Source organism: Populus euphratica, unplaced genomic scaffold, assembly GCF_000495115.2.
Source record: "Populus euphratica unplaced genomic scaffold, PopEup_1.0 scaffold189.1, whole genome shotgun sequence".
NCBI classification, from domain to species: Eukaryota; Viridiplantae; Streptophyta; class Magnoliopsida; order Malpighiales; family Salicaceae; genus Populus; species Populus euphratica.
The window spans coordinates 35,168-104,797 of record NW_011500030.1 but is presented as its reverse complement, the minus strand read 5'-3'; the positions used below and the strand labels follow the sequence as shown (position 1 = coordinate 104,797).

Here is a 69,630-nt window from a genome sequence, read left to right as displayed (position 1 = left end):
TTTTATAATTATCAAATAGATTTAAAGGCAATTAAGTATTTTAACATATATAAAATATATTTAAAAATAAAATATTGTTAGCACATACAATGCATATATCAACGAGTAGAAAAAGTTAATACCTTTCAAACTACGCTTGCAAACTTCTCCATCGATTAAATACTACATTCTATGGCATGGTTAAGATTGATGCATCGAGATCTTACCTCTACCGGGGCACATATCGGTGGCAAACTGATGGTGTGGTTCTAGTGGATTTTTTCTTTTTTTTTTTCTCTTGCTTGTCCGTGATAAAATAAAAAAGTTTCATTTCATTTATTTTTATATATAATTTAGTTTTTATTCTTTTGATTACTACTTATTTTGTTTTTTATCTTTTGTAGATTTTTTCTTCTTCAATTACATCCCTCATCATTTAATTTCATTTAATTTTTTTATTAAATTTGATTTTTATTCTTTTAATTATTATTTATTTCTTTTTTTTTCTAATTGATTGTTTTTCAATGTCATCCCTTTCTTTTTTATTCTTTTTTTATTGAATTTTATTTTCAATATCATCTCTTAACATTTAATTTTGATTTATTATTATATTAAATTTGATTTTCTTTCTTTTTATTTCTATTTAGTTTGTTTTTAATCTTTTTGTATTGCCTTCTTCTTCTAATATCATCTCTTATTATTTTACGATTAAAAAATTTATTTTATTATTTTCTAGAGCTTATCTTCTATGAAATTTATCTTGATTTCATAACTAATTTTATAAATTTCACAAATATATCCTTAAAACTAAGGATGAAAGTTGGGGTCAGTTTTGCATATGCTTTCTGGTCCAGTTGCAACTATTTAGGTTTATTTTGATGGAAATAAAGTCTTGGAAGAACATGACTTGCTTGTATTTTGAGGTTATATAACTCTACGTCAAGGGTTTGGATCAGTATGGACTTAACTTCCACCTTGTTCATTGTGCTGACTAGGTTATATAACTCTACGTTAAGGGTTTGGATCAGTATGGCCAACAAATCAAGTTCGAACTCAGGGTTATATGTTCGGGTGTCCAAGAATTCGTCAAGGACTTGTTGAGTCAGGGTTGTTGACATGTTCAGTGGCCGAAGCACCGTAAGACCCAAACCAAGAATAGCATATTAGGAGTTAGTAAAAAAAATTAAAAACCAATTAAACAAGAAAATAAAAAAAAATAACTAAACATCAAATCATAAAAATAAATAATTAAATCAATAAAAATATAAAATAACCAAATTAAAATTGATCAGTTACAAATAATTTTGATTTGATTTTAGTTTTATTTTTTATATTTTATAAAAATTTAATTTAATGATTTTTATAAATAAAATATAAATCAAACTGGAAATAATGATTAGATCTACAGCAGATCTTGAAGGGTGTTGGGATTAAACATCCTAAAAATCAAACCCTTGAACCTATGAACATCCTTAAAAAACTAATCTTTACACTGTTAAGATTTATTTTTGCAATAATTAACTCCAAGTTTGATAACCTCGTACGAAAACCCACTAAACATGGATCACGATCTACTCTGACTAGAAGAAGCCTGTAAATACAGTTCAGTCAATCTAACTCAATCCATGAGCAACAAGCGTTAAAAAGAAGTACCATTTTCTGTCCCTTCATAAGCACAGTCGCGTGCCCCTGCCAGAAACTAAAAAGTGAGATTCTCCGGCTCTGCCCCCCTCCTCCCTCTTGGTGATATTTACAACATCATTACTTCCTTTAAAGCCAAGCAAAGCAAGGGATAATCAGAAGAAGAGGGCACTTGTTGAAAGTTGAGAGGTCAGGTAGCCCCACCACCACCTTTAGATTCTTCTCTACCTTTTTTTTTTATTTTCTCCTCAACTTCATCAACACTCTAATCCATATTTGTTAGTGTTACTGTTATTATTATTAAAGAGAAGCAAACAAGCAGAGTTTTGTGCTGCCACGAAAACAAGAGCCATGCCTCTTTCTTACCCTATTCAAGACTTTGATTCTCCTTTCGGGCATTTTGATTCTGAATTGTCGGATTCGGACCTCCGACATTCTGCTTACGAGATCCTTATCGGAGCATGCCGGACATCTGGAACTAGGCCTTTGACTTATATTCCTCAGTCCGACAGGACTATTTCTCAACATAAGGTTTCGGCTGCTGCTGCTGCTCCCTCCCCGCCCCCGTCTTTGCAGAGGTCGCTCACGTCTTCAGCGGCGAGTAAGGTGAAAAAGTCGTTGGGGATGAGGTCTGGTTCTAAAAGGAGACTTGGTGGTGGTGAATCGGTGGGGAATCAAGGGAGAGCGACGGTTGGGGAATTGGTTAGGGTTCAAATGAGGGTCACGGAGCAGACTGATTCAAGAACTAGGCGAGCTATTTTGAGGATTGCTGCTGGTCAGGTATGTTTGGTTACTCGGAAAATTGAGAGGAATGGAAATTTGATTTCTTTCTTTTTTCTTTTTTTCTGGTTTCTTTTTTCTTTTTTCTAAAAATAAAGATAGATAACTTGTTGTGAATTTTTAATAGAGTAATCAGTGAGAGTTTGACCTTGGTTGGTGATTCTAAATGAAATTCAACATTTAAAAAAAAATTGAAATTGTTTGATTTACTCTTTGTTTGATGGAATCTTTTATCTTCTCTTGGGAAAATCTAAAACAATTGTTTTTTCTTTATGTACCATGTTATAAGCTGACAAATGGAGTCTTTTGTTATTAATTATGTTTTTTTTTTTTTTGTGGTGATTTCAGTACAAGGGAGATGATTAGTAAATTAAATAATTTTATGAATTTCTGGATACATTTTAATTCTGTCTGCTTGCTTAAATAACAGGAAAAATGGAAAATCAGTAAGTAGTTTCATTTTTGTTCTTTATTGCCGAAGGTTGCAGAAATCATCAGTTAAGAGTAGACAGTTTAATCGAAAATAAAAGAAAGTTTCCCCTTGGATAATGCCATAATTTAATTCGTGTGAATGCTGGTGAAATTTCTGGTTTCTAAGCTGTGGTTTTCTGCTCGATTAGATTTTCTAGTTCAATGTGAAGCAATTATTAAACCTTCTGTTTCTTGTGCACTGTATCAGCTTGGAAGGCGTGTAGAGTCGATGGTTCTGCCACTTGAACTATTGCAGCAGCTCAAGCCTGCAGATTTTCCTAATCAGAAAGAATACGAAGCATGGAAGAGGAGAAATTTGAAGCTTCTAGAAGCGGGGCTGCTTTTGCATCCTCACCTGCCACTGAACAAGGCAGACGCAGCTCCACAGCGCCTCCACCAGATTATTCGTGGGGCATTAGATAAACCAATTGATTCCAGAAAGAACATTGAATCGATGCAAGTTCTCCGCAGTGCTGTTATGTCTCTTGCTTGTAGATCATTTGATGGGTCTTTTTCTGAAACTTGTCACTGGGCAGATGGGTTTCCATTGAATCTGAGACTCTACCAATTGCTCTTAGATGCTTGTTTTGATGTTAATGATGAATCAATTGTTATTGAAGAGCTTGATGAGGTTTTAGAACTCATAAAGAAGACTTGGGGAATCCTTGGAATGAACCAAATGTTGCACAATCTCTGTTTCCTGTGGGTTTTATTTTACCATTATGTTGCGACTGGCCAAGTGGAGGATGACCTGTTGTTTGCTGCCAATAATCTGTTGATGGAAGTCGAGAAGGATGCAAAGGCAAGCAAGGATCCAGAGTATTCCAAGATTTTGAGTTCGACATTGAGTTCAATACTGGGTTGGGCAGAGAAAAGGCTTCTTGCTTACCATGATAGTTTCCATAGTGACAATACCGAATCAATGCAAAGCATTGTTTCTTTGGCAGTTATAGCAGCAAAAATACTGGAAGAAGATATCTCTCATGAGAATCGTAGGAAAAAGAAAGAAGTCAATGTTGCTTATGATAGGATTGACACTTTCATCAGATCATCATTGCACTCTGCTTTTGCTCAGGCAAGTTCATTCAGGCATGATTTCCCTATCTGTGATGATAGAATCTGCTAAATGAATATTCAATCTGACAATGGACGTAATAAGATGGAAGAACTTCCCACAAGCTTTACCAGTAAATATTTATCTCAAGTGTTTTTGGCATCCATTTTAGGACTTTTACCTTTCTGATAAAAGAAGTTAAATCATCATGAATATTTCATGTATGCTCAAAAGAAGCTTCTTATTTAAAACAACTTCTGCAAGACATGCATCTATCACAGGTTTTTTTTTTTTTCATGTATGAATTAATTCATGATGCCTTCCTTGCTCATTCTCAATTTAACAGGCATTTTCTATTTCTTTTGTACTTTTTCAGTTAATATATGTCTCAAATTTGGTGTCTTACAGTCTGTTTTGATCGTCTTAGAACAGAAAATGGAGAAAGTTAAGGCTAGCAAACAGTTATCTAGTCACCAGAAAAATCTCCCTCGCCTGTCTATTCTTGCACAAGAAATCAGTGAACTGGCTTTTAATGAGAAGGCAATTTTTAGTCCCATACTGAAGAGATGGCACCCCCTTGCAGCAGGCGTAGCTGTAGCCACGCTTCATTCTTGCTATTGGAATGAGCTGAGGAAATTCATTTCGAGTATCAGTGAATTGACACCTGATGCTATTGAGGTGCTGAGGGCCGCTGACAAATTGGAGAAAGATATTGTGCAGATCGCAGTTGAAGATGCAGTAGACAGTGATGATGGTGGGAAGTCAATAATCCAAGAGATGCCTCCTTATGAGGCTGAAGCTGTAATTGCCAACCTTGTGAAGTCATGGATAAAGACGAGAATTGACAGACTGAGTGAGTGGGTTGATAGAAATCTACAACAAGAGGTATGTGATACATGGAAACTAGCAGAGAAATTAATATATGTTTTCTGATTAGAACATTGCGGTAGTTATCCCTTTTGCATTATCCACGAAACGACCTGCCACCTTTATGATGCAGGTATGGAATCCACGGGCAAATAAAGAGCGGTTTGCTCCTTCTGCTGTTGAAGTTCTACGCAGTGTAGATGAAACTTTGGAGGCATTCTTCTTGTTGCCAATACCTATGCATGCAGTCCTGCTTCCTGATTTGGTCACTGGCCTTGACAGATGTTTGCAGAATTACATATTGAAGGCAAAATCTGGCTGTGGTATGCAATGCATAACCTGCAAACATGCATTGATTTTTATATGCAAACCCCAAAATAACTGAAAGTTTCTTTTCTATAATGTGCAGGGACAAGGGATACTTTCATTCCTACCATGCCTGCATTAACTAGATGTACAACAGGATCAAAATTTCGTGTATTTAAGAAGGAGAAGTCACAAATAACCCAGAGGAGGAAATGTCAGGTTGGGACTGTGAATGGCGATAGCTCCTATGGGATACCACAGCTATGTGTACGTATTAATACTTTGCAGTATATTCGCACACAGTTGGAGGTTTTGGAGAAGAGGACTGTTATCCAGCTTAGGAATTCTAACGCTACCAATGCAAATCATTTTGCTGATGGAACAGGGAAAAAGTTTGAGTTGTCAAGATCTGCTTTTGTTGAATGCATCCATGTTCTCTGTGAGGCAACAGCATACAAGGTTGTCTTTCATGATCTAAGTCATGTTCTGTGGGATGGCCTTTATGTTGGAGAAGTGTCATCTTCTAGGATTGAGCCTTTCCTTCAAGAGCTTGAGCAATATTTGGAAATTATTTCATCCACTGTACATGACAGAGTGAGAACACGTGTCATCACAGATGTTATGAAAGCTTCTTTTGATGGATTCCTGATGGTTTTGCTTGCTGGAGGCCCTGCTCGTGCTTTCACTCTTCAAGATTCTGAGATAATCGAGGAAGATTTCAAATTTCTCACAGATATGTTCTGGTCCAATGGAGATGGTTTGCCAACAGATTTAATTGATAAGTATTCAACCACAGTTAAAGATGTACTCTCCTTGTTTCATATAGATTCTGTGAGCCTTGTTGAGCAATTCAGAAGTCTGTCATTCGACAGTCACGGCTCTTCTGCTAAATCCAGATTGCCAATGCCTCCAACTTCAGGTCAATGGAATTCTACTGAACCAAACACGGTCTTGCGAGTTTTGTGTTATCGGAGTGATGAGACAGCTGCGAAGTTCCTTAAGAAGGCTTACAACTTGCCTAAGAAACTATAACAGCCTTAGAATAGTGGGATGACAAGATGGTGCAATTCTTTGGCAAAAAATCTGCTGCGCGATGATTATTGTAGCTTCATCGGTATTTATGTCAACCAGACACCAAAAGTTCCGACAACATGGTTTTGACAGGAGCTTTTGTCAAGAGGGGCTGTACCCACTGCATTAGAATAAAATCCTTGTATTTATCGGTTTGATTCCTTCAGTTTGTATTCTTCACCAGTCAGTTACAGAGAACTTCACAGGACTACGGACCTACGCCTTTGCATGGAGAACTAACAACCTAGCAATTTATAAACCTCAAGCAAAGGGTGCAGGCATAGAATAACCAGCAAGTTGGTTTTTTACTCCACGATGACAACTATTGTATAATCAGAAACATTAATTACACCTTCGTTTTCCTTTTTCCTCTCTTTATTCCCCCATTTATCTTAGAACACAGGTGGTGGAAAAACATTTTGGGCTCTCCAAGGTATCATTGGAGGTTCTATTGGGTGTCATGGGCATAAGCGACTGGAGCCTTCTCCTCTCGTACTAATCTTTGTTGGTTAAGGAAGTGGGAAATGATGGGCAAAAGGATATCAAAGGCTTGAGAATTTATTATGAGAGCAGCTGTTGAGCTTGTAAATTGAGAATTTCTATCATGTAGTTTTAAGTTCCAGAAAATTGAGTTAATCCTTTAGCATGGAACATAAGCTTTCAAACAAAGGAATACGATTGCAAAGTCTGCGTTTCTTGGTTGATTATAAGCTGGATGCTTTCTGATTTGCTACTGTAAATGAAGTTTCTCTTCGGAGATGCAGGCAGATGGTTAAGTTGAATTTCATAGATGCAGAGATTCAATCCACTGTAGAAGACCAAAAGTTCTGTTAGAAGCCTGAACCTTCAGGGCTAGTTGCAGTCTAGTGTTGATGGTAATTAAGCGGACGGCAGAATGGCATTTAAATCTCAGGTAAGAAAAGAGTATAACCAGAGCAAAAGAGAAATCTTGAGTGAGACCTCGATAGCCGTGTGGCTTGGTTGGAGGATGTAAGCAGAAGAATTGACTCCATGAATAACTAACATGATGCCGGAAAGATAGTGAAAATCAAGTTCTCTCGAATTTTATTTTTTTATTTTTTGGTTAAAAATTTCTAATTTTTATATTTTAAAAAATAAAAAAAATATATATTATTTCAATACATTTATAAATAAAAAACATATGACCATTAACCACTAACACAATTCCAAACAAGTATCCTCTATCTTGTTCTCCATCTCGGGCTGCACTTCGCCTACCAGGCATATTAAAAAAAAAAAAAAAAAAAACCCAGAAGCCAGAAAGCTTCGTTGACAAAGAAAACTGTCAAATGAATTATCTCACGTATACGAGACATGTCATTCATCATATAGCATCAACATGCTCAGTACAGATCTAATGGTATTAATCCAAAATTGATTAGTCCTGTGTGCATCAACATGCTCAGTACAGATCTAATGGATTCAAAATTGATTAGTCCTGTGCAAGACATCATGATGTTAGGACCAATACAAGATCATACGTGGAGACTGCAAAATCCTTCTACTGGTTTGCTTTTTACTGTGCTAATGATCAAATATGCCTGCAAGATCCCTCTCAAAAGCTTCTTGATTGTCATTTATATGAATTACAGACATATGAGCACATTAGCCTATAATTTATTTCACTAGTGCCATGGGTTTCTCTTCCCTGTTCCGCTTCTTTTTGAGCTGGAAGTTGAGCTTGCTTTCTGCAATGGGAACAAGTAGAACGCAGTTAGAGTAGGAAACTAGGTTTCAATCTCAAGCCACGTACCAGCAAACATCAATCCATCATGCTCACCAATTTTGATTTTTTGGTCTTCCCTCGAATCCTGTTCTTTGGAGGTTTCAATTTGTAAATGCGAACCATCCAATGGTGAGTTGTGAATACCTAAATTGACAAGAACCCAAATTCTGATCAAGAAAAACAAAGTTTTAAAAGAATACTGTCATCCTCTACTACTAGTCATTTTCCCAAAAATAACTTTAGCATTTTCCCATGCAAAGCCTTAGGTAGCCGCACAGCATAGGAAATTGCGTTGTTCACATGCATTATTTCACTTGAGTTTTAACCATGTGCAAATCAATATTACTGTACCTCCTCGAAATGGGTAAGTTTGAAGTACTTCTTCCCAATTTCTGTCTGCCTAACTCTGTCGAAGGCTTTACCATCAGTTTCCACAAACCTGTAACAAAACACAAATAAATGTCGTAACTTCAGAAACAAATATATACTTCACATTTAAATAGTTAGGGTGAGAGCAAAATCAGACCTGTAATATGATAGCTTGTACATGAGACAATTTAACATGGTTGGAGTGGCCTGAGAATCGATCCGGTATTGACCATCTCTCTTTGGACAGAAGGAAAGGAAAGAAAAGTCAATAAGAATAAGCATCTACCAGTTTTAACCATGATGCACAAATATCTATTATTTATTAAACAAGTAACATTTTTTTACTAGGACGAATCCAAAGGAACAGAATGTCAGTCATGTGCAACTCATATAAGTACTCACTAAATAATCAGGTTCTTTGATATGAGGGAACACCCCCCCTCCTATACGAACCATCCACAGGAACTTATTAATGTCATCACTGGGGTAGCCAACAAGACCTGATCAGTTAAGCGATCCATCAGAACAATATATTTATTTCAAGTGAAGACTGATCTGGACACATACAGATCTAAGCATGTAAAGAAGGAAGGTAACAAACCTCCAAAGACAACTAGAACATATTTTACATCCAAGGAGCTAAAGATTTCCCAGGCTGCCTTCTCAGGAGAAGACATAGCAGTACCAACAGTTGCAATGTGCGTGTTATTCCAGGTGTTATTGTCAACAATAACAGTGCGGTTAGCCATTGCAGTTGTTTGATAACCATAGTCCCACCATGATGCAACCTGCATAAATTAAAAGTCGATTCATCTATCATTTGGCGAAAGCAACCAAATTAGGAAGTTAAAAGTAAACAAAAGGAAACAGCTCCTAAATAGGCTACAAACTGTTAAATAACATTTCATGCTACAAAAGTACAGGTACGAATGCAACTAATTAAGGGGATATTGAGCCAATATATCACAGACAAAGCTTCTTCCACCAAGCAGCAGCACTATGACATGCTGTTGTATATTCATTTTCAAGCTTATCATAGTATCATCTCAATGAGATTTTATGCACCAGTTTAATTGTCAAGCAAATTATACTCATTTTCCTTTTTTACATTTTTATGTTTTCTAAATAAAGGCATGATAGTTCTACTTGCTCAATCCAAACATTAACACAATACTGATCGTCAAATTCTGTAATCTGTTTGAGCCTTTCATGGTTAAACTTCTAGGGGTGGCTTTGGCACATAAAACCAATACCACTGTACATAGAGCTTTGGTTTTACCTTTCCAGTTAACTAGAGGTCATAGATTATAACATTACTATAACGAAGATATCTGAAGCCTGATTTCTAATAGACTGCTGTCATTTTATAAGACCTGGAGAATATAAAAAGTCAGTCTATCCACTTAACACAGATAAGACTCTATAAACTAATACCCTTGGGACCATGGAAATTTCTTATTTAATGCAGATATTATTTACACTTCAAATTTAAGTCAAGACTGAACAAAAATATTGTTTTATCAAAGTTATTAATTTATTGAGAGGTAATTTATTGAGGTTATCCTGTAGTTTCTCTTACAAGCCCATAAATATGATTTCCAGGCATTTCAAATAAAATATTTCAATATTTTGATATAAAACAAAAACATAATGCTAGGAAGCTTTTAGATGTCCTACCACTTACCATAAACTTGGAACATGATTATTAAACATGTTGCAGAATCCATGATCATCAAATGGGCACAAGAAGATGGTAGCATGGTAAAAACTTACTTTATCATCCACCTCAGTATTGTGGCTTAGCCATGCATAAGCCTCTCTGAAATCATCAAAAACATGAAGCCCACCATCTCGTGAATAAGTTGTTAAAACAATAGAAGGTGCCGAATAAGCTTCAGCTGCTGCCCAGACACAATGAACCTACAAAGATGAAGGTAAGTTGTAATCAGATATAATCCTTCAAAATTTAAGCAATAACGGGTAATAAATAAGAGGAAACAAATTTGTCTCCACCAGATAAAACAAAATGATAATTACAGGCATAACCTTTGAGTTGCAAATTCCTATGGAATGTCATTATGCTTAGTTCATATGATCAGATCAAAACCTCAGACTGTCACTTGAAGAGGAACGAGAACAGGGTTGGAGAGAGTATTCAGTTCATTATTTTGAGCATTAGGTTCCACTTTGTCTAAGTTGTTTCCAAAATACAACTTCTAATTAATTCAAAACACATCCTCCTCTATCCAGAAAGGATTACAAAATAATTATTTACATTACAAGTTTCCACCTTCCTGCTTGTGAACTTTCTTCCAAGGTGCTAGTAGTGGTTGCAAGCTAAGCATGAACATTAAGAGCAGCTTCCACCTTGCAAGCACTAACCTTCTTCACCATGAAAGTATGACGTAGTTTATGGTGAAGTGAGTTCATTCTAAGCAACTTCATTTTGCTATAGCCAATGCAATTTCTCAAGGCAGCATTTACATTACTAAGCTCCAAATTAACTAACAAAATCCTATACCTGTGTGACATGCTAAATGTGATTTTTTTTTATTTTTTATTTCATTTGTATCAACATTTCAACCATGGCTGCCAGTTCAGTTTTAAGAGCCTGCAAGAAATGGTTGAAAAGGCTACTGCAGACAGTTTATTCAGCTACATAAGACCTCTGTCTTCCTCTCTATGGGTTTGTATAAGAGGAAATCTTGTGTTTATAACCATATCGGCTGCTCATCCCAAACAGCAACTGTTATGGTCAGAAGGACATAGGGGCAAAAAAAACTACCATGCACAACATGGAGAAGTGGCATAGAAAATACCAAAACATGAGCAAGCATGTGCAATCTCACAATATAGGGAAAAAGAAAAGGAGAGTCTATGTACCACATAGAAAGCGCCAAGCAACACGAGCAAGATAATAGCAATGACAGATGACTCCAAAGGTAAAACAAGAAGTCTCCTTTCAATCCGGGACCTTATAGAGGCTTTCTCCACAGGCTCTTTTTCTTTCTTCCTGTTCTTTTTTGATGGTCGTTCTTTTACTGTCTCATCCATTTTCTCAGTCTTGGCTATGTCATTTTGTTCTCCATCAGTATTCAGACTGGTATCCCTTGACTTAATCATCGAAAGAATCAACAAAACCTTAGTCAGGAAGTTGACTTTACAAATAATTGAGCGAGCATAAGCCAACAGTAGAGGAAAGCAAGCATGCTTAAATCAACCTGGGAAGTCCCTGATGATCCAGGTAGCTGAAACTTGATTGATCGTGTTAAGACATTAAAAGCTTCAGAAAGGGCGATCCCAGACATGATGCATGCTGCTGGAGCAAGCACGAGCATAAGACGCACCTATGGTATGAGGAAAACACAATGAGCACGGGAACTAATGAGCAGAGGCAAAACAGAAAATCGAAGAAATTAATTGTCCCAAGATTCTTCTCACCATGACACCAGAAAAATATACAGATGTTACAATATAAAGCACAACAAAGGAGCTTGCATCTGATAAAGGCAAAAAGCATGCCTGCCAAAAAAGAAAGACCACAATGAGATACATCAGTGAAGTGATAGGTTAAAGAAAAGCTAAGTTGCATTTAAAACATGTAACTTACAATAATCCCAGCTGGAACCAAGAAAGCCAAAACATTAATGTCCATGAAGTAAGATGGCCAAGTAGGGGGTTGATGTTCACTGACACTAGCAATGATTGGTATATACTTGCTTGCATAAGTTCTGTCATAATGCAATGGAAATAAAAATGGGTCAGAATGAGTGTCACAAAAAACTTTTGGGAATATCAGTCACTAAAACAAACAGCTGAATAAATGTCTTCATGCAAGGGCATGAACATGGACTAATTAATAAATACAACTGGGATAGCATGTCAAAGGGATTGCTTATGTGTCACAGGAAGAGGATGACCGGGGGAGATATGGAGGTCTGTTCATTTGAAACAGGCTACATGAAGCCCACTAAAGGACCAAAGAACTCAAATCTAAAAGTTCAGGTAGGTTAAGATCAGATTGCACCAACCCAAGTTCTATCTTTGAATAAAACCTTTAGAGTCCATAGGATTGCATCGATTCAGAGGTAATTCTAGATACTTACGGATCAAGCAAGCTCAAACTTCGTCCGCTCCATCCCTTTGTTGGGCTAGAAGCTACCAGTGCTATTAGAACAGCTATCATAGCACAGCACACTACCCTGTTGAATACACGGTATTTAAGTATGGAAATTAGTCTCATGTTCAATCATAACACATAAAATATTAGGAAATATTGATTCAATATGTATCCAAACATCCATGAACTATATTCTTCTTCATTTTGGTACACCAACTTTCCTATTGACTACTGCTACAAAAAATCTATTGATTTTTCCTATTTATTTTTCAATCATATGATTTTCCATTTTTTTATTAAAATGATAAATATTTTAAATTGTATTAATAATTTATTTATTACTTCTGATTAATCATAAAATAGTTTTTAACCTTAGTGTAGAACTTAGATAGCTTACCATCAATCAAAAGTCTGTTCTTCTTAAAAGGATCTATTTAAATTCAAAATATTTCACTCATTAAACATAATATCAATTTGGAGGCTACTTTTACCAAGGAAAAAAAACATACCAGAAAATGAGAAATTGATGAAAGTACATAAATGGCACAATCAAAAAAGTTTATGCACCAAAACAAAGGGGATTAAAGTCTACGTATTTGATTGAAATAAAGTGAAAGTTTGTGTACCAAGATGGGCTGAGGTCAAAGGACACATCATCAAATTGCAGAACAATGGACATTAGATAGACAAAAGTACTTAATCAGAAGCTCAAACCAAAAAAAATTAAAGTCTATGCACTTGAATGAGAAAAGTTGTCAAGTTTTGCACTACTAGTGTAATTATCCCCTGCTTTCAATTAAAAACGATGATGAGGGAAGCTCACAGGCCCACAGATACAACGAGCGTAACAGCCACTTTAAACATTCTTGGAGAGAGATTCTCTTTGACATGGTACACAAGAGCCACCACATGGATGATAATGAAAACCTGGAGAAGTAAAATTAGTACCAAGACAATGAATCAAGAAAGAAACACAGATACAACTGCCCTATTGCTCATGTATAGGGACCTTTCTGGAAATCTAAAGTACGCATCAATAAGGGCTCTATTGCTCATCTATAAAAATGACTCAATCTTAATACATTTATTTATTTCATGTTCCTACTGATAAAACCCTAAAAGCATGCTAGACCTCTCCATACCAATAGCATATAATAAAATCTTGCACTACTACATAGTAGTCTCACACAGAAAAGTAACAGAACCCACTAGATCTCTAACTTGAAAGAGACAGCATGGCACAGCCATCCAGAAAGATTATTGCCTGCAACATTTTTTCATTTTTCACAATAGATAACATTTCTAAGGCAAGTATAAAGGCTGCTTTCCCCCTTCAAGATGAACAAATAACCAAATTCATGAATTTTAAAAAAACGTTGTGTCTGCATGGATTATGTTTCAAAACAACTCACCAAAAATGAAGCAAAATGTTCTGATGTCATAACTGCATTAAAACCAACAACAGGCACCAAAGCTGCTAAAAGCGTTCCTAAAACCACCTGCATTGAAATGTCCATTTCAATTAAAACCAAGAAATTTCATTTGTGTAGAGATGACCATTGGAAGTCTTCAATGTCTAACCAAGGAAAATTTCTTTACAAAAATGCATCAGTTAAACTAGTCATCCGTTGATAGATAATAGACAGCAAAAACAAAGATGCATTCTTTGAATATTGTTCCCAAGCCCATGACTTGTAGCTAATATGTCAAAATAAGAAAAACAAGTGGAAAAAAGAAAAACTGCTCACCCATTGACAGGTACCAAACACAAAAAGAAAAGGTTTGTTTTTTAGGGTTATGTTTGGTTAGTGTCCTAGGAAAAAAGGGACATAAACGTGTTTGGTTGGAGGGACAAAGACAGAGATATAAAATAAATTTGTCATTGGTACAATTTTGAAGTGAATTTATGTCCTTTCAAAATGAAGGTGCAGGTCCCCTCTATCTCCATTATCTACATCTCTTCTATCTCGAGACAATAACCAAACACTACTTAATTATTGCCTCTAAGCGTATGGCTTGTAACTAATACCTTAAAGCAAAAGCAAATTGCATGTGTTAACAATGTGCTTCAAAAGAGATGAGATAATTTCACATACATAGTGCCCTATAAGTAAAACAAGAGACGAGTATTGAAACGTGCCCCCCACAAAAGCACACCCCAAGTTGCATGGGAAGAGGAAATCAATAAAATATGCCATTGCATTACGGTGATATATGTAAGTTAAAATAGTTATCATTTAATCATTGCTAATGAAAAGGTTCAGATTAGTTATCAAGAGTATGTAAACACCAAAAAGCAAGGTGAGGCTGACAGCCAACATCTACTCTCACCCATATGTATCCTAATATGCACCCTTGAGTCTTAACTCCATCGTAAGTATTCTTCATTAATGATCACAGAAAAAAAATGCAAACAGTTCCTTGTCTTGTCCAAAGACAAGCAATATTAGCATGCAATCTTCAATTACGGTGATAAAATATTATTTTTTTATTTTTCCCTTCACTGTAATACAAACTTAATGAGCATTATAGGCACTTACAAGAGGAGCATATGCAATGTACAGTCGGGAAGAAAAGCGACCAGTCACAATGCACAATAGCACATGCATTGGAATTAGATTAATAATAAAGGTGTACCCTCCCCATGAGCAGACCTGAAAGACAATAATATAACAATGAACATAAATATCATAAGGAATAATAAGATGCCAAAAAACATTATCACAAAGCCTACCATGTAAAAGTATGCCAAGGCATTTAAAGTAGCGTAAAAGAGGGATCCTGTATTCAATGTCTGCACATGATATAAAATCTATATCAGCAACAAATGAAATGTGAAAAACAAAAAAACACAGAACCAACAAGCAATCTATGGGAAACACATTAATGAAGTAAATCTATTAACCAGTGCATTAGATATCATTGCTCCTTAAAATAACAGTTTTGAGAAGAAGAATAAGGTGGAATTTTGCTTTTTCTAATTGACATCAAAGTTCTAACCTTTATATAGAGATAGAAAGTGAAGATAAGAGCAAATATGGCGACAGCTTCATTGTCATAGCTACCAGCCACAGATCGAGATATATATGATGGAACCTGTGAACAGGAGCAAATAACATAGCAGATAAGATTTTGACTTTCACATGTTTAAACATTCTGAAGGACAATAACAGAGTACAGAAGTCTTACAAAGAGAATACCTCATAAAGAAGGCCACGCCAACTATACAGATTTTGAAATATATGTCTAGAGTTTGAACATTGTTCTTTCAAATTTGTCAAACATTGCATCATCCAAATAATAAATAATAACATCTATTTCACCATAATCTTCAATCATCTACTAACCAGAATACTACCAAAAAAATACAACACTGTTCAATCGAAAGACATACAGAATATTAGAAACTAGGGGAGATAGTTTTTTTAACATTGTGATGAAGAACTTGTATTAACAAGTAATGCCTTATTGCTGCTGTTCAAAAAAATAAATACAATTACAAGGAAACACATAAGTTATGAATACCCGTCATATAATTTACCATGGCCAAAAGAACAGCTGCTGTCAGTCCAGCACCAGTACCCTTAACTTCCTATTGAAAAACAAGACATTTTAATGTCATCAGCAAAACAAACTCCAATGTACATAAGAAGAGACGTGAATAGGATCACAATATAAACCTTGGTCAAAAGGTAAGTTGCCCATGAGGCAAATGCAGAGAAAATTGGTGCAGTGAATACACAAACGGTCTCGACAGACAATGGAATGTTCAAGGAATTCAATAACCTGAAACCCACATAGTAATGACTCAAAGAAATTAGAATATATAGGACTCAGTAATACATGACATTTCAAATGTTCACAATTCATGGAAACTGCATCCAGCAACAAGCACAGAAAACTAACTTGGCAAATTTATGCCAGAAACTAATAAAAACATTTCTTATGGTTACCTACGAGGTACTCACCACCATAGTGTGCCTGCTGTCAAGGTCAACCCAGGGTAAACAGTTCCACCAATCACACGGCCGAGAGGATACCTTAATGAAATATACAAAAAACAATCAATTTAAGTTCTCATATAAGAACCTAGCAAAACGAACAGCTAACCAACAACAACTTTTCACCATGAGAATTATCTGCGCTTACCAGGTTCGATCATCAAACCAATTCCAAAAGTCATAAATCCCATTCTTTGTCAAAAACTGAAGCCATCAAAAATTAAATTTCTCATTCTCTATACATATTCGTGTATGTGTGTGTGTAAAGAAAGAACATTAAGCATTATATTAATGAAAGAAATCAAACCTGAGTAACTCTGTAATTGAAATAAGGATCGAATTCGTGAATAACACTCTCATACTTTATTACCTGAAAATCAATCCACAAGTTTACAAAAATGCAACTACCAACAAAACACACGAATCAGCCCTGATTCCAATAGTAACAGATTCGGATGCTTAAAAATCACAAACATTTACCTACCTAAGCCAAGCCAACCTTCTCAGTTTAGTTCCAGGAAAAAAAAAATTAAGGCAAACAAAAAACACTTATTTTTTTTCCTTCGCTTTTCATCTGCTTTCTCATAAATCAAATGGAAAAGACAGAGAATTTTCATCCATTCAAAACAATTCCAATTTTAAAATTTAAAACAATAACAATCAATTTTATTTTATTATATCCCCATTTACGCAGCAACGAAACGGCTAAAACACATAATAAACAGAAATCATAAAAAGAGAAGGCAATTACAAAGATCAGATCTAGAGAGAGGTTTTTAGGGAGAGAGTGAACTGACAGAGAAAAGGCGGATCGAGAAGGCGAGAACTCCAATCAAGAGGAGGATGAAGAAAGAGAGCACATTGCCAAACGCGTTCCGCAGCGTTCTTGCAGTTGCCTCTTTCGAGCTCTCTCCGTCCGCCATTGATAATATTCGTGTGTCTTCGTAACAGAGGGTTTTTTGGTTTTGTAGGCCGTCCAGTAGAAAGAGAAGACGACTTTGGGAGGAGCAGGGTAGTGAGTGAGGAAAGACTCGAGTAAGAAGGGTTTTTTTTTTTTTAAGTTATAAAAATAATTTATTTTTTTATTTTCGCATAGTTATAATATACTAAAATTAAAAATATTTTTTAATAATAAAATAATATATTTTTAAATAAAAAATAATTATCAAATAAACTTTAACCAAGAAAGCAAGTTTATTTAATAGTATGATTATAATTATTTTTAAATAATTTTTTATATTAAAATATATATCAATAATTTTAAAAAAAAAATTACTTTTATCATCATCACATTAAAATAATTAAAAATATATTAATTTAAAATTAATAAAAAATTTAAATTCTTTTTAAAAATACAAAATACAGAAACAAACAATTCCATCTCCTACCAAAAGGTGCCTCTACAAAATTCTTAAATTACAAATACAAGTCCAATCTGTTCATTCAATTGACATTTTTGTCCTCGTAATAAATAAGTGGTAAGTCCTTATTGGTCAGCCATTCTGATTGGTCACGAGCTACGTGTTCTTCCACGTGGTTTTTGTTGATTAGCAGGCTTTCAGAATCCGAGTCCTCACTATTCTGGAGCACTGACCCGAGAAATGTAGTACCGCCCAGCCCAACAACAACGACCCATTAGATTTCTGATATTTCCCCGTCAGACATTATTTATCTGATGGTGTTTTTATCACCAGCCGCCTCTCTGTCTCTCGTCCAGATCGCAGAAACTTTGTTGTCGAATCCCCAAATCCTCTTTTCTTTTTCGATTTAGGGTTAGGGTTTAAATCTACAGCTCCAATTATCATGGCGGCTTTAAAGGAATTACTGCCTCCGGTGAAATCAACCAGCGCAACTTATTATGATCATTCAAATGATCCGTGGTTCAAGCAGAGGTTTAGTTCATCTCAGGTTGAACAATCTGCTGGTGGTGGTGGGATCAATTATAAACCTGTACCTCTTTACTTGCAGCGGAAGGGTTTTGTTCCCAGGAAAGTTGAAGATTTTGGAGATGGGGGTGCGTTTCCAGAGATTCATGTTGCGCAGTACCCTCTTGATATGGGTAGGAATAAGTCTGCGAAACCTGGGTCCAAGATTTTGGCTTTGACTGTTGATGCTCATGGGAATGTTGCGTATGACGCTATTGTGAGACAGAATGAGAATGCTAAGAAGATTGTGTATTCTCAGCATAAGGATTTGATTCCGAAGATTTTGAGGAGTGAGGAAGAGGGAGATGAGGATGGCGATGGGGATGGGGATGAGGAATTGCAGAAAGAGATCGAGGACACTACGCTGGAAACTAAAGCTGCGCTTGAAAAGATTGTGAATGTCAGATTGAGTGCAGCGCAGCCGAAGAACGTGCCCAAACAGTCTTCGGATTCCAAGTATATAAAGTACAAGCCTTCGCAGCAGTCGGCAGCGTTTAACTCGGGTGCAAAAGAGAGGATTATTAGAATGGTGGAGATGCCTGTGGACCCACTTGAGCCACCTAAGTTCAAGCATAAGAGGGTTCCTAAGGCTTCGGGATCACCACCTGTGCCAGTTATGCACTCGCCACCTCGACCTGTGACTGTGAAAGATCAGCAGGATTGGAAAATCCCACCTTGTATCTCGAATTGGAAAAATCCTAAGGGTTACACAATTCCTCTTGATAAGCGTCTGGCTGCTGATGGAAGAGGTTTGCAGGATGTTCAAATTAATGATAATTTTGCTAAGCTGTCAGAAGCCCTTTATGTTGCTGAGCAAAAGGCTAGAGAAGCTGTTGCTATGAGATCCAAGGTTCAAAAGGAGATGATGATGAAGGAGAAGGAAAGGAAAGAGCAGGAGTTGCGGGCATTAGCTCAGAAAGCACGTTCTGAGAGAACCGGTGCAGCACCCCCACCTTCTGCTCCAGTTCCATTAGAGAGGGGTGCAATGGATGATGTTGACATGAGAGGGGATTATGAACACGTGAAGGAAAGGGAGAGGGATGCCCCAAAGGAGACAAGGGAAGAGAGGGAAGAGAGGCTGCGGCGTGAGAAAATTCGAGAGGAGCGCCGTCGAGAAAGGGAGAGAGAAAGAAGACTGGAAGCAAAAGATGCTGCAATGGGTAAGAAGAGCAAGATCACAAGAGATAGAGATCGTGACATCAGTGAGAAGGTTGCTCTTGGTATGGCCTCTACTGGAGCTGGGAAAGGGGGAGAAGTTGCATATGATCAAAGGTTGTTCAACCAAGAGAAAGGAATGGATTCTGGTTTTGCTGCTGATGATCAATACAGTGTGTATGATAAAGGCCTTTTCACGGCTCAGCCCACACTTTCAACTCTATACCGGCCGAAGAAAGATGTTGATGCTGAAATGTATGGAGGCGCAGATGAGCAATTAGATAAGATAATGAAGACAGAACGATTCAAACCTGACAAGGAATTTGCTGGTACTTCACAGAGGACCGGTCCACGTGACAGGCCAGTTGAGTTTGAGAAGGATGAAGAAGAAGCTGATCCATTTGGTCTGGATCAGTTCTTGACTGAAGTAAAGAAGGGTAAGAAACCGACAGACAAAGTTGGTACTGGTGGCACAATGAGAGCTAGTGCAGGATCTTCAATGCGAGATGGCCATGATGGAGGCTCTGGTAGAACTCGTATTGGATTTGAGAGAGGGCGTTAGGTATCCTGCTTTGAAAGTTTTATTTATGGCAAAATTGTGTAGTATGAACAAATGGTTTGTCGCCCCACCCTCCTCCCCTGGCTTTTCTGTTTTCCGCTGCTGTAATGTTTTAACTTGAAGCTTGATTTTTGGTTGATGCTAAACTACAAACCCCTGAGCTTGATTATTCATTTATTTAGCTGGGATTGAACTGTCAGGGTGTTGATTAATCAACAGCAATTGACAAGGTGATAGCCAGGACAGGCGCATATCTCTTGTGAAACTGCTTGATATTCTGATGGAGAGTGGTTCATAACATCTTCCTGGATAGAAACTTTGCTGGTCTAGTTTCATATTTAAATGTTTGAAACCACGCAACTGTTCAAACAACAAAATTTTGTATGATGCTCCATGCTTATCTCTCCTGCATTTGGATTTGCCATGTACTGAAAGAGAAGTAGTATTATCCATCACTTTAAGCAGGTTTTGTGTAAGCATCCCTTGGGCCTTTATCTGGTGGCTGGATATGAGAAGCAGTGTATGGTGGTTATGGTATTTTAAGATTTTGTTGTTTTTCATCTAGTGTTTAGAGTTTGTAGCCAAGTACACCGTTTTATTTTATGTTGTGTGCTACCAGCTTCGTCTTCAAATTGAGAATTATTCTCTTTAGTTAACCAGTAGTTTTTTCTTCGTTGTGTTAGCATTTTTTTTTTTACTTTAACATGTTTTTTTCTTTTCTTTTCACTTGTCTTATTTGAAGCAAATCCCATTAAAACTGCCTTAAGTAAATTGAATTGCTATTATTTTTTTCATTTCCAAGCTTCTGTATTCATTTAGCATTTCGAGTATTTGTTCTACTCAATAAAATTATTTTCCAGGTAAGTTTGGAACGAAGCTTTGAAGTATTGTTAATTCATAAGTTTTTGTTATTAAATCTACCTGGTTACTTAGGAGTATTATATATTGTTGGTGGAAAAAAGATTTTTTGTTCGCTGAAAATTAGTTTTTTTAAGTGAATTTTCAAAAAAATAAATTATTTTTTCATGTTTGGTATAATTTTTTGTTCGCTGAAAATTAGTTTTTTAAGTGGAATTTTCAAAAAAATAAATTATTTTTTCATGTTTGGTATTGTAATAAAAAATAAGTTGGAAAACACTTTTTAGTGTTTGATTATATCATACAAAATGAGCTGGAAAATAACTTATTAATATTTTATTTTTCTCAAGTTTATTCAAATAATAAGGAACAAATCTTACAAATTAAAATGTTGAATGAGAATAAAATTGAAAAAAATATATAATTTCACAAATTATCTCAAATAAAATAAATAATAACCAAAATAATAGAGACCAAATCTAAAAATAAAAAAGTAAAAGATGAAAGGAAAACACTTTATTGAAAACCAAGCTAAATTTTTTTTTAACTGAAAAGTATTTTCCGTTGACCAACTTTTCTAATGGCAAACAAGCACATAAAAGTTTAGAAGATGATTTCTCGAAAAACCACTTTTCAATAAATAACCACAGCCTTATGTATATATGATACATAGTTAGGGTTAATGGAAACCACTTTCCAGTAAAACAAACATAGCCTTATGTATATATGATACATAGTTGGGGTTAACATAAGTGTGTAATAACTTTTTAAAAAAATATGAACTAATAATTAACGAAGTTGTTTTGATGATTTATTATATAACATCTTACATTTAGATTAAGAAAAATATTAAATTACATAACATTCTAAAATGTTTGATAGTGTTGTCATGTTAATTAGATTAATATAGACAATTTATCATGGATGTGTCATCATCTTATAAATGATTGTCTTCATCCTGAATACATTATAGATGTTAGAAGATTTATCAATTTTATATTTCTAATTGATAAAAAATATATCAGGAAAAAAAATAGATGTCTTTATATGAGGTGCAAAAATAAAAGATTCTTAAAAGAAGATAATATCTTTAAGCACCAATTGACAAAAGCTTTTTTACTTAGTTATGAAAATTAGATTGTACACTAGGATTCTTGTGCCATAGAACCAATATTGCCTAGATCTTTATTGGTTGGGATCGGTCATGTTGTTAATGATGTTTCATTAGAAAATTCATGTAGAAATTTAGTTCTTAATGCAATAGGAGTTGGTGATGAATACTCTAATGATAGAGTTTCTAGTCTCGTGGTAGCATATAAGCTTTCAAATCCAGAAGCCACTAATTTTTATAAATTGTTGAAAATTGTATGAGCCTGTATGGAATAAGTGTGATAAACAATCTAAATTATTATTTTTTATATATATTTACTCAATATGAAGTCAATTTTAAATGCAACATAAATTACCTTTAATAAATTTATTGATTTTACAAAAAAATGCATGCTTAATGATAAAAATTTTGGTATCAAGTTTTTATGATGCCAAGAAATTTATGCAACCATTTGGACTTGGTATGAGAAATATGATATGATTTTTGTGGAAGTTTATGATACAAACCTAGAAATCCCACTAGAAACAAATTGTGATTTTTGTGGAAGTTCATGATACAAACCTAGAAATCCCACTAATAAATGTTCTAATAAGGTGAAAAAGCAATTCTAATGTTTTTTCTTGACACCAAAACTTTAGAGACTATTCATGTCTTCACATCATACCAATGATATAACATGACATCATTTTCATAAGTTAGATAATAGAGATATAATGCACTAATTTGATAAAGAGACATGAAAGGAGTTTAATCATGTCCACTCAAACTTTGCTTTAAATTCAAAAAATATTAGGTTAGGATTATGTACTCATAGGTTTAGGTCATTTAACATATCTTCAACTGTATATTCCTGTTGGCCAATAATTATGAATATTTATAATTTGCTTAATTGAAAGTGCATGATTAGATCATTCATGTTTTTGGTAATGATGATTCCGAGGCCAAAAAAATATAAGAAAAAAGGTTGATGTTTTTCTAAGACTTTTTATTGATAAATTGAATAAGTTGAATAAGTTGTGGTCTATTGGTGCTAAAACCAATGGTGTATATAGGAAGGAAAATGTTCAATTAAAGCTAATTATAATATGAAACATTAGTGATTTTTAAATATATAACATGTTATCGGGTCGGAGTATTCATAGCAAATTATCTTGTTCTTATTGTATATAGCATAACAAGACCTTTAAATTAAAACGTAGAGGGAATTTTTTTTTTTTTGCAAGACCTTTAAATTAAAACGTAGAGGGAAATTTTTTTTTTTCATTGACAATTCCTACCTATAAATCACCTATATAGATATCAATCAAATAAGATTTTTAAATGAGCAACTGAAAAGCTCCCTCATTTACCTCATTGATTTGGTTTCGAAATGTTATACAAAATATATAAGTTTACTTAGGGATATATTGGAAGTTCCTCACATAATGATAAAAATTTCTTACATTGGTTTTAAACATAATTGGGTGAAGAAGAACATTTTTTAGGAGCTTTCATACTGGTATGCAAATTTAATTCATCATAATCTTGATATCATATGTATTGAGAAAAAATTATTTGATAATATCTTTTACACAGTTGCAGATCAACTTAGAGTTTTGTATTGGAGGGGAAAACTGAAAAAAGAAGAAGTTAAATTTACACAAGGAACCAAAACAAAAAAACCAAGATCAAAAGAATAAAGATCAAATTTGAAAAAAATAACAAATCATAATTATAGATTCAATGATCAAATTGAAGGTAAATTAAAATTTGACAAAGGAACCAAGAATAAAAATTTAAAAAAATATAAATCAAAGTTGAAATATCAATAAATGAGAGGATAACTCTAAAATTTTGAATTGTTAAAACAAATTTTGAATGGAGAAAAGCAAAAGGACAAAAGTAAAAAAGAAAAAGTCAAGAAAGACACACCACCACTCTACTCAGAATAAAATATCTCGACATTTTCAATGTCATTATGGAAGTTGTCATTTGAATGCCAGGAAACACCACACATGCCACTAAAAGATTGCAGACATCTTCCATTACATACAATAAATTTTGGTTTTAAATTATATTTTATATTTATTAAAATATCAAATCTCCTATAAATCAACTTGATTATAATTGAAAAACAAAGTGGAAAAAAGAAAAAACCTAAATACTAGTTAAATAAGTTTTTGTTTTTAAAAGTAATTTAGTCTTTACTGTGTTTTAAAAATATAAAAAGACTAAGTTATTCTCAATCAGTCTAATAATAAATAATAAATCCTACAAAAAAATTCACATAACTTTTAATAATCAATTTATTAATTTTTTTAATAAATAGTAAAATAATCATCACATTATTATAATATTAGAGAAATAATGTTTTATCTCTCTAGTTAGCTTTTATTAATATAAAAATCATAGAATTCCATCTTTTAACAACATTAATCTTAACTTGTTTTCTTTCAAGTTTTGAACTAGATTAATATATTATTGGTAGATTCAAGAATTTTAGGTTTGTCATGGTACCCAAAACCCAAAATACTTTAATCTGATAACCCTTGCTAGACCCATGGAAATAATAAACAAATAGAGAATAATTGTATACTTTAGTAGTCATGAGAGAGAAAATAAAAAAATACAAATAATCTATTAGCGGTGGTAATTTAACCATGTCTGTCTACATACATTGCATCATATAGAAGAGAGCATGTCTGCGCATTTATCTAAATAATATATGGTTAAATTTGGCTACCAAAAGGCATCTCACATCTTACATGTCTCCTTAATGGCACAAGTGTTGCTACTTGTTGGTACGCATGATAAATAGTTGATAGCTTTTCAAATAAAAAATAGAAAAGACAATATAAAAATACTTAAATACTTTTATGAACCTCTTAATTACATACCATTCTTATATAAATTTTATTATTAAAATCCATAATAATTTGTACATGGAGATATAGTAAAATCTCGATATCTGTTATTTTTATTTTTTTATAATTATAATATAAGATTATTAGAAAAACCAAAAAATAAAAAAATTGATAAAAAATATTAAAAAAAAACACTCTAACCATTATGTCAAACTGTTTTATAATTTGAATTATATATTTTTTTTAAAAGGAAACAATCTGGATTAGTTCTCTTGCGTTAGTAACTATTGTCATTTTATTTTATTATAAAGGCGAGGCAAATATGAATAAGAATTGTATTTAAAAGGAATTTTTAAACGAAAAAATCCTTCAATTGTCAGGGGCCAAGGGGAAATCAAACGTTTGATTCCTTCAGCTTTTTGTTCATTTTTTTATATATTTTGTCACATGTAATTAAATTTCAAAAGTAATTTTTTTTCTATTATTAAATGACAAATAAAAAATTAAATTTGAATGAAAATCATAAATATTTACCTTCTACTTTTTTCATAGATTAGATGTTTAAAGTAAATATTTAATTTCAAGTACCTTTTCAATTTTTTTTATGAGATAATATGTGCTGAAATACACAGATATTGTATTGAACCAGCGAGTTCATAATCTTGTTTTTTGATAATTTGTTGTCTGGTTCCTTATAACACCATTAAATTTATCCATATCTTAAAAAAAATAAAAAAAATAAGACATATATTAAAAGAAAATAATCTTTTACAATAAAAGAAGCACAATTGAAATTTTCTCTATTTTTTTACTGGTCAAAACTTGTAATTTTTTATTTTTTTATATAAAAAAACTTTTTATATTTTCTCTTTATATTTGATATTTTTATTTGGTACATTTATCATATTTTTTTAATAGTTTTTTATTTTTCCTTTCACTTTTTTTTAATATTTTTTTTATTTTTTAGACTTAAAATATTTATTGCTCCACACTTAACCTACTTATACTATTATTTTTATTCTCATAATCATGCTTTTGTAATTATTTTTAATTTTTTTTCTCTTTATATTTTTTTAAATTATTATATAAATACTAAAAAAATAGTTGCATTATTATCCCATTCTTGTATTATGTTAAAAATAAACTTGAAATTTCACATGTTTTTATTAACACATATAATTTTTTTTATATTTTTTTATATATAAATATTATTTTTTTATTCAAAGTTTTATTTTTTTATTTGATATAAAAATATGTTAATAAAATCTATATATTAATTTATTTTTATTAGAAAAAATATTAGATATGTAGCAGATGAGTGGATTGGATACGCGAATATTTTTTATTATTTATTAGTATAAATAGTTTTTAATTTATTTAATTTATTTATTTAATTTTTAATTAAAAATTTTATTATAAAAAAATATATTAAAATACTTGCATATTTATTTCTTATAAAAAAACTTGCATTACCCGCCCACAAAAACAAAAGAACTGAAACAATAAAGAGTGGGATTCTTTTCAGCGGTCTAGCCAAGAAAGCATCCGAAGCAAATGGACGGCGCGCAACCACCAAACGGCTCAAACCCGGAGGCGGACGATCAAGAGGTCGAAATCGATCCATCAAGCACCGTCCTGGACCTAACCAGCTTTCAGCTTCATGATCTCAGCTCGGTGGATTTATCTTCGAGTCTCACCGAGTTAGACCTGACCGCTAATCGGCTATCGAGCTTGGACCCTAGAATCGCTCATCTCTCGAACCTGAAAAAGCTCTCTCTCCGTCAAAATCTCATCGTCGATGCTGCTGTTGAGCCTTTCTCTCGCTGGGACTCGTTATCTGCTCTCCAGGTAACTCATTTTTTCAATTTTATTATCTATTTTCGGCTCTCTAATTATTATAAAATAAAAAAAGGTTAGTTAACTGATTGATTATTATGTTTTAATCATTATTTTTTTAATTGATATTATGTATTCGCAGGAGCTGGTGTTAAGGGATAATAAGCTAAAGAAAATACCGGATAGCGGCATATTCAAGAATCTTTTGGTTTTTGATGTTTCTTTCAATGAAATTACTTCATTGCATGGATTGTCTAAAGTCTCAAATACCCTCAAGGAACTTTATGTATCTAAAAATGAAGTTACTAAGATAGAGGAGATTGATCACCTTTATCAGTTGCAAATTCTCGAACTTGGTTCCAACAGATTACGGGTTAGTTCTCCTTTGCTTTTGAACATATTATAATTTATCCAAGCTTAAGAATTGTTGGGTTTACGATACACAATGTGTCGACGTGAAAGGAAAACTTTTAGAGATGAAATGGGAAGATCGTGGATGTTATGTTTTTAGGAGTTTCTGGAGCGTGGGATGTTCTAAATCTTGAGCTGCTTACTTTGGTTGTTTGCAGGTGATGGAGAACATGCAAAATTTTACAAATTTACAGGAGCTGTGGCTGGGAAGAAATCGTATCAAAGTAGTTAATCTATGTGGGCTGAAATGCATCAAGAAGCTTAGCTTGCAAAGCAACCGTTTAACTTCTATGAAAGGGTTTGAGGTACTTTATAGAAATTGCATTTTAATAGCGAGACAAACTCATGGCGTTCTTCTTTATATGTACGCGCGCGCGCATGCACATATATAAAACTCATGGTATTCTGTCACATTGAAATTGCTGTCTAAATGTGGTCCCCCTTATATTATTTATTTCCATTTTGTCGTTATTTCAGGAATGTGTTGCTTTAGAAGAACTGTACTTGAGCCATAATGGTATTGCCAAAATGGAAGGCTTGTCAACCTTGGTCAACCTCCGCGTACTCGATGTATCATCTAACAAGCTAACTTCAGTGAATGACATTCAGAACCTTACCCAGTATGTGTAGTCTTCCTTGCTCAGGATTGTGTTGTCTCTTATCCGGTTCGTTTCACTGCTTGACTCACGCCATGCTTACAGGTTAGAGGATCTGTGGCTCAATGACAACCAGATAGAATCACTTGAAGGCGTTTCTGAGGCAGTCGTCAGTTCAAGAGAGAAACTAACAACTATCTACCTTGAAAACAATCCATGTGTAAGATATTCTTTAACTTGGAAAACCTGACATTTTCAGGACCCACTGCCTGCATTCTAATCTATAGCTGATTGGATGACATTGCTGATGATTCAATGCGTAGAGATATTTCTATCTTGCTTTTTGTTAAGTTTTACTGATGGTCACAAGTAAATAGAGAAAGCATTAGATCCGGACCTTTCTTGCTCTCAAAGGTATATCCAGAATCATAGGTCTGCCCCCTCATTCGTAGCTCTGTATCAGTGTTTCTCCTCCCTCGCATTCACCCTTTCTTGGATCAGCTAGATTTCCCACTTCACCTTAACAGCATGTTGTTAGACTTCCGACACTTTTATCCCACTTTTTCTTTCCAGATCCTTGACTCTTTGCAACAAGTTTCAAATAGTTGTTGCAAGAAAGGCTTGTACTTGTGAAGATAGAGAACTCACATACTAAAATTTTTAGTGATAGTGGGCATATCTTTCCCTGGATATTTTCTATGGTAAGTTTAAACCTTTTTTTTTCTGATATACTATAACATGTCAATCATATGGATTCTTGATATGCTGGTTAATCACTGTTAATAGATTTTTTTTGAAAGCTCTCTAGGAGCGCTAATTGCTGTGTGCTCACAGGTTTTATTGTCCCACGACCATGGACATGTTTGAGGAATAAAAATGTTGATACTTTTTTAGTAGTTAATCACTCTTATTTTCTCATATCCTTAAAAAGCAATTAGAATATGTCAACATTATTTATCACCATTCTATGATCTTATTGAAGTTTTATCAATAAGTAGTGCTTTGCTATTCACACAGACAATTTTATTTAGCATGTTCATTCGATAGAAAATTTTATCATTGTTTATCTTTCTTATATTTGAACCTATTCCTTATAAAGATGTTTTAAGATCAATGAGGTGCCACAATCATGTCTCTTCAGTCAAATTGTATCCATGAATTTATGTGTTACAAGTTCTAGAGCCATAAAAAGAAATGAAAAGAAAACACTGAAATTGAAACCTCTTCGTAGCTTTGTTTCCAGACACGACCATGAATAATTGGCATGAACTGCTTTTCTTAAGTGAGATAATATTCTTCTGTGCTTGCACATAATTGATACTGTAACTGGATATTTGGTAAACCTCTGGAGCCTGAAGTGCATGACAACTGATTTTATTGTATTTTCTTGATTTGTCCACTCATTTCTCATAAAAGACATTAATTTCAAGAAACTGTGATGAAAAGTTTGCACGCAAATGGACAATTGTTGTGCATATCACGACTTATGATAGATATCATATTAGTCTTGTCTTTGACTTGCCAAAACTTGTTTGAATTATCTTTTATTGGGATCTCTACTTTTTTCATAGATTAGATGTTTAAAATAAATATTTAATTTCAAGTGCCTTTTCAGTTTTTTTTTATGAGATAATATGTGCTGAAATACACAGATATTGTATTGAACCAGCGAGTTCATAATCTTGTTTTTTGATAATTTGTTGTCTGGTTCCTTATAACACCATTAAATTTATCCATATCTTAAAAAAAATAAAAAAAATAAGACATATATTAAAAGAAAATAATCTTTTACAATAAAAGAAGCACAATTGAAATTTTCTCTATTTTTTTACTGGTCAAAACTTGTAATTTTTTATTTTTTTATATAAAAAAACTTTTTATATTTTCTCTTTATATTTGATATTTTTATTTGGTACATTTATCATATTTTTTTTAATATTTTTTATTTTTCCTTTCACTTTTTTTTAATATTTTTTTTATTTTTTAGACTTAAAATATTTATTGCTCCACACTTAACCTACTTATACTATTATTTTTATTCTCATAATCATGCTTTTGTAATTATTTTTAATTTTTTTTCTCTTTATATTTTTTTAAATTATTATATAAATACTAAAAAAATAGTTGCATTATTATCCCATTCTTGTATTATGTTAAAAATAAACTTGAAATTTCACATGTTTTTATTAACACATATAATTTTTTTTATATTTTTTTATATATAAATATTATTTTTTTATTCAAAGTTTTATTTTTTTATTTGATATAAAAATATGTTAATAAAATCTATATATTAATTTATTTTTATTAGAAAAAATATTAGATATGTAGCAGATGAGTGGATTGGATACGCGAATATTTTTTATTATTTATTAGTATAAATAGTTTTTAATTTATTTAATTTATTTTTTTTAATTTTTAATTTTTAATTAAAAATTTTATTATAAAAAAATATATTAAAATACTTGCATATTTATTTCTTATAAAAAAACTTGCATTACCCGCCCACAAAAACAAAAGAACTGAAACAATAAAGAGTGGGATTCTTTTCAGCGGTCTAGCCAAGAAAGCATCCGAAGCAAATGGACGGCGCGCAACCACCAAACGGCTCAAACCCGGAGGCGGACGATCAAGAGGTCGAAATCGATCCATCAAGCACCGTCCTGGACCTAACCAGCTTTCAGCTTCATGATCTCAGCTCGGTGGATTTATCTTCGAGTCTCACCGAGTTAGACCTGACCGCTAATCGGCTATCGAGCTTGGACCCTAGAATCGCTCATCTCTCGAACCTGAAAAAGCTCTCTCTCCGTCAAAACCTCATCGTCGATGCTGCTGCTGAGCCTTTCTCTCGCTGGGACTCGTTATCCGCTCTCCAGGTAACTCATTTTTTCAATTTTATTATCTATTTTCGGCTCTCTAATTATTATAAAATAAAAAAGGTTAGTTAACTGATTGATTATTATGTTTTAATCATTATTTTTTTAATTGATATTATGTATTCTTAATCACTCTTATTTTCTCATATCCTTAAAAAGCAATTAGAATATGTCAACATTATTTATCACCATTCTATGATCTTATTGAAGTTTTATCAATAAGTAGTGCTTTGCTATTCACACAGACAATTTTATTTAGCATGTTCATTAGATAGAAAATTTTATCATTGTTTATCTTTCTTATATTTGAACCTATTCCTTATAAAGATGTTTTAAGATCAATGAGGTGCCACAATCATGTCTCTTCAGTCAAATTGTATCCATGAATTTATGTGTTACAAGTTCTAGAGCCATAAAAAGAAATGAAAAGAAAACACTGAAATTGAATCCTCTTCATAGCTTTGTTTCCAGACACGACCATGAATAATTGGCATGAACTGCTTTTCTTAAGAGAGATAATATTCTTCTGTGCTTGCTCATAATTGATACTGTAACTGGATATTTGGTAAACCTCTGGAGCCTGAAGTGCATGACAACTGATTTTATTGTATTTTCTTGATTTGTCCACTCATTTCTCATAAAAGACATTAATTTCAAGAAACTGTGATGAAAAGTTTGCACGCAAATGGACAATTGTTGTGCATATCACGACTTATGATAGATATCATATTAGTCTTGTCTTTGACTTGCCAAAACTTGTTTGAATTATCTTTTATTGGGATCAAGGCTGTTTGACTTGAAGGAAAGGGAAAGCCACGGTTCATCTTTGGGTTTTGCTTGGATATCTCCTTTTCCCTCCTTGCTGTTTCCTTTGTTATTGTGGAGCTTTTTCACGTATAGTTTTGCTTCTTTTATTGCAGGCAAAGTCTACAAGCTACTCTGCCTTTTTGAGACAGATTTTTCCAAATATTCAGCAAATCGACTCCAGTGTGTTTGCTTAGAAGTTTGCTGAGTCCTGAGTTGTTCTTGGTTGGACAGCTCTCTCTACAAGGTCAATCCTCTTTGGGTCACGCTCCTTAATCACATAGCATTTCTATTTTTAGCTGCACTCATTGGGCATTGCTTTTAACAAGTTATCATGAATTTGAATTGTAGGTGCCATTATGCTACAAATTTTTCTTTCAGGAGAGAAAACTGCTTTTGCAAGGACATTAGGGATGCAAATTTAGGCATTATTCTGGTATCGTATATTATTTACAAATACCAGAAATTTTCAAAGGAGTCGTATTTTGTTGTTTGTTTTGATTTCTCAGGCAAAGCTTATTTACCCTTTTTTTTTCCTCCATGGTTCTTTATGAAAGTTCTTTAGTTTTCTCCACCAACATCACATTTAAAGTGACTTTACTGTTGTTTCCCATTTAATCGTCTGTTAGTTTTATTTATTATAAAAGTTTTGCTTATTTTTGGGAATGTAGGAAGAACTCTTCTTCATAGACAACGAACCTCATAATGGGAAATGAATTGTGGGAGTCTGTTCATTTTGTGAAATGCTGTGCCTGATATACGCTGTCATGGACTTAAAAATCTGTCTGATAGGAATTTTAGGCAACAGACTATTACATAATATGCCCTTGGTAGTATTTAGATTATTGCAAGATAAATGTTATAGCAGGGGAAATTGTCTTCTAGAAATTGCGGCTTGAACTCCGTCCAAGTTCATTCCGGTAAAACATGCATGATAAGCAGAGTAGACGAATACGTTCGGAGGTTAAACTATTGGAGAAAGTAACAGAGGAAAAAACGGGCATCCGGCAGAGAAAATCAGACAGCTTGAAGCCCGCCTCATCATTTGGCCAGGGACCCAAAGGTATAACGAAGATCAAAATTCAGTGTCATTCTCGGGAAGTTACCTAAAGAACCAACGCTGCATGCTGAGTACATAAAAGAACAGCAACCCAATTAGTAGATAAATGAATCCAGAGAGAGAATACAATAGATTTATGCAATTTTACTAACATCAAACTTTACCCCAACTTTTTAGGGTGTAAAAGTGCAATTATAAAAAAATAAAAAAGGAAAAAAGTGTTTTTGCTCACAAACCAGAGTGATAAATTTATCATCTTAAACTAAATATATCATCTCTACTAATATTAATAGAGATGTTGAATGTTTCCCTACTGCCTTAAGATCTTGGTGTATTAGAAATTTGGTAAGACTACTACAATTATTATATTTTTCACTCAAAATATATATTAATATTTTGTAATTATATTTCATCCTAACATATGGTATAGTCAGCTACGTGACTTGCATTTTGCTATGGATTAGATAATTTTTTTTAAAAAAATGAAAATATAGGCTTTTCCACCTTGTTTTTTGATATAAAAAATTAATAATCATAGACTGAAATATTTATAAACGAATCTAATTAAATAAATTATTATTTAATTAAAATATTTAATCTCATAGCAGAGACCTTGAATCTAACTATCAAATAACTTAATATTGAATGTGAATCTAACTATCAAATAACTTAATATTGAATGTGAATCTAACTATCAAATAACTTAATATTGAATGAGGAAACTTAAAAAAAAAAAACAAATAATGAAAAAAAATCTAGATTAACTTGGGTTATCTTGCTAACATGAAGATTAAATAACTTAACTTAATATTGAATGAGGAAACTTAAAAAAAAAAAACAAATAATGAAAAAAAATCTAGATTAACTTGGGTTATCTTGCTAACATGAAGATTAAATAACTTAACTTAATATTGAATGAGGAAACTTAAAAAAAAAAAACAAATAATGAAAAAAAATCTAGATTAACTTGGGTTATCTTGCTAACATGAAGATTAAATAACTTAATATTGAATGAGAAAACTGAAAAAAAAAAAAAAAAAACTCTAGGTTAACTTGGGTTGTCTTGCAACCACGAAGATCATGGGCACAAGACTAAGATAGACTCATGGAGATGAAATTGAAATAAAAAAGTACAAAGATTCATTTTTAAAAAATTATACGTTAAATAATGAAATTAAAAAATAATTAATTTTTAAAAAGAATCTAAAAAAAATCAAAGTCAACCTGTATGAACTTTTGAAACTTACATGGTCATGAGATCAGGACTGACCATATAAAAGGCAAACCTAAAAAATAAAGAATTAAAATTATCAATAAAAAAATGCTTAGTGTTGAAACAAAAAATAATTAAAAAATCAATGAATTTTTTTTAGCCAACCCAAGATTGATATAACCCCACATAAAAAAAAAGTAAAAAGAAAAGCATAGAAACCAATTTAAGAAATATATATTAAATGATAAAATTAAAAATTAATTAATTTTATAAAATAATTTAAAACATATCAAAATTAACTCGTGTTAACTTTTAAAAATCGTGACCTTGACAATGAAAAAACAATAAAGAAAAATCTTAAACTAAAAAAAATATTAAGGGATTAAATTGAAAAAAATACAAAACAAAAACAAAGAAAAGAATGGAATCAAATTCAACATAAAAAAATTAAAATCAAATATTTGTGGATGAAGTTAAAACAAATTTTGAATAAATCTGAAGTAATTATCTAATATAAACTAGATAGGTGCCCCCGTTTCACTCCAGGCCAAAATAATTTCTTTTATAATCTAAAAAATAATATTAAAGCGAGACGAACATGTTTTGAAGTAAAATAAAATGTCATGAATTTAGTTATAGATCTTGATGCTAAAGGTGAAAACAAAAGGCAATTAAAAAAAAATATTGATTTAATTTGAGTTAGTATATCAAATCTATAATAGGATTCTAAAATTGAGATATCTTCATGGAAAACATATAGAAAAAAATATTTAATATTTAATAAAATCAACATCCAAGGCTGAAAATAAAAAAGAAAATAGGTTTTAAAAAACTATTAAAAAAGAAGAATAGTGTTAACCCGAACTAACATTTCATACTCGTAATCCAAATTATGAGACAAGGATGACTACATAAAAAAAATAAAGAAGCTCAATCCTTAATAATCCAACACTAAAGGCTGAAAAAAAAAAGCAATTAAAAAAAAAATTTGATATAAAAATAAAATTAAATGATGTAAGAGCCTTAATTCAATATAGGCTAGCATAACAAATATGTGGCTTGGGTTGCGAGGACAAGTTTTCGTCATAGAAAGCAAAGTAAAAAAAACAATAAAGAAGATTAATTTTTAATAAATTTAATATTGAATGAGGAAATTAAAAAATAAAATTGATGAAAAAAAACATAAAAATTGATATTAATACAAGTTAAAATTCCGTAATCGTGTCCTAGATTATTAAATTGAGATTATCTCATTAAAAAAATTAAAAAAGTTCCATCTTAGACAAATCAAAGATTAAATGATGAAATTGAAAAAAAATCTAATTTAAAAAAATAAAGGAATGTGGGCCAAATTTATTATAAAAAATAAATTGAATCAAAAGATAAGAGATGGAATTGAGAAAAATTAATAAAAAATAATCAAAATGAATAAAGAACAATAAAAAAATGAAGGCCATAATTTAAATTAAAAAATTAAAAGACAACCTTTAATTTTAACTAGATCGACATGTTTTTTTAGGGGAAGATAAAGATAAAAAAGAAGTAAAAAACCCAAACACCACCTAACTATCATGAAATGCCTTACGCGAGCCTCTGCATTAGTTGCACCTTCATGTGATGTGTCAACTATTTTAGGCAGTATAGAGGTGTTATACGCGTTTTCCAAAGGACATAAGTGTCTTTTAAAGGATACGAGTGCCTCTAGTGTGTGTTGCGTTTTAGGGGAAGATAAAGATAAAAAAGAAGAAAAAAACCCAAACACCACCTAAGTATCATGAAATGCCTTGCGCGAGCCTCTGCATTAGTTGCACTTTCATGTGATGTGTCAACTATTTTAGGAAGTATAGAGGTGTTTTACACATTTTCTAAAGGATATAAGTGTCTTTTAAGGGATACGAGTGCCTCCAGTGAGTGTTGCATGTTTTAGTAATTATTTTTTAATTTAATTTTTCAAAAGATCTAACTGTCATTATCTCATAATAGAAAAATCATGAAAAAAATACCAAAAAATCCATTGATCTAAGCTATATGCTTTTGCTTTCTAATATGCATTAATAATTATATTGTGCTAAAGCATCTTCAATGGATGCATACATTGGTTGCTGTGTGTGATTGATAGTGTAGTGTAATGTATTTTTATAAATTTATTTATTTATTTATTTATTTATGGATTGAAAATATATTAATATAATATTTTTTATTTGTATACTTATCAATATCTTAAAATTATTAAAAAACACATAATAAATAAATAAATTATTTTTTAAACAAAAATAACTTAAAAATAACCTTCAAAAACAAGTTGAGCTGTAAAAACAAATTCATCCTCGTACTTTCACACGTCATTGTACTCTTATTTTTGTATCATCCTATCAAAAAAGAAAAAAAGGTGCCATTGAATTACTTTCCTGAAATTGGAAACTCAACCCTAATTTTTCTACTTATTTTTTATATTTCATCCCTCCATTCATTTTTCTAAAATCTATATCTCTCTGTCTTTCTTTCGAATTACCTAAAGAACTTAATTTCTTTTTATAAGATATAAATAAATTCAGTGGGAGATGAATTTGGTATCTAGAGTTAATATCAGAAGATTCGGTAATGGTGGATTTGAAGATAGTTTATGAAGGATGGTGGTGGTGGTTTGATGGTGGCAAGAATGGTGTCTTTAATGATGCAGGGTGCTGTCGGAGTGGCTATGGTGCTTTCAACAACAGTGGCGATGAAAATCATGGGTTTGGTGGTGGCAAAGAGTAGTGGGCTTGGTAATGATCCATTTCTACTTTTTGTGGGATTGGGAATTTATTGGAATTATATTTTTTATATTTTTAAAATATTTTAATTTGTTAATATTTAAAATAAAATTTTTTAATATATTTTTAAACAAAAATACTTTTAACCATATATACAAACACCCTTTTCATTGCTATAAATCAAGGGTGTTGATGGTGTATTTGAAAACAAAACAAAAAAAAATCTTGAAAAAACAAACAATAGCAAATAGGTCAAGTCAAGCATACAAGATAATTAGGTTATTTCAGAGTATTTTTTTTAAGTATATTAAAATAATTTATTTTTTATTTTTTAAAATTTATTTTTAATATTAACATATCAAAATAATTTCAAAATATAAAAAAATTTCAAAAAAAAATCAAATTTCAATTTTTTTCCAAACAACATTGTGCCCCGATCAAATGCTAGCACACAAAAGAAATGGCAAAATAATTTGTGCTCTTCTAATGCTTCTTCATTGTTTGAAGATGATATTTCTTGTCGTTTTTTGCTATAAAGATTAATGAGATGCCAAATGATTTGTGCTTCCATTACCATTGCTGTTTATAAGTATAAAACGCAGTGTTTCGAGGTAAATTCTAAAACGGTTATTAAAATCAATACAATTAGGGATTTTAAAAATTGATTTGTGTTTTTATTTTGAATGAAACGGCAATTGCTTTTCACCAATTTACTACATGTTTCATCATACAGGGTCATGTTGGGTAAGGAGTTAAAGAGAGTTAAATTTTACAAGCGTAGAATTTAAGCTTGTTTGCCCTCCGTTAACCCCATATTTAAAAAATTACATTATATTATAGTAGTATTTGATGCTACAGCAACAATTATTTTTTAAGATATTTTTATTTAAAAATTTAATTATTATTTTTTAAGATATTTTTATTTAAAAATCTAATTAAATATTTTTTAATTTTTAAAATTTTATTTTTAATATCTATACATCAAAATAATTTAAAAATATACATAAAACAATAATATAAAACAATAATTTAAAAAATACGTTATAAAAAACACAATAAAACCATAGAAACAAATACTTTTAATAGGATATATAGAAAATATTATTCGTTTATATCAATAATTACTGTTATTTATTATAATTGTTTTGTATTTTTTTTTAATTTATTTTTTTCTCTAAAGTTATTAAATCTTCATTATTATTCATTTTATTCCATACATTAGGTGTTTATAAAGATTTTGAGTTAATAATTTATTTTAATTTATTTTTTAAATATTTAATGTGATATTGAAAAAATACTATTATATTAAGTTGATAATTGATTTTGTAAGATGTTAAAATATATATTATAACATTAAATTGATATTTGATTTTATAAGATGTTACTTGCAAGATATAATTTTTTAGTTGATATTAAATTTATAATAATTATTTTTTATTATATAATTAAAAATATATTATTTTAAAAAATTATATTATTAAACTTTATAGATATATTTAACTTTATAGATATATTCATGAGTTCGATGAACTTAATTTCTTCTAACAAAATTATTTTTTTATTTTTTTATTTGATATTAAAATAATTAAAAATTAAATTTTATAATTTATTTTATTTTATTTTTATGAGGTTTTTGCAACCTAATATTTAATTTATAATTAATTATTTTTATTATACTATAATTAAATAATTTTGTTTTTTAAAATAAGTTATTAATCTTAGTTATCACTTTAAGAAATATCAAAAGAAGAGGGGGTGACACCATAGACGACTAACCCAGACAGGGAGCATCAACTATGAATTATCTGGACAATCTCTCGTACGTGAGGCATTATTTGAAATAAAAGCTAACACGTGCCATCCCATTTTGAACCTCAAGAAACCCCCAAAAACCAGAAAACCCCTCTTTTTTTTTTTTTCCTCTTTTTTCTCTCTCTTTCAATCGAAGAAGAAGAAGAGATGGAAGCGATACTAGTAGACTGTGTAAACCACAGTCTTCGCCATTTCATGCATCGAAACGCCATATTCATGTGCGAACGGCTCTGCGCCGAGTTCCCTTCCGAGGTATCCCAAAAAGCTCCGATTTTTTTTAACTTCGACCCATTTTGTTTGGTCCCCGAGAAACCGCAAGAAAATTAAAGGGATAATCTTTTACAGGTTGCAAACACAGTGTCTGTAATTTTTATTGGTTTCTCAAGAACAGTCAGGGGTCTTACTATTTACTGGCAAGATCGGTTATTTTTCTTTTTCTTTTTGATAATTTTATGGCGATTCGGGACTGATTGGAGCTCTACGTCGCTTTAGTTCTTCTTATTATTTTTCTGGGAAACACCGGGACAAAAACGTCCGAAATTCTGATTTGTTATGTGAATTTGACATTTAAAAATTAACTAAATTTGTAGAATTTATCTATAAAAGGGTTAAGGTTTTGATACCTGTGAGTTATGGAATTTTGGGCTAATAGGAAGAGGATTTTTACTGGATTTGTTTACTCACTGCTTGCTTCACTGCTGCTATAGAATCAAACTACGAAGATAGCTAGATGAAACCTGGAGTCTTGGTTTACGAAATATCTTAACTAGTTGCATGTTCATTTTGACAATGTTTCCTCAAATTTTGAGGATATGCTTTCTCACTCATCCAGTTCCTCTGTCTTCATAATCTATTTTGATACAAATGTTATATGCTTATTTATTTTTCTTTTTGTTGTACTAAATTTTACCTTACTTCAAAATGATTGCATTTGTTTATGCAGACAAATTTGCAATTGTTAGCAGGATGTTATCTGCAAAATAATCAAGCATACGCTGCGTATCATATTCTAAAAGGTAGTATGCGTCTTCATGTTTTCAGCTTTCAGATAGTTGTTAACTTAGGATGATCTTAATTTATTTAGTCATTGTGTTCTTTCTTGTCGTGGATTTTTTTTCCCTCTCCCATTGATCCATTAAAAGCATTGTGTATTCATGTATCTTTCAGCTTTTTTCTTTTCATTATTATCTGTAGGAACACAAATGGCTCAATCCCGCTACTTGTTTGCGATATCATGCTTTCAAATGGATCTTCTAAATGAAGCTGAAGCTGCATTATGTCCTACTAATGAGCCTGGTTTAGAGGTGCCTATTGAAACTCTGAACTAAAAATTGTTTGCCTTTTCTACAGTACCTTTCATCCACAAAACAGGCTGTTTTTATCAGCATTTTCTGCCATAGTAGATACGAGATTGAAGTCCTAAAATTCATCATTGTTGAATGCTGGGTGCAGTTGTGTGCTTTTTGACTCACATTTCTTGGCATTGATGATTTGCTCATGTTGTTTCTCCCCTATCAGGTTCCAAATGGTGCACCTGGGCATTACCTTCTCGGGCTTATCTACAGGTCGCTTACCTCTTTCCCAAATATTTAATGATTAACTATCACAAGAACTTTGTTGTCTTTTGCTTTAGTTATGTGTAAAATGCAAGTTACAAACAGTTTTCCTTGTTAGAATTAAGAGAATAGTTTATGAAAAGATCCTTAAACTTTTGTTTCAAGTACAAGCCTATATTCTCATTTATCACTGTAAAAATATCAAGAAAGGAAGAATAATTGATATAAAATTATTCTTTTTCTTGACTTTCTAGATTCTTTCTACTGTCTGTGTGCTCTGCAAAATGCTAACAGAAGAGAGAATGATGCCCTCAATTTAATATTTCCATCGATTCTTTGAAAATCTGAAATTCTTGATTTCATAAAATTTTATAAAAGCCATTGATTCGAATCATAAATTTTTTATGAAATGATTTTAAAATATTAATTTCCCTTTCAAAAGGCTGTAGAACTGCACATGTATCATCCAAAGCTTCTTGATATTCTAAAAGCATTCTCCTTAGTTGTTTATAATACCTTACTATAAAGAAGTATCCTGGTTTTAGTTTCATATTTGAATTTCTGAACCAGCATAATTATTAAATTTTGTCTGGCGATATTTATTCGCATCTCCTTTTATATCCTGGTTAAATATATCAATATCTTATTCCTTTAAGTTCATTTGGATTCAGGTATACTGATAGAAGCAAAAGTGCCATCCATCACTTTAAGCAAGCTTTATCTATAGATCCTTTATTCTGGGCTGCCTATGAGGAGCTTTGTATATTAGGTATGGCCATTGAACATCTGTGCAAATCTGTGTCTTTGGCAATTCTGGCCCACCAGCCTCTGGTTCAAATCAAAAGAAAAGATGGTCATCTACTTGAGCATTATATTTTTTCCCTGATGGTATATGGGCCTTTTTTTTTTATCAATGTTTTAGGTGCTGCTGAAGAAGCAGCTGCAGTTTTTGATGAAGCAGCTGCTCTTTGTATTCAAAAGCAGCACATGAATCATGCATCAGCATCCCAGAACTTGAGCATATCCAATGAGGATCGTAATTTAGTTTCTGCTAGAAACTTTGGCTTGGAAGATGGAAGTCCAAGGCAGTCAAAACACCCACAAGGGAATAACCTAAGAGATATTCCTGGAAATTATCATGGAGCCACTACGTTAGGAGGATCTGCTAGTCATCATTCAAATGGTGGCCTTCCAAACCTGTCATTTTATAACACTCCTTCACCAATGGTTACACAGGTATGATGATGTAAATTATGCCTAGCTACGAGCATACAGAAAATCTGGCTTGATACCTCAAACTCTAACACTAGTGAATTCTTCTTTTTTTGTTTGAAATAATGACTAACTTCTGATTTTGTATTTTTTTTTTGTTTGGGGCAAACTTTCTACCTATTGTCAATCAGATTTCTGGGTAACATTATGTGATTTTTGTTATTGATTCGACTTACTTGGTCTTATCTACTCCTCTTTGTTTTATGCACTCAAAAGATATGCTCAATTATGGTTACTGTTTAATTTTAGGAATGTACCACGTCTTTTATCTTGCTAATTCTTCATTTGCCTCACCAATTTGAGGGTCTGTCATATTTTGAATTCTGTGTTTACTCTCTATGGATTCATGTTTTCTCCACCTAATTGGAAGCTAGCCTTTGTGTTTAGGGCTTGTGAGGCAGAATTGATTCTTTAATTAATCTGTCCTCTGTTCCAACATTTGTTTTGTAGATTTTCTGAGAATGACACGTAGCTTGTTCTTCTTTATTGCTCTTGGGTTGTTACGCAGATGGTAAGGGTGGGGTAGGTCTTAGGTTCAATCTTGGTACCATTTCTTGTTAATTTTTCTTATTGAAGGGTCAAATGTTCAATCTTTGAATTTGATCCTCATTTTTCTGCTTACCAAGCATGGTTTATTCTGTGACTTGAAATGCAGTTGTGCATTTTTTCATCCTATTCCTTTGATTTCTTTGTTAAATCTTGTTCCCTAGACTTTTGATCTTTATCTTGAAATAACATTTTCATGTGAAGTAAAGTTCTCTGCTAATTAATTTTATCTTATTCCTGCCAGTTCTTGCTCTTTCTTTACTATGCTGGTCAAAATGCTTCGATGTGCTCTTATGTCTATATATAGAAACATGCACCTATTCTTTCATTTCATGTTCACATGTTCTTCCATGTAGTAACTACATCTCACACCTTTCTGCTTCATCTGACTTCTTTCTGCTGTATTCATTGTTTCTCATGCTGGTGAACCTGCAAATATGCTACCATCTCTTCTCTTATGAACTATAGAATATATTACACGGATAGAATGTAATTAATAATAGTAGTTTATAGCTCTAAAAACCAACACTATTAGTGTTTCTTTCTTTCTTTCATTTTTTATTTTTAAGTTACACTGCTTTCACCAATTAATTTTTTTTAAATACAATATGAAATATTGCACTCACAGTAAGGTTAGGATATAGTTTACTTCCAAACATTGTTTACTTAAATTTGGTGTTCTTTTCCATAGCATGTTCCATCGTTTTGTATTTTTTTGCTCATGACACTATATTTTGCAGTTGTCGAGTGTTGCCCCACCACCACTGTGTAGAAACATGCAGCCAAATGGTTCCAATCCTAGCATGCCTGGTTTTGATAACAGTGCAAGGTCAACTGTGAATTCTAATATGCAGGCCCCTCGAAGAAAGTTTGTTGATGAAGGGAAATTGCGGAAGGTTAAGAGCTCTAATACAGCCTTTCTTTTGTTAATTTTGTGTCTCCAATATCTCTTCCTAGCTAAACTTCGAAACTCTATGCCTTTTTTTTAAAGAAATGATATAGTATTTCAGGTCTCAGTTGTGAAGCACTTATTATACTGCACTTGCAATAAGGAAGATTTGTGGGTTTGTTTTCCTTGTATGAGGAGACATTTCATAATGCAAATTTCTATATTTGGATCTGAATATAGCACCTTTGAGATTTTTTGTTTCTGTTTTTCCCTGTGCTTTATCCAATTCAGTTTATCTGTGCCATGATTTTCTGTCGTCCCTTGTCTTCATGGTCCAGACTTAGCTTATCCTGTAAGCATTTCTTGTGGGGGATTTTTTAACCTTCCTGTTTACTAAATTGTTTTATGGAATTTTAGTTTGTTAATTGACCTTGTTGACACATCTTCATGTATTTTCATCTTGATTACTCCATGGGGCATGCATGATTGATTTTCATCCTTGTATTGAAGGCATCCTTTCCATTCTGCTAGTTGTGTAGGCATGTTATATTGACATTAACTTTTATTAAGGTTTTTATATCTTGTGTGACTTTGTCAACATGCCTTGGTCAAACCTGCTATTGTTCCGTCCATCTTTTCTTTATTTAATGAATCGTTCAGTGGTTTCCACAACATCAATGCCCCTCATTTCTTTTCAGATTTCTGGGAGGTTATTTTCTGATTCTGGCCCTCGGCGAAGTACAAGGCTTGCTGCAGAAGCAGGAGCCAACCAAAATACTAGTTCTACACTGGTTGCAGGGAATGGAACTAACAACTCTCCTAAATATCTTGGGGGTTCCAAGTTAAGTTCTTTGGCAATACGTTCGGTGACAGTTCGCAAGGGACAGTCATGGGTCAATGAAAATTATGATGAAGGTGATTGTTCTTCTTTTGTTTGACTAAGTTGTAGACATGTACATCCGTTTTAACATTGGAGTTGGCTGAAATGTTGCTTGTGTTAGTGCGGTGGACTTAAGTTGAAATATCAAGTTATCTTCCTTTTGTCGCTATTTTTTATTGTTCTGCAGCATGCATTCTTTTGGTCTTCTGTCTGCTTATTGACTATCTAACCAGTTGCTTGAAAATTTTGATTTTAATCTTATTAAGGGATACGGAATGAGGCTTTTGATGATTCACGTGCAAATAATACATCATCAAATTGTAGTCCATCACTCACTGGGGATTCTAGATCTCTTGAAACAGAAGTAGCAACCATGCCCGTTGGTGGAGTTATCGCAAGTCCTTCATGTATCTTAAGTGGTGCTCTAGAAATATTAGGCCTCCTGAGAACTCTTGGGGAAGGTTATAGACTTTCTTGCATGTACAGATGTCAGGTATTAACTGGTGCTTGCTAAAAGATCAAAGTTATTAATATTTTGAGGAATGTTTTTCACCACCTAGCTTCTTGGTAGTACAGGATGCACTGGATGTCTACATGAAACTACCACACAAGCATTATAATACAGGCTGGGTGCTTTGCCAGGTAAAAATCGGTAGTTGAATATGAAACACCTTGTTTTCTTCTCAATTTCTTTTCTTGCTGCTTAGGATGCACTTGTCTCACTGATAGATACGCAGAAAACTAGTGATGAGATTGATGATGAATATATGAGATACCATTGCATATTTACTTAATTAATTATTGATAGGTATTGAAATTTCAGAACTGAGTGCATGCTATTTTGAGTTGAAATGTAAAAACTGTCATGGAAATAAAATTTTCATAAAAAATTTCCTTCTTGAGTTTTCATGTTTGTAATCTAATTGCATGCATTCCAGAACTGTTTTAAACTCACCTTTTGAAACTCTGCCATCATCAGTTTTTGATGATATCAGTGATATTTTTTTTTAATACTGGCTTAAGGTTAGAAGCAGTCAATTTTATTAACTTTGCGTATTTAAAGAGATTCTGCTTTATTTTTCACCCCCATTAGTTTTGGTTTATTTAGAACTGGAATGTATCCATTCTGGATCCCATGCTTCTTTTTGTTTTTTGCATTCTCATCTGTGCTTCTCTCAAAATGACTGTTTGCTTTGATATTATACCATCTGCATGCTATACATTATTGGACATGCTTGTATTTTGAATGCAGGTTGGAAAAGCATATGTTGAATTAGTGGATTATTTGGAAGCTGATAGAGCATTCAGTCTTGCCAGGCGAGCATCACCTTACAGTTTAGAAGGATTGGATGTATATTCTACGGTTCTTTATGTGAGTCTATCTATATAGGAGGTTCTGGTAACACGTTCCATGCTTCTTTCTGCTTAGTTTATAGTCCGTATTCCTAAAATGTAAAAGGATACTTGACTTCTGGTCTCTGCCGCTGGAAATCAGGATAATATAGGGTTTTATTCCTAGAAACTAGTCATTATATTCCAATTGTAATGCTTGATGCTTGCACTCATGCATTTCTGGTATATCTATTTCTTACATTAGATGAAGTTTTATTCTTGCATTTGTTGCAGCATTTGAAGGAAGACATGAAGTTAAGTTACCTGGCTCAAGAACTGATATCAACTGATCGTTTAGCTCCTCAATCTTGGTAGTGCTATTATACCTTTTAACATATAGTGCTTTCATTGCCTTTTTTTTTTCTTTTACCTGTTCACAATCTAGTTTTCACGTTTTATATGGTGGTTATCACCTTAAATTTCTCCTCTGAGCTGTTATACATATTTTTCTTCACGAAAGCAGCCGTAAAGTTGTCTACGCTGCTCATTATTTTTTGGACTTCGTTTTTCTCTTGTCCTTGTGGGCCTCGAAGAGTAAAGCATATACCCTCAGATGCAGGAATGCTTTGTTCAATCATTACTAAAATTGTACCATAATGAAGCTGATATCTTGAAATCTGGATACCTTTTTTGTAGCTCTGTGGATATTTATGAGGGAAGGGTCCTTTTGTATTCATTCACAATTTCATGTCATCTTTGCCTAACTAGGTGATCTGCTCATTTCAGTGGTTGCTTTTAGGATGGTTGACAGGTGATGTTATCTGTTATAGAGACATTATGATCCTTATTTGAATGTGCTTGAAACAAGTTTGGGCATAGCACAAGGCTGGGTGATTTCAGTTTGTTAAAACATCAAGCGTGCTTAATTTACTTTTCTGCAGCTGTATTCATCATTACCTGAACAAGTTTGGGCATAGCACAAGGCTGGGTTATTTCAGTTTGTTAAAACATCAAGCGTGCTTAATTTACTTTTCTGCAGCTGTATTCATCATTACCTGTTCTTATCATCATCATCATCCTCATTTGTCACTCATTCAGGTTAAATGGGCATGCAGGTGTGCTATTGGAAATTGCTATAGTCTGCAGAAAGACCATGAAACTGCCTTGAAAAATTTTCAGCGAGCTGTACAGCTTGATTCAAGATTTGCATATGCACACACCTTGTGCGGTCATGAGTAGGTCCCTTGGTTCCTTTTTTTTTGTTCCTTTTCTTTTCTTATGATAACTGACATATTTGTATTTTCAAATGATAGAGTTCCATATTAAATTTTGGATTCAGGTTTCATGTAATTTTCTTGCAATTACTTTGTTACTTGCAGATATGTTGCCTTGGAGGATTTTGAGAAAGGAATTAAGAGTTACCAGAGTGCTCTACGGATAGATGCTAGGCATTACAAGTCCTGGCATGGGCTTGGGATGGTCTATCTTCGGCAAGAGAAAAACGAGTTTTCTGAGCATCACTTCCGAATGGCTTTCCAAATAAATCCTTGTTCTTCGGTGATAATGTCTTATCTTGGGACTGCTTTACATGCCTTAAAGGTTGCACCATATCCAAATTGATTGTTAAATTTTAGATTCCAAAATTGATAATGTCCTATGGCTTTCTTCTCATTCCCCACCTTTTTGATTTTTTTTTTAAAACAGAGAAATGAGGAAGCTCTGGAGATGATGGAGAGGGCAATTTTAGCTGATAAGAAGAACCCTCTTCCCATGTATCAAAAGGCTAATATACTCGTGAGCTTGGAAAGCTTTGGTGAGGCTTTAGAAGTCCTAAAGGAGCTGAAAGAGTATGCTCCTCGTGAAAGCAGTGTTTATGCTTTGATGGGTAGAATTTATAAGAGGCGTAACATCCATGACGAGGCAATGCTTCACTTTGGTCTTGCTTTGGATTTGAAACCATCAGCAACCGACGTGGCTACAATAAAGGTGATTGCTTTATTTCACAATCTCTTGCTTTCTAACATTGGGAATTAAACGTGAAAGCAAATTTATTTTCTGAGAAAAATGGGTTATGAAATTTACCTTGTATACTCAACAATTCATAGCATTGGTCAGAGCATGAACTTCAGCGAGGAAACGCCTTTTCCCTCTCTCCACAGATTGATTTTAACTGGACTGAATGCCTAATTCACCTGAAAGGTGAAATCTAGCTTTTTTTCATGGTCTCAGTCAAAACCATAACTTGAATCTTCAACTGAATTTATGGACTTTACCTCCTTTGTTTTTTCTTCGTTAGGGTGGAGTTACATTCTGTTGACATCTTATTTCTTAATATTTGACAGGCTGCCATTGAGAAGCTGCATGTACCAGATGAATTAGAAGACAGCTTGTAGGTCTTTTAACATTGGAGACACATAGGCAGAAGGGAACACAACGCAAATTGTGCAGCTTAGAGCTGCTGGCCCCAAGGAGGATAGCCTGCTCGTGCTTTCGATGAATAACGAATACAAGAACTTGATCCCGGGCGTTTATCTGGCATGTGGCGGCTCTTTTAGGTGGCGGCTTTTGCAGAAGTGACCTCAGTTTTGAAGGTGATTGACATGCTGACAGAAGACTTGAGGTGACAAAGGCCCTAGAAACTGCCATTCTTGTACCAATAGTTGTATAATCATATGTCAAGATGAAATGGTTGTATTATTCATTTGTTTTTTTTTTTTTTTATCAAATTTATTCTCTTGGCCCCTCCCCTGTCATTTGAACTCTCTTCTTTTTGGTAATGTCCACAACTATGATTTCAATGGGCATCATATCAACATCAACTTGGTTGCTTGGTTTATATGTTCATTAATTTTAGGATTAAAAGATTAAAATGAATGTAAGCTGGTCTAAAAAACACGAGAAGCGAGGTCTCAAATACATAAAAAGAAAAAATAAGGTGGTTGAGGCCATGTCCATGAACCTTTCTCTCGTCACACACTATTTCGAAACTGGATAAGCCTTTTCGTCTCAGCTCATCTCATCTCATGCCACAAAACAGAAGTTACAAGGCTGATATCCCACCATTTTATGATTTTCGTCCATAGATTAGGTTAGAGTAGACCCGATCATTCTTCCTCACAGGAAATCAAAGAAAGAAATGCTATCCACACTGCAGCAGCCCCCTCGCTCCCTTTCTCGAATCCCTCTTCACCTTAAACCCCTTCGTTCTTTCTTCACTGTTGCGTCTGCTTCAGCTTCACAGGACCAATCCTCCCCGCCTTCATCTCAGATCCTCACCCTCCGCCGCGCCCTCCTCTCTCGCCAAACGACTGCCACCCAACTAGCTGAGTCCTACATTTCCCGCCTCTCCCTCACCGAGCCCCACCTCCACTCCTTCCTCCACATCTCCGACACCCTTTTAAGAGATGCCCAGCTAATCGACCGCAAGATTGAAAAAGGAGAGGATGTCGGCCCCCTTGCTGGGGTCCTTGTTGGGGTCAAGGACAATATCTGTACTGCTGACATGCCTTCAACAGGTGGCTCCCGCATCCTGGAGAACTACAAGGCTCCGTTCGACGCAACAGCTGTTAGGAGAGTGAAGGAGAAAGATGGGATTTTGATTGGAAAGACTAATTTGGATGAGTTTGGCATGGGAAGTACCACTGAAGCTTCTTCTTTCCAGGTCTTCTTCTTTGTTCTTAATTTTTGACTCATGGGAACAATCAAACAAACAAACACTTGACAGGCATTGGCAGTTTCTGCTGTTCATTTTCTAACAGGTGACTGCTAATCCATGGGACTTGTCTCGGGTGCCTGGTGGATCGTCAGGCGGATCGGCTGCAGCTGTTTCTGCTCGGCAATGTATGGTGTCACTTGGTAGTGATACTGGTGGAAGTGTAAGGCAACCAGCATCATTTTGTGGCGTTGTTGGATTGAAGCCAACATATGGGCGTGTCTCCAGATTTGGGCTCATGGCGTATGCATCATCACTTGATGTTATCGGATGCTTTGGTACTTCAGTTGCTGATACTGGCATCCTCCTTCACGTAATTTCTGGTCATGATAGATTTGATGCCACTAGTAGTAACCGAGTAAGAATTCTTCTATTTTCTCCACTAGGGCAATCAATTCTCTTTGATTTCTTGCTTTGAGAAACTGTGAGTTTGTCTCATAAATTTACTAGCTGACAAAACTTCAGATTCTGATGCTTGCTTAAGAGGAAGCAACTGAAATTTTCATGCATTAAGTGAAACGTGGACTTTTCTGGTCATTGACGGGACTGTAAGAGTTAATGTAGTTACCTGTAGCTGAAAGTGTCACCATCACTCGTATAAGCAAGCATGTTGATCAATGCAACATGCATTCTGTACTTGTTGCTAAAAGAACCAACATGAAATTGAGTTCTCCTGGATTGCAATGGCCATGGTGTTCTTGTGTTTCTGCTCAGAGCTTTTTCGTTGAATTTGAGTATGCATATCTTTCAGTTTGGATCTACGATAAAATAGTTTGATTTTGTGGTCAGAATAGTCACACTCCACCAATCAAAGAGGGGGTGGTGTGGATGCTGAGAGGTGATCTTTTTCGTATCTTCCTCTATGGTCTGATTTAATGTAAAATAAGCTCTTCTATTCTCCTGGAATGCTAATAACTCATCTAAAAAAAATAAAAAATAGTTAATGTTAGTAGCTATCCTGAAGCAATTGAATTTAGAAAAACATCATATTTCTGAAACCCATACAGTCCAGCTAGTGCAGCAACAAAAGTCTTGAACAATTAGGAGGGACCCAACTCCAATTAAGCATTTTGGATTGATTTCCTATATTTTCTGGTTTATCAATCTATAGGGTTTCAAAGCCCTGTTTAGTTTTATTTTCTTTCTTGTACTCTCTTTTTGGAGGATGTTTTATTCTTCTTCTTGTATTCTTCTTTATTCTTTGTTTCAAAAAAGAAAAAGACTGTTCCTTACCATAATAGTTTCACTTTTCAGGAGTTTCCTGATTTTTTATCACAATTCACTTCTATAAATCTTGTGGAATCGAAACCATTGAAGGGGTTGAAGGTTGGTCTTATCCGTGAAACTCTTGAAGATGGTGTGGACAATGGAGTAAAATCTGCAATTAGTGGTGCCGCTTCACATCTTGAAGAACTAGGATGTACTGTGACGGAGGTCTAACTTATAACCTTTACTCAGCAGACATGTGTTTTTTGGTTAACAGATTTGGCTGATACTTTTTGTTTCCTATTTGGCGAATTGATTTACAGGTCTCATTGCCATCTTTCTCCCTTGGTTTACCAGCCTATTATATTCTTGCTTCATCAGAATCATCTTCCAACTTATCACGTTATGATGGTGTCAGGTAATTCTCTGACTGTTAGTTCTCATTTGATATTTTAGTGCTTTCAACGGAACTATAGATGTTGTATGGTTCTATGTAATTCAGCACTTCCAGTTTAGACAGAAGATGACATGGTAAACATTTTAAATTAAGTTAAGGCGTATAGAGCTATGAGTGTTTACAGATTTCGCATTGTGAAGTTTGTTTCATATGTTTGAGTCATATTCCATTTCTCTGCCTGTACAATGTAGTATAAAATAAGATCACAGTTGGGCTATAAACAAGTTATCTTGGTTTATTTCAAACAGTTTTGTAGCTGCTTATAATATTAAGCACCCCATACAAATTTAAAAAAAAAGAAGAAAAAATTGTTTTTGTTGGTGTCCAGTTTTTGCCTCTTCTTGCATATCTATATTGTCTAGATATATAGACAAGCAATCATTCTTCTACATTGGCATGTAGGTATGGGAACCAAGTTTTTGCTGAAGAGTTAAATGCTCTTTATAATGATTCCCGAGCAAAAGGATTTGGTCCTGAGGTATGTATCACCCTGGCAGTCATTGTAAAGAAGTTGTTCTGTTCTTTTTTCTTTGGAAAATAAAATGGTATAGTCGAATATTATTTGAGATGTTGCAAGGTATTATCACCAGCTCCCATTATAATAGACTGCTTATGGCTATTATCACTTCAACTGAAAGTACAGATTAGCCATGCACAGACAAGACCCTTGAAGTAGTATTTATTGCATATTTTCAGGTCCAAATGAGAATCTTGATGGGAACATATGCGCTCTCAGCTGGTTATTATGACGCATACTACAAGCGTGCCCAACAGGTAAATATTTCCTTCAATTAGAGTATCTAAGCTTTACTGTTTGAAGATGGATACTTAAATTCTTGGTTACAGTTTCATGATTTTTAGAGAATCTGAATTCTGACATAAAAAATTCCTATTAAACCCAGTTATTTTAAGAACTTTAGGTCTTCAAGAAGAAATTCATGATTATAATAGTGTTTCAGGTGAGGACCTTAATTCGGAAAAGCTTCAAGGATGCATTAGATGATAATGACATCCTAATTTCTCCTGTGGCGCCATCTGCTGCGTATAAAATTGGTATGGTGCCCACAACTTTTTGGCTTTGGCGGACATGTTATCCATACCTTTGCTTTGATAATGATTCAATTTAATAGGTAATGACATAATTGCTCTCAATATTTACAGGCGAAAAGAAAAATGATCCTTTGGCAATGTATGCAGGCGACATTATGACTGTGAGAATTTCTCTGCTGCTTTATGTTTAACTTGCCCGTTCATGTCATTCCCTGTCCCTCTTTCCTGTTTTGAAATGGTGGGAGAGAGAGGGAGAGATGGAGGGAGATAATGCCTTACGTTAAAAATTAAAAGGCATGGTTTGTGCAGGCTGCAGTTCTAGAGTTAACAATTGGTATACTTTTGTTGTTTGAGAGAATGATAAAGATTAAATAGATTTGGGTCGGTACTTGACCTTTAAGTGCACTAAAATGGCATCAGAAGATATATGGTGTTGGATCTTTATATGTGGAATTTGGGTATTGTTTTGAAGTGAACATGGGTTGGAAACTGTGAAGCAGCTCCTTAGCAGATGAATGGATAGCAAGGATGTTTTGTATATAAATAACACCGTAAGTAGGAAATGCATTTGAGAGAGGCCTTTGGAGGAACATGCAATCCCAGCATAAGTGAGTTTATGGGAGGTGATTATCAGTGCTCCAAGGATAGTTTCAGTAGTTAGGAAAAGAGTGCTCTCGAAGCAATTACCAGAGATGTTCTTGATCTGGATATTCTTTTAAAGGAAATGTTTAGCTATATATAATAAACAATCTAGAGAGAGAGTGTGGAACTTAGAGAGAGAGAACAAAAGAGTGCTCTCAAAGTAATTACCAGAGATGTCCTTAGAGAGAGAAGCTATGAAGCCCAAAAATGTTCAGCAATCCCTCAAATGACATAAACAAGGGATATTTATAGGCAAGAGGTGTGACAGCATGGCTGTTACCAGGTGTCAAGTACACCAATGGCTATGCAGGTGCCACATGTCCAAGGTGTCACATGGTTACACTCACAAATTTCACCAGAAATGGTTAGGGCCAGCTTTGATTGGCCTTAAGGAGCCCTATTTCAAACCTATCATGCCACGTTTCACATTTCTCTCACGGTTCCAAGTAGTAGTCATAGATCCTGCCTTATCCTCCTGAACCATTGGCTCCTTTTGCGTATAGCATTTCAGTCCTTTGTTGAATATGGCGCCTCAAATTGTATGGTTTCTCCAATTATCCATACTCTATAGTTACAAATTGGACCTTTTTTAGTATATAGTTCCAGAATTGCAAATATGGTATAAATATTGTATTAGTTGAAATTCAGCCCCTAAAGTAATTATTATTGGAATAATTTCATGTGGCTACAGAATGTTCACCAATCATGTTTTTACTAGAGGACCGTGATGGACTTGTAGAATAGCTTGGACCAATATTTCGTCGATTTTTTCTTGTTTGCTTTGCTATAAGCGAACCATGCAGGTGCTGGAAAAATTTCTACAAGTTGGTTTAGCTAATTTTCTCTTGTTTGTTCGCCAGAAATGCATCTTCACTATGAGAGTGATATTATTGTTTTGAGAACTAAACTGCAGTGAAGTAAAAAAATGTTGGACAGTGTTTATACGGCAAGTCTTATGTTTCTCTACCATCTGTTTTACCATGTAAACACAAAAGCAGGTAAATAACAGACTAATAGTGCTGTTACAAGACAAAAGTTGAAATCCTCATCATCCAACACAGATTCATTACTTTTCCAAGAAACTGTGCTTCATAGATTTCTGAAAATTTGAGTTGTGGTTTATTTTGGTTAAAATAGTTTGAATCCTTAGAATTGTTATGACATATCCTGCCTTCTGATTTCATCTGTTTTTTTTTTCTTGCTCCAGAATTTTTTCTTTCATTGGTTCTTTACAGTCATTCCATTTATTTCCTGCAGCCAAGATTACTCTTATGTTTGTTTCTCACATTAAGCAACTATATCCTCGCTTGCAGGTCAATGTTAACTTGGCTGGGCTACCTGCATTGGTTTTGCCATGTGGATTTGTTGAAGGGGGGCCTGTAGGACTTCCTGTTGGTCTTCAAATGATTGGTGCAGCATTTGATGAGGTATTCTATTGAAAACTTGTAATTTTTACAAATTCTATTATGGCTTAGAGATACGAAGTTCACCTTTTTTTCCTTTGAAAAACTTTAACTAAGAGAAATGGATGGTTATGTAGTATAGGAAGATATAAGAATAAGGAGCAATTAGGGGGGAACGGATTCCAAGGAGGTATTAGCTCTAGGCGAGGACCAAATTTGGGATAGTTACATCTGTATTTTTTCTTAGGTAGTTGTACCTTTGGTTTTGGAAGTAGGATCAGCTTCAGTTGAGCCAGGTTTTTTGCCTACACATCCCTAGCACTAAAGCAGGTCTGATTCTGGTCAGGTTTCAATGTAATCCATGTTGGATTTGGGTTGTTAATAGTTGATTTGAAGAAGACTAAGTAATTTATTGTTGGAAAAAACAATGAAAGATAGACAATATATCATGTTATTCATGGTTAGATGAAATATAAGAGAACTTATAGTCTCTCCTTTTATGATGATGGTGGTGTTTTTTTCACGTTAATTTAGTTTTCATGCCATGTTGTCAAGCATGCTTTGAGGCCTTCATTCTCCTTGGTTTTTAGATATAGTTATAATGTAAAAAGTTAAGCAACAAACTAATAAATTAACAATATATACAAAATAAATATTATTTAGATGCGGGGCAGGGCTGCAAAAACCTGCTCTGTCCTGTGCCCCTCCAGTTAGGTGAAATCTGGGTTTTTTCCACTTGGATTGGGTTGGGTATCTGTTAGGTCAGACTGAAATTGCTCTCCCTGATTGGTTCATGTTAGTGCTATTATTCAATCATTTGTGCTTTGCTTTCATTAATCCTTTCCTTGAAGCATGCTTGAAACACCATTTGTTCATGTTGTGCACTGGTCAGGTCTTTTTTCTGTAACCCTTACGACTCTAGTCATCACTCACCAGAAGTAAACATATGATTATAGACTAGTTTAGCTTGATGAATGTGTGAGATGGTCGTGGCATTTTGCTATGTGGCATTTTGCTATGAAGCACGTGTGTGAGATGGTCGTGGCATTTTGCTATGAAGCACATAGAGAAATGGCAAATGCTTGTTTAAGGAGAACTATATCAAACCTTTGCTATCTTTTGTTGTGAATGGTTGGTATTATTTCAAATGTTGAGCAAGCAAGAACGTTATTGATTACTTGTGTGTGTTACTGTAAATGCAGGCTAAGTTGCTCAAAGTTGGTCATATATTTGAGCAGACTCTTCAAGGTTGCAGATTTGTTCCTCCCATAGTAGCAGATGATCTTGCATATTCCCAACAGTAATGCTGTCTTTGCCTTTTAGGTTATAGAAGTCAGGTTCAGATAGAAAATGCCTGAATAACTCTTGAGTAGAACACTGTTTGGTGAACCTTATGGTTTGACGTGAAGCAGCCTATACAGATCTTTCCAACCCACACAATTGTGTTGGAGTTCGGTTGAAGCTCTTGTTAGTCATTGTAATTGGACTGTTCAAATTGAAATGAAATTTTGGTTGTCCCTATGACTCTTTGTTATATACCTCTCACAATCAGTCCAAAATGTCTTTGTCGAACTGGAGTTTTGTAGATACAAGAAAAACAGAGCATCTTTTTGGTCCTTCGACATGTGCATCAACTTGTTCCAATACCGTCGCCTACTCGGGCTTTGGAAACCTCAAGCATCCAAACTCCTCCATCACAGTCTTGCTCCAAGTACCACACATTTTGACTCTCAGCTCCCAACAAAGCCACCACCAGCACGCCAAGACCCGGATAAAACCATAGCAACCCAATTATCAAACTGCAGGGCATACGAGACTTGAACCAAAGTTATGCCAGTGTCCCATTCCATTGGAACAACATCATTAAGATGTTATACTAGACTATATACTCCTAACAAAGCACTACAAATCTATGGATCCATGTCCCATGTTAGCATCACCCCTGATTATTATACGCTTCCGATTGTCTTGAAAGCCCCATGCCAAATTACTGGGTACTGAGTGCATGCGTGCATGGTGGAAAGGTTCAAGGGGGGAGATATTATTCTGATACGATGAGGAATGTTTATGTAATAATGCCCCGATTGCAGCCTTACAGGTGCCTGGTGGATCTTGCTGAAATAAATAAATGTTTTTGACTTAAATGAATTAAAATAATATATTTTATTTTATTTTAAAAAAATTATTTTTGATATCAATAAATTAAAATTATTTCAAATAAAAAATTATTTTAAATAAAAAAATTTAATTTTTTAAAAAATACAGCATATTCCCAAACAAGAGAATATTTAAAGTTGTTTTTTAAAGTGTTTTTTATTTTAACTTTAAAATGTATTAAAGTAATATTTTTTTAATTTTTTATAAAATTTATTTTTAACATTAGTATATTAAAATAATTTAAAATTATAAAAAACCAATTCAAAGCAAAAACAAAGTCAATCAAACTAGTCAGTAATTTGGAAAAAACGACATTAAATTGCGATGATGTCATGTATATTTTTCTTGCTCCTCACCTCAAACCGGGAATACCTAAAAATCCCATTAGTCAGATTCTTGAATTTACCTTTTAAATTACTAGTTAAAGTTTCACACATCTTATAGCTATTAATTTTAGGATATGTAAAATTAGTTAAGATATATACAAATTAATTTAAATATTCAGGTCAATAATAAAAAAATTAAAATTCATTAAATATAAGATGAATCTATGCTTGCTTGCCATGTTATAGGACCCTCAAATTTACATTAAAGTTTATAATCATTTAAATATTTTTTTTTATGACTTAAAAATTAATTTTTTATTTTATAAAATTACAAAAAATTATTTTTATTAAAATCATACCTTGTTGTTCACAATCATATAGAAACTAATGAAAAAATAATAATTAACAACCCAATATATAAAAGTATTTAGTAATAAAAAAAAAGATTGGGATAAGCAGGCCTGACTTTGAAATCAAGGAATCCTGATCCTCCCAGCCCAGCCCAGCCCATCCCAGCCCAGCCTACATGTTAAATACAGTAAACTTTTTACTATATCTGCAAGTTTGCAACTCTCTCACAACCATTTGCATCAAACACCTTGACTGCGCCAGCACAAGCTTCCACTGTAAGACAATCTTCAACGGATCCTTTGATTTTTTTCGTCTTTTTTTCTTATTTCTCTGATCTCCTTTTCTTTTCTGGTATATTTAGCTTTCATCATGTTTAATCTCGTGCGTGAGTAGGTAGGTGTCTTTTTTTAGAAAGAAAGAGTCTTGGTGGTATCAAATTTGTTTAATAATGTAAGTGTAATTCAGAGATTGAAGATTTCGTTCAACACGAATTTAACCCAAAAAAGTAGAATGGAATTGCATTACGTAGATCCGTACCACTTACCAGGGAACCAGAATCTTAGGTCACCATTGCTTGTTTATTAGCCGTTGACTGGAAGTAACAAGTAGGGTTTCTTTTTGGGAATTCAAGGTAATGACAGTAAAAAACTTGATGTTCTTTCTTCTACAAGAATTAGGGCTAAAAAGAAATAGTTTTTATATGCAGTGCTTAAACAGGAAGGGAAACTAATTGAAAGACTGATTTGTGGAAGCACTTGTCAGAAAGTGTAACTTTTGGGACAGTTGAATTGATGTTGCATTCCACTCGCGGAGAAGTAAAATGCCATAATAGCTGTCTTAGGGTTTTTTTGTTTTTTTTTTTGTGATGTTATTATCTTGTTTGTGAAAAAATTCATCCTCCACAAAGTATAATCAAATAGCATCATTCTAATCTGAGTTTTTGTTTTTTTTTTTTTCTTAAAGCTATGAATTTCTCCAATGTTGTTATTGTGATGACTTTCACTCGAGCTTCAAGGATGATGATCGCCTGCCTAGATCTTATAAACTTGAACTTCAGTAAACAAGCAATAATAAGCTAAATGTTGTTGTTATGACATTTTTTCTTAGTGCTGTAGTTCGGGAGGGCGCTAGATTATGCTATGCATTTGATTAGAAAGTCATGATATTCTAGTCATATGAAAGAGGATACTAGGTTTTCTATAAATTTTTGGAATTTAGAAACTTAAAGGATAGGGTCTAAATAAAGAAACAGGACTTTGTTTCTTTTTCATCTCTAATTAGTCTGTATAATCTGTGAGTTTTGATTTTCTCATGCTCTTTAGTTTCAGCTGGTCTAATGTTTTCGTCATTGAACTAGAGTTGCACCACAGCTCAATGGATGCTGAGCACAAGTTTGGAGTCCGGAAACTAGAGATATTAGATAAAAGCAAAGGTTTCATAGAGCTATTGCAACAATTAACCATTTGTGACTCTGTTTCGGATAAGGAGTTTGAAGAGCGTTTCCAAGAGATCAACTCATATGGTGATAACCATCTTATTTGTGTGATCGAAGATGATCGTTCTGGGAAGATTATTGCAACTGGGAGTGTTTTTATTGAAAAGAAGTTCTTGAGGAATTGTGGTAAAGTTGGACATATCGAAGATGTTGTGGTTGATTCTGCTGCCCGAGGGATGCAATTAGGAAAGAAAATTATTGAGTTTCTTACAGATCATGCTCATTCAATGGGGTGCTATAAGGTGATTCTTGATTGCAGTCTTGAGAACAAAGCATTTTACGAGAAATGTGGTTACAAGCAGAAAGAAGTTCAAATGGTGAAGTATTTTATGTAAGAAATAAAATTTTTGTCCTCTTTCTTGTCAATATTTGCTGAACTTGTGATCCTCTTTGCCATCCCTTGCAAACTTGAGCTGATAAAAAAATCCAAATCCTTTACGTTCCACCCCTTTTATTGGCTCCACTTCATCATTCCACTCATTTCTGCAACCATGTTCTTGGAATTAACTTGAAGTTGTATCCAGTACAGATCGAACTACACTCAATTATTCACCAGTAAATAGTATAAATCTTAACAGTGGATTTGATCTTCATTTCTAGCCTTCATTTGTGAGAATTAAAAAGAAAACTGAAACTTGAATTTCAAATCGTATTTTGAAATCGGAAATTCACATTGCTGAGGATTCAACAGCCATGGGGCCGTACCTGCTCTGCCTTGCCTTGCAACCTGTTGCTTTGTGCCTGTTCTCGCTTGTTTGGTTGGGTTTTATGTCCGCATTCGTGGGGCCTGCGTTACTGTAATATTAATAGAGCTGCGTTTTGTAATGGAGCATCGTTGGTCTTGATGTTGGATTTTGCAATGGGTTCCACGTGTTTTCTATTGCATTAGCTATTTAACCCCTGTTTTGCATATGGGTGGATTTTTTAAAAAACAAAATGACACCCCTGTTTTGCATATGGGTGGATTTTTTTAAAAACAAAATGACATGCATATATTTAATTAAATAAATCAATAACACCATTTGCATGAATAAATTAAAAAAAAATTATTAGTTAAAATTGAAAAAATCAAAAAATATATAGATGAAGATATTTGATTTCACAACACGGTATATATATTCTATTATGCTAAAATTATTTTGTTTATTAAAATTATATATTTGATTTCACAACACGGTATATATATATATTCTATTATGCTAAAATAATTTTGTTTATTAAAATTACTTTTTTGTTTAATTAAATAATAATAGAAATGTATAAATACATAAAATTGATGGAATAAAATCAAAGAAGAAACAAAATTGTTTATATGAGGTTGCATGTATTAGAAATATTATCTTAAATAAATATATTTAATTTTTAAAAATAAATTTTATTTATATAAAACATAAAAAAACAATATAGATGAATTAAAATAATTTCTTTAAAATTTGAATACATACAAAATAATTAAAAACCAACCACTAATTTAAAAAGGTTAAATTAAAAAAATTAGAGAAAAGAGGTATTAATTTGAATATAAATTAAAAAATTATATCAAAGAAATCATGTAAAAAAAAAGAAAGTATTGTTGTGTTTGACAAGAGGCTGTGAGAACGAGCTTTTATGTAAAAAAAAAATATTAATGGATTGGTTGGCTGTCATCTACCCTAATTTATTTTGAAAAAAAATAAACTTAATCAATTTGTCATATGTTTTCTCTATATTTAAGTCACTGTAGTTATAAAAATAAAATAAAAATTATTGATCTTTTTATTTAAAAACCTAATTTTTAACTTATTTTTTATTTAAAATATCTAAAAACACACCATAGACACTATCATAACTCAATGGCATGTCAGAACACCTTGATATACCCGTAAATTAAAAAAACTCTTTCTTATATTAGATCTAGTTTTTCAGGTACTTTAAAAGTAAAAAAACATGTAAAGGAACTCTCTTTATCAAATAAAACTTATTGGTATCAAAATAGATCAATTATTTTGGTGATTATAATTAATATCTATACTGATTTTTTCTTTTCACCTCTAGAAACCAATGGTTATTTTTCTTATTTTTTAAAATATAAATTTAAAAATAAAAATAGTGATTAATCTTTTAGAACATTTTTATAATTTCATAATACTTTTACCTTTAATTTTTTTTTATATATATAATTTCACAAACTAGTCTAAACTATCTAGGAAAGTGCTTGTTTTGTTTATGATCAGTAAAAATAAATTTGTATCCTTTTGCTCATATGAATTTTTATCTTACTTTTAGGAAATTGTAGCGCGTTGTTCCCTATATTTTTCATTTGTACATTCATGCTTCTAGGTTCTTTGTTTGTTAAAAAGTAATGTTTTAAAAAATTAAATTTTAAAAAGTAAATTATTTTATAATATTTAATAGTATTATGAAAAATAAGATGAAGAATATTTTCAAGTATTTAGTTATATTATAGAAAATAAATTAGAAAATAACTTATTAATATTTTTTATTTTTATTAAAATAATAAGGAACAAATCTTACAAATTAAAAAGTTGAATATGAATAAAATTAAAAAAAATTAATTTTATAAATTATATTAAATAAAATAAATAATAATTTAAATAATAAAGATCAAATCTAACTGACAAAAAAATTAAAAGATCATGAAATTAAAATAATAATAATAATAATTTTATAAATTATTTCAAATAAGATACATAACAATTAAAAGAACGAGCATCAAATTTGATAAATAAAAAATTTCAATTAAAAAATAATAAGAGAAAAACAAATAAAAATTATAAAAATTAAAATTAAAATTAATATAAAAATCAAATTAAATTAAATTCTAAGGGGTGAAATTGAGAAAAAAATTCAAAATAAAATATATAGTAATTAAAAGTTTGATGATAAATTTATTATAAACAAAAAATAATATAATATTTTAATTTTTCCACAACTTCTAAAAAGTATTTTTTGTTCAAAATAAAAAGAAAATATTTGCATGAAAATCAAACTAAATTTTTTTTGGTATTTTTTGTTCAAAATAAAAAGAAAATACTTTCATGAAAATCAAACTAATTTTTTTTGATTAAAAAATAATTTTTATTAATTAATTTTTTTGATGATAAACAAATATAAAAGAGAAATGATATTATACAAATCAAGGTTATCCTTAAAATGGTGGTTAATTCAGGGAATAATTACACAATTTATAAAAAGAGAGAAAAAAAAACTATGATAGGGTTATCTTTCTCCAGCTCTACGGTATATATACATTGATCTATGGCCGCTAGATTTCTAATCATTGAGATAAGACAGACTGGCTCCATTTTGTGTGCCGGATAGATGATATTTCGAGCAACTAGCTTTACGCCGGATGGATATTATAAAGGCCATTTAAGGGTTAGTGCCCACCATGAAATTAAAATTAATAATAGGAGTATTTAAGATTGTGACGTGATTATTTTTTGAAATGTTTTTTATTTAAAAGTATATTAAAATAATATTTTTTATATTAGAATATTAAAATAATTTAAAAATATATAAAAATAATAATAAAATTCAAAACTTACCTAATTTTTATTTGAAATGAAATAACCAACAGGGCGGAGAGCGGAAAAGTGGTCCTAAAATACAATTACAAGTTGCTCGACGACAAGGAGGAGGCTGTGGCCATGTTAAGCATGCTGAAGTATAAACCCAAGGAAAATGAAATGAACAACTACAGCTTTCAAGTAAATGTCTTCTGTCGGACCACCAATGATTTAGGCCTCAAGTATCTGTCTTAATAATGGCTCGTGGAAAGTCATCAGGTAGGTGGGAGGATACACGAACTAGTGGTTCCTTCTATTCTCATCTTATTTTCAAAAAATCTCAAGAAAATTGGAATGCTTGCGATTTCATTTCTTAAGTTCCGTTTATACAGCCTGCTCTTTATTAAAAAAAAAAAAAGAAAAAGAAAAAGAAAAAGAAAAGAAAGAAGAAGCTAGGGAGCTTAATAAATTGTATGCTTTCCTTCTCATTTATTTTTACTGTGATAATAACTTATTTGTGTTCATATTGATACACAAAATAAACATTTCAAGAAAGTAATTAACTTGTGTTTATGAATTGTCTAATAAAAACTGTTAGACTGACAAGTGGCACGATCAATGTTAAAAATATCGAACTTGATTGGTGCTGGCGGTGTAGATGTGGTTGATTTGGTTGAGAAACTAAGTGTTCTTGAAAGATTTTTCATTGGAGATTTTTCTATTTAGTCTTTACTAGATTTTTGATTTGTATTATCTGGTGGATAGGATCAAATTTCTCTAAATATAAAATAAATATTCGTTTAGATATTGATGCTATATTTCTTAATAAAAAAATAATTTTTAAATTATATAAAGGTTGATTTAATATGACCTTGTCAATTTAACTAAAATAACAAGTAAAAATATAATTTATTTTTTTAAAAATTATATGAAAAACAAAAAAATAAAAAACTAACTAATCATTGATGATATAAATATTAAATGATGAAATTAATAAATATAAGATTTAAATAATAATAATAATAGACCAAGCAATTAATAATACTTTAAACTACTCTTAAAAAGAAAAAAAGAAATATTCAACTGGTAACGTTCATTAACTTATTTCACATGTTGCTTTACTGCCTTTTAAAAGGATGTGATAATTAATTAGATTATTATTTCAATGGGTAAAAAAACATGAGCACATGGAGTGTAAAAATATGATTGGTAATACTAAGTTTATTGAAAGTTTTTTTTTTTTCAAAATCCCTTTCTGAGAATTTTCAACTATAAAATTTAGAAAATAAATCAAAGAAATATGCTCATTTAATGTATGATATTATTTTTAATAAGAATGGAATTATTAGTTTCTTAAGATTAATAACTTAAAATATAAAATCCCTTTTATAATAATCTCCTTTTTAATTTTCAATTTAAAAATACTCTTTAACAATCAAGTATAAACCCATTACGCATCATATTATAGACTAATTAATTGACAGGGTAAATCCTTTCATAATTGTTGAACCTAGCTAGAATCCCGAGTTGACCACATATCTTTGTCAATTGATCACAAGCTTATAGCATGGATCACTTGGTGAGCACATAAGTAATTAGGTAATTCATAAGTCATATATTTTTTAGTAAACATAAATATATTAAAAACGTCAACTTTTTTTATTGTATATATAATTCCTAAGTTTAGATCGATTAAGCTTGCTCGTATCTTTAATTTATTGTTTATTTACAAATATAACTTAATCTATTCTTTTACTCCATCAGTTTTTATATATAATATAAATTATCACTACATCTAATTGGTGGACTATTTTATTTCTAAATTTTAGATATAAACATTTAATTTTGATTTTTTTTTTTTAGATTTGAAAGTCTAAATTTTAGATATAAACATTTAATTTTAATTTTACTATTTTTTTTTAGATTTGAAATTGCAAAGTTAATAAAAACTCTCAATCTCTTTTACAATAATCATTCTGATACAATTCTTAAGGTGAATTTTAATTAGAAAACTTAGAATATTATAGACAATATTTATTAATAATGTAAAAAATAATTCAAAATTCAATTTTAATAATTAAAAGTAAATTCAAAATCTAATAAATTAATTATCATTTATATAAAAATATATTGCTTACACGCGTGAGCTAAATAAATCCAAGTAACAACAATTAATCAATACCCAACTAATTATCTATTATTTATTCAATTTAAACTTATTCAATTTAATTCAATACATTTAATTATTATCAGTACCATAAAAAAATATTTTTTTTCAAAATTCCTAATTTAACAATAAAATTGATAACATGTGATACTTATTAAATAACTCATAATTTTTTTAATTAGTATAAAATCAAATTTAATTTCATCAAATAATAAACAATTTTTTTAAAAAATCTCAAATAATTCCTAACATACAAATCATACTTTAATATAATAAAATTTTCCATTAAAATATTATAAAATATTTAAATATACAAGTAAACCATTAATATTTTATAAAAATATTAATAAATCAATTTAAAATATAAAATTGAGGATTGCTTGCTTGGTGTATGAGATATTTAGAATAATCTAAATCAAGACAATGATAAAGCCTGGATTTGTGTTGGCGTAACATTTTTAAATTTGCCATCAAAAGAGAGACGGGGTTTGTTGTTGGCGTAACATTTTTAAATTTGCCATCAAAAGTTTTGATAGAACTAAAGATGAAATATTTTTGTTAACAAGTACACTAAAAGATTATGATAAGTCATGTCATTAAAGGAATCATTGACAAAATAATTTTTTTATTATTAAAAAAATTCATCATTAATTAGTGATAGAATATTTTTCTTCCATAATTATGTTTTTCCAATCACTGTTGTAATTGAAAATTACAAACAAAATATGTTCATTCTCGGGGATGCTCACTTCTTCTTCTTCTTCTTTTTATTATATAGTTAGATTGTGAAGTAGTTGTCATCAAATCATAAATTAAGTTCTGGATGTTCCTTCTAACTCCTCGAAAAGAAGAAAATTAAACCGGCAACCCTCTCACGTAATTAAAAACTGCTCTTATAGCATCAGACGAAGAAAAAAATCTGAAAAACTAACTATCAATTAGCATAGGATGTTGCAGAGGCTGGGATGCAGTCCTCCGTTACCTCTGGTCACCTATCTAGGATCCCCTCGTCCGTCTGTTTAAACATGGCCCAACAAAAATAGTTCCATGCTGGAACGAGACAAACTTCGTTAAAGCAAAACCTAAAAAGCGAGCACTCCGTATGATTTATCAAAAGAAGTTAACTTACAGTGCTCCATTGATGCTGATGGGGCCTCACCAGCTCGCCCTTTTCTTGCAAAAAAATGGATTCAAATATATGCTATTTAACTCCCTTTTCACTTTGTTTATTGTCTTGACTGATAGAAGTTACTCCATTAAGCATTCTTCTGAGTGAAATAAAAGATGGATATTGAAAGTGACGAGAGGTAAACTCTCATTCTGTGATTCAATGCCCTCAATCAATAAATTGACGAATATATATATAATTCATTTAAAAGGAATTTGAGAATATAATAATAACTATTTTTTAAAATATTTTAGCTTGAAAATACTTGAAAGATAAAGCATGAAAAAGCGAATGGTTGGCTAATCAAAATCTAAGATTCAACCTTGATATCTGCGCAAATGGTTTTCTTTTCTGCTTACTTTTGGTGCATCTGGTAGCTAAAGCAGCACACCAACAAGAACAGCTACAGGATTTGCAGAGAGAGTTTGACCAAGCTAGGGCTGGACCATTAATATGTTGCTTCACCTTCTTCATTTTGCGATCTCCTTTCCGTCCTCTATATTTCTTCTTCATTAAGCAACTCTTGGTTTATTATTTTAGGGGCAAATTAACGAATGATGAATCGCATTAATTATTAATTCTACATTATAATAACGTGAAATGTTATTTGTGAAAGGGACCTCGAGGAAAGAGGGGCAACTTCCTCTATGTTTCAGTCAACATTGTTGATCGACAATTTTCTTTTAGGTTGGCTGCCTCCATTAACTGCTTATCAAGTTACCTCCCTCCAAACTTATTTTCCAAAATTATTCTGTATTTTTTTTCCTCTTAATTTACATTAACTGGGAGAATTATTGAAACTTTCATTGATTTGAACCTTGGAGATTTCTATGTTACATCGTGTTAAATCATAAGCTGCCAAATTTGTATTTGTCAATCAAATCGACCCATTCCGGTACAGCAATTACAACAACCCTAATCTTGACAGGTGGCGCTGGATCCCTCCGGCCAAGGACTCCTACATGACAGCACTTGCATGCAAATTTTCCTTCGCTTTTAGGCTAAATGGCCCATCAAAAAGCCTCTTTAACACACCATTTCAGAAGTGAAAAATGGTGCGCAACTTAATTTAGCCAGGGGGAAGGAACTTCTAGAAGCAATGGACACCACACAGTTTTTTCTTTACCTTTCATTTTTTTTCTGGGTCCTTGTTTGTAGACATCAATTGGCCCGACAAACAGGGTGGCTTCCTGCTATCATTGTCATAAATAATGAGCTGAAGGAGAAGGTGAGAAAGGAGAAGGATATATGCATGTTCATTTGCACCACTAGACCATCAAATTTCAAAGCACTAGCACTCGGCATGTCCGTTCCTGTATTAATGATGTTAGTCCATTGTTACGAACTTATGATGAGTTCCTGCACAATTTTGGTAGGAAAACGTTATTTGCTAGTGTTCTGCTTATAAAAGCTCATATTCCCCGTGCTAAGGAGATATGGCTGTTCATATCAATATGTATATATATTTTTTGCAGATAAGTTTTAAGAAGACTATCTTGCTATGTATTTACAAAATAAAACAAATAATCTTACTTATCATTTTAGTATATTCCCATTTCATGTATTTACCCATAATTATTCTCATGAAAGTTTTTTCTTTTTTGAATGGGAACCGTCTCTTGCTATTTATAACTTGATTAGGAAGACTCCACGCCGATTCGGATGTTAACTTGACATATGCTAGTTTCCTACATTGATTGTAACATGCATGAGCTAAATATCTTGTAGTCTTTTATTGATTTAGGTCGGCCTCCTTCCATTTATAATAGAGGTAATCTTTAAATATTGTCAATGAACTGAAATTCTATTGATGTAAATCTAGGTTATGGGATTAACATTGAGAAGAAAAATAATTACTTTCAAGGTTTGTATATATCTTCACTAACTCTCCAAAAGGTTAATTTATTATATTGTTTAGCCTTTACGATAAATATTTATATTTTAGTTAATTAATTGTGGTTTTGTTTTGATAATTTTGTATATCTAGACCAGTTTATATATATTATAATTAATTTTTAAATTCATTAAATATCTTGTAAATTCAATAGATAAGTAAGACATCATAAAAGAGATAGATATCCATATAAAGATTTGAACCTAGAGTGTAGAAGTAGGAAATTCTTTACAAAATCACTAGGTTGCAAATCTAAAAACTCAAGTAAAAGATTTTAAATAGATAATAATTAACATTCACTTGTCTCCATGGTAATACATAATAAATTAAGAGACCCTTTGAATGTTCATGAACATTAATTTACTCGTTAGATATCTCTTCAAACTTGTTAGCATATTAAACTCTTGACAAAAAGCACTCGCACACATCCTCTTAACAAAACTTGCGAAATAAGATTTGCATTTTACCATTCATGATTATTAATATTAACAAATAAAAAAATCAAATTGAAAATTACATAGAAAATATCCCTTTTAATTTCCATTCACTTTATCAACTCCGCCATTCACCTATGGTTTTTGGTGCTGTATTTCATCTCCACTAGATGTTTCTTCGTTATCACATGTAGCCATGGAAGTGGATGAAGGGATATGATGTGTGGTGACGATTGAAATTGTACAGATTGGCACGCCCAAAGTTATATATAGTAAAGGAGCTAAGACTGCTGTAGCTAAGACTTGAGGGACTCCGTAATTTACCAATTATTATCACTTGTTGAACTGTGTTAAGAAGGATCCCCTGATCGTCCTGTTCAATCACTCAATCAATGGCCAAGATGGGTTTACACAAGGGCGCAACCAGCCGTACACGGCAAGAGATTCATTTGGACCTCATCTTGAGTGCCACGTGTCCAGAGTAGGTGGTATTATTTCATTCCTGTCAACCTTGTCCGGCTGGCTCGTCTCCATGGAACACAGACCTATCACCCACTCGCATAATGGTCGAGTGAGCTGCGCTTGCTGGTCAAGTTCCATCCTGTGGGCTCATTTGACTCCACAGGAGGACCCCGTAGATGCTCTATGTTTTCTCCCTTTTTTTTTTTTTTATGACCCCGTAGATGCTCTATGTTTTTTCCCTTTTTTTGTTTTTTAATCTTTTCTGTTGACAGTATCAAGATTAAAGTATACATCATTAGATTCAAGCAGACCATCCGTATAAAAAAATGTGTACATCCATAACAAATTCCTCTTCTTTTAGTTTCTAACAAAAATAATTACCAAATAAGATTTTAAAAAATAAAATAATCCCTACTATTCTAATAAATAAAATTGAAAGAATATTTATTTATATTTAAAATCTTCATATTGATTGATATAACATCTTCCACTAGCACAACGGGTTTAATTAACATAATTACTTAATTCATATAAAAATAATTTTACATATTTCTTTTAATTAAACCCTAAACATCGTCATTTAGATCTTTATACTTTATAAGATGATAAAATCATTATTTCCAAATTAGAACTAATCATGATTAACTCTGTGGTTCAACAGTGGACACAATCTCCTTTCGTTAAACGCTTTCATCAACTCATAGAAAGAAAGCGTGGATTTGCTGAAGAAATCTATCTATAATCTTGGGTCCAATTATGATTTTCTAACACACTCGTAATCAAAAGTTTCCATGTTGATTCTCCTAACTCTCGCACTACTGGTATTATTTAAGTTAAGATGAATAAATAAAGCTCCAACAAGTGGTATCAAATCAGCAACAAAGTCAACAACCAAATTTGACCAATCCAAGGATATTGGTGAGCTCTAACCCTAACTTTCACATATAATTTTGAGCCTATACTGGTTAGGCTTGTAGTTTTGTGGTGGTTGTAGCTGTGGATTTGCCATTATATCCTATACTTTCTCAGTCTCATGAATAATATTTTAATGCCTCTTGCACTAATTATCAGAAATATAGAAAAAGTAATCAAGGATGTTTGTTTTACAACGTTTTAACCTCATTATATTTTGATTTAAAAAAAATGAAAAAAACACAACATCTAACGTTGGACTGAGAGAACATATTATTAGGGGTCCGGTGGCCATTTAATTAATGAACAGGGACTGTAAAATGGAGCCATGGTTGAGAAATATCACCCCAGTTATAATGATCTCCGGTGAGCCCGGTCCACGTATCTCCGATCATCAATCAGCTCTTGTGGCGTGCTTGTGTAATTTGGTTCTCTAGGAGGGGCCTTCCAGCAATCTCGAAGGAGACTTCCGGGTGTTATAAGAGACAAATATATGGGACCCCTATCATGTATTATTCTTTCTTGCCACGTGTCTTTGTCGCGCTCCCATTGGGAAATATGAATGATGATAATTATTATTTTTAAAAAATATTTTTATTTAAAAATATATTAGAATAATATTTTTTAAACTAATTATTTTTAATATTAGCTAATTAAAATTATTTAAATATAAAAAAAAATAAAAAAAAATTAAATAAAATTTGTCCAACTACTAGGAACGCAATATAAATGGGTTAAACTTTAAAGGGCAACTTTTATTGGCTATTTTATTGCTTTTTGCCCCAACATTTCGCTTTATTGTATGGTGGTGGAGTGGACTCGTGCATGCTATTTTGCTTCATGCGTAGATTTAACCTTAATTAAATAGTAATTTCTAGCCCTTTAAATACCTCTCATTCCTTCCTCGTAGACAAACCAGAATTCACTCTTCTCTCTAATCATCCCTCTCTCTCTCTCTCTCTCCCCCCCCTTCTTAAGAAAAAAAAACATTCAGCCTAAAGAAAAGAAAAAAAAAGGAAATAAAGAAAAAACTCGTCACTCTCTACATTCACATGGAGATGGAGCCAGCAAGCACACCGGAAGTGGGCAAGAAATTATGGCACATATTACGAGTTATATTCTACATGGTAAGAAAGAGCATATCAAAGAGCAGAATAATGGTTGATCTCCATTTGATGCTAAAACGAGGTAATAAACTAGCAGAAAAAGCCATATGCAACCTCATGTTCCACAACTACCACCACTCTTCTTTCAGTTGCCGCTCCAATGACGCACTTTCTTTCATTTCCCCGCGAGAATACGAGTTTAGCTGCAGCAACAGCCCGGCTAATTTCAACCCTTTCTACACCCACAAACGCAAGCACCAACTCAACCTTTTTGCCAAGTCTTACAAGTATAACGACGTCACCACTGTTGCTGCTGTGCAAAAGATGCTTGAAATGTTAAACAATCCTGAGGTAGCCAGCGCCGTTGAAGCATCACCATTGTCGCTGCCAGGATTTGGAAAGAGTCCTATGGTGAGGCAGTTGAGAATAACTGACTCGCCTTTCCCACTAAAAGATGAAGGAGACAGTCAAGTGGACAAGGCAGCT

General features: G+C 32.6%; 8 protein-coding genes and 2 long non-coding RNA genes across 16 annotated transcripts in view; 7 read left to right on the top strand and 3 right to left on the bottom strand.

Moving 5' to 3' along the window:
• The first annotated feature begins 1,494 nt into the window (after nt 1-1,494).
• Nucleotides 1,495-6,601, top strand: LOC105142415 (Gls protein (DUF810)). Of its 2 annotated transcripts, XM_011050030.1 has the most exons (6): nt 1,495-1,809; nt 1,927-2,400; nt 3,080-3,946; nt 4,358-4,810; nt 4,926-5,115; nt 5,202-6,601. In XM_011050030.1, exons 2-6 carry the CDS (start codon nt 1,972-1,974, stop codon nt 6,128-6,130), a joined length of 2,868 nt encoding a protein of 955 aa, XP_011048332.1. In that variant the 5' UTR covers nt 1,495-1,809; nt 1,927-1,971; the 3' UTR covers nt 6,131-6,601. The 2 variants fall into 2 exon arrangements, with proteins under 2 accessions (XP_011048332.1, XP_011048331.1); XM_011050029.1 differs by having other exon boundaries at nt 1,495-2,400.
• Nucleotides 6,602-7,672: 1,071 nt separating this feature from the next.
• Nucleotides 7,673-17,453, bottom strand: STT3A (staurosporin and temperature sensitive 3-like A). Of its 2 annotated transcripts, none has more exons than XM_011050027.1 (23): nt 17,204-17,453; nt 16,714-16,776; nt 16,555-16,610; nt 16,374-16,445; nt 16,086-16,191; nt 15,947-15,997; nt 15,406-15,501; nt 15,140-15,199; nt 14,946-15,059; nt 13,818-13,904; nt 13,229-13,332; nt 12,392-12,487; nt 11,896-12,016; nt 11,727-11,807; nt 11,501-11,632; nt 11,169-11,399; nt 10,059-10,205; nt 8,887-9,073; nt 8,688-8,785; nt 8,443-8,522; nt 8,268-8,355; nt 7,971-8,060; nt 7,673-7,878 (listed from the first exon to the last, which is right to left on the bottom strand). In XM_011050027.1, the coding sequence occupies exons 1-23, from the start codon at nt 17,327-17,329 to the stop codon at nt 7,816-7,818; spliced, it is 2,349 nt and encodes a 782-aa protein (XP_011048329.1). In that variant the 5' UTR covers nt 17,330-17,453; the 3' UTR covers nt 7,673-7,815. The 2 variants fall into 2 exon arrangements, with proteins under 2 accessions (XP_011048329.1, XP_011048330.1); XM_011050028.1 differs by having other exon boundaries at nt 7,673-7,881; nt 11,507-11,632.
• A 590-nt stretch (nt 17,454-18,043) lies between these two features.
• Nucleotides 18,044-20,605, top strand: LOC105142413 (SNW/SKI-interacting protein-like). The gene has a single exon (XM_011050026.1). It carries the CDS (start codon nt 18,210-18,212, stop codon nt 20,046-20,048), a length of 1,839 nt encoding a protein of 612 aa, XP_011048328.1. The 5' UTR covers nt 18,044-18,209; the 3' UTR covers nt 20,049-20,605.
• A 5,736-nt stretch (nt 20,606-26,341) lies between these two features.
• On the top strand, nt 26,342-32,103 carry LOC105142411 (protein phosphatase 1 regulatory subunit pprA-like). Of its 2 annotated transcripts, none has more exons than XM_011050024.1 (7): nt 26,342-26,705; nt 26,836-27,066; nt 27,263-27,409; nt 27,582-27,724; nt 27,806-27,920; nt 31,497-31,627; nt 31,732-32,103. In XM_011050024.1, the coding sequence occupies exons 1-6, from the start codon at nt 26,412-26,414 to the stop codon at nt 31,575-31,577; spliced, it is 1,011 nt and encodes a 336-aa protein (XP_011048326.1). In that variant the 5' UTR covers nt 26,342-26,411; the 3' UTR covers nt 31,578-31,627; nt 31,732-32,103. The 2 variants fall into 2 exon arrangements, with proteins under 2 accessions (XP_011048326.1, XP_011048327.1); XM_011050025.1 differs by having other exon boundaries at nt 31,497-31,642.
• Nucleotides 31,731-32,695, bottom strand: LOC105142412 (uncharacterized). Its single transcript, XR_845554.1, has 2 exons — nt 32,418-32,695; nt 31,731-32,132 (listed from the first exon to the last, which is right to left on the bottom strand). It is a non-coding gene; the product is annotated as an uncharacterized LOC105142412 (long non-coding RNA).
• A 5,544-nt stretch (nt 32,696-38,239) lies between these two features.
• Nucleotides 38,240-47,497, top strand: HBT (CDC27 family protein). Of its 2 annotated transcripts, none has more exons than XM_011050021.1 (16): nt 38,240-38,470; nt 39,162-39,234; nt 39,386-39,522; nt 39,737-39,783; nt 40,446-40,543; nt 40,697-41,010; nt 42,333-42,488; nt 43,180-43,396; nt 43,628-43,854; nt 43,938-44,003; nt 44,614-44,733; nt 44,988-45,064; nt 45,809-45,928; nt 46,073-46,292; nt 46,398-46,679; nt 47,036-47,497. In XM_011050021.1, exons 1-16 carry the CDS (start codon nt 38,366-38,368, stop codon nt 47,084-47,086), a joined length of 2,310 nt encoding a protein of 769 aa, XP_011048323.1. In that variant the 5' UTR covers nt 38,240-38,365; the 3' UTR covers nt 47,087-47,497. The 2 variants fall into 2 exon arrangements, with proteins under 2 accessions (XP_011048323.1, XP_011048324.1); XM_011050022.1 differs by having other exon boundaries at nt 38,241-38,470; nt 39,413-39,522.
• LOC105142409 (uncharacterized) lies at nt 45,541-45,790 on the bottom strand. Its single transcript, XR_845553.1, has 2 exons — nt 45,749-45,790; nt 45,541-45,650 (listed from the first exon to the last, which is right to left on the bottom strand). It is a non-coding gene; the product is annotated as an uncharacterized LOC105142409 (long non-coding RNA).
• Nucleotides 47,498-47,597: 100 nt separating the features above from the next.
• Nucleotides 47,598-54,731, top strand: LOC105142408 (Amidase family protein). The gene is made up of 10 exons (XM_011050020.1): nt 47,598-48,354; nt 48,452-48,763; nt 49,660-49,839; nt 49,935-50,029; nt 50,471-50,546; nt 50,765-50,842; nt 51,028-51,121; nt 51,230-51,279; nt 53,074-53,187; nt 54,366-54,731. The coding sequence occupies exons 1-10, from the start codon at nt 47,830-47,832 to the stop codon at nt 54,465-54,467; spliced, it is 1,626 nt and encodes a 541-aa protein (XP_011048322.1). The 5' UTR covers nt 47,598-47,829; the 3' UTR covers nt 54,468-54,731.
• Nucleotides 54,732-56,169: 1,438 nt separating this feature from the next.
• Nucleotides 56,170-57,944, top strand: GNA1 (glucose-6-phosphate acetyltransferase 1). Of its 3 annotated transcripts, none has more exons than XM_011050017.1 (2): nt 56,170-56,272; nt 57,320-57,944. In XM_011050017.1, the coding sequence occupies exon 2, from the start codon at nt 57,372-57,374 to the stop codon at nt 57,825-57,827; it is 456 nt and encodes a 151-aa protein (XP_011048319.1). In that variant the 5' UTR covers nt 56,170-56,272; nt 57,320-57,371; the 3' UTR covers nt 57,828-57,944. The 3 variants fall into 3 exon arrangements, with proteins under 3 accessions (XP_011048319.1, XP_011048321.1, XP_011048320.1); XM_011050019.1 differs by having other exon boundaries at nt 56,174-56,272; nt 57,355-57,944; XM_011050018.1 differs by having other exon boundaries at nt 56,186-56,272; nt 57,326-57,944.
• Nucleotides 57,945-69,096: 11,152 nt separating this feature from the next.
• The window catches only part of LOC105142457 (uncharacterized), a 630-nt gene continuing 96 nt past the window's right edge, over nt 69,097-69,630 (top strand). Inside the window, exon 1 of the mRNA XM_011050097.1 lies at nt 69,097-69,630. This exon is cut by the window's right edge and continues 96 nt beyond it. Coding sequence (XP_011048399.1) covers nt 69,097-69,630 — 534 coding nt within the window.

Coding starts and splice junctions, on each gene's coding strand:
- LOC105142415 (XM_011050030.1), top strand. CDS start 1,972: ATGCCTCTTTCTTACCCTATTCAAGACTTTGATTCTCCTTTCGGGCAT. Junction 2,401..3,079: donor TGAGGATTGCTGCTGGTCAG/GTATGTTTGGTT, acceptor GCACTGTATCAG/CTTGGAAGGCGTGTAGAGTC. Junction 4,811..4,925: donor ATAGAAATCTACAACAAGAG/GTATGTGATACA, acceptor TTTATGATGCAG/GTATGGAATCCACGGGCAAA.
- STT3A (XM_011050027.1), bottom strand. CDS start 17,329: ATGGCGGACGGAGAGAGCTCGAAAGAGGCAACTGCAAGAACGCTGCGG. Junction 12,017..12,391: donor AGTTTGAGCTTGCTTGATCC/GTAAGTATCTAG, acceptor GCATTATGACAG/AACTTATGCAAGCAAGTATA. Junction 9,074..10,058: donor ATACTGAGGTGGATGATAAA/GTAAGTTTTTAC, acceptor TAATTTATGCAG/GTTGCATCATGGTGGGACTA.
- LOC105142413 (XM_011050026.1), top strand. CDS start 18,210: ATGGCGGCTTTAAAGGAATTACTGCCTCCGGTGAAATCAACCAGCGCA.
- LOC105142411 (XM_011050024.1), top strand. CDS start 26,412: ATGGACGGCGCGCAACCACCAAACGGCTCAAACCCGGAGGCGGACGAT. Junction 26,706..26,835: donor ACTCGTTATCTGCTCTCCAG/GTAACTCATTTT, acceptor ATGTATTCGCAG/GAGCTGGTGTTAAGGGATAA. Junction 27,921..31,496: donor ACCTTGAAAACAATCCATGT/GTAAGATATTCT, acceptor CTTTTATTGCAG/GCAAAGTCTACAAGCTACTC.
- HBT (XM_011050021.1), top strand. CDS start 38,366: ATGGAAGCGATACTAGTAGACTGTGTAAACCACAGTCTTCGCCATTTC. Junction 45,065..45,808: donor CGTTTAGCTCCTCAATCTTG/GTAGTGCTATTA, acceptor ATGGGCATGCAG/GTGTGCTATTGGAAATTGCT. Junction 45,929..46,072: donor CACACCTTGTGCGGTCATGA/GTAGGTCCCTTG, acceptor TGTTACTTGCAG/ATATGTTGCCTTGGAGGATT.
- LOC105142408 (XM_011050020.1), top strand. CDS start 47,830: ATGCTATCCACACTGCAGCAGCCCCCTCGCTCCCTTTCTCGAATCCCT. Junction 48,355..48,451: donor CTGAAGCTTCTTCTTTCCAG/GTCTTCTTCTTT, acceptor ATTTTCTAACAG/GTGACTGCTAATCCATGGGA. Junction 50,030..50,470: donor TCACGTTATGATGGTGTCAG/GTAATTCTCTGA, acceptor ATTGGCATGTAG/GTATGGGAACCAAGTTTTTG.
- GNA1 (XM_011050017.1), top strand. CDS start 57,372: ATGGATGCTGAGCACAAGTTTGGAGTCCGGAAACTAGAGATATTAGAT.